Source organism: Elephantulus edwardii, unplaced genomic scaffold (genome assembly GCF_000299155.1).
Source record: "Elephantulus edwardii isolate Elephantulus edwardi_28Jun2011 unplaced genomic scaffold, EleEdw1.0 scaffold00014, whole genome shotgun sequence".
Lineage (NCBI taxonomy): Eukaryota > Metazoa > Chordata > Mammalia > Macroscelidea > Macroscelididae > Elephantulus > Elephantulus edwardii.
In genome coordinates this window covers 30961296-31032565 of record NW_006399764.1, presented here as the reverse complement: position 1 = coordinate 31032565, position 71270 = coordinate 30961296, and the positions used below count along the sequence as shown (strand labels likewise).

General features: G+C 47.6%; 3 protein-coding genes across 3 annotated transcripts in view; all 3 read right to left on the bottom strand.

Moving 5' to 3' along the window:
* Positions 1-7439: 7439 nt before the first annotated feature.
* LOC102861800 (forkhead box protein D4-like 1-like) lies at positions 7440-8471 on the bottom strand. Its single transcript, XM_006881371.1, has one exon. It carries the CDS (start codon positions 8469-8471, stop codon positions 7440-7442), a length of 1032 nt encoding a protein of 343 aa, XP_006881433.1.
* A 4445-nt stretch (positions 8472-12916) lies between these two features.
* CBWD1 (COBW domain containing 1) lies at positions 12917-43281 on the bottom strand. The gene is made up of 15 exons (XM_006881370.1): positions 43128-43281; positions 40286-40372; positions 38910-39006; positions 36441-36532; positions 30196-30255; positions 28856-28893; positions 23986-24032; positions 21700-21786; positions 20439-20483; positions 19864-19920; positions 17600-17651; positions 16147-16215; positions 15750-15815; positions 13572-13701; positions 12917-13020 (listed from the first exon to the last, which is right to left on the bottom strand). The coding sequence occupies exons 1-15, from the start codon at positions 43279-43281 to the stop codon at positions 12917-12919; spliced, it is 1185 nt and encodes a 394-aa protein (XP_006881432.1).
* A 26389-nt stretch (positions 43282-69670) lies between these two features.
* Positions 69671-71270, bottom strand: part of LOC102860966 — a 7090-nt gene continuing 5490 nt past the window's right edge. Inside the window, exon 3 of the mRNA XM_006881369.1 lies at positions 69671-70383. Coding sequence (XP_006881431.1) covers positions 69671-70383 — 713 coding nt within the window. The remainder of the gene's footprint in view (positions 70384-71270) is intronic.

Genomic DNA, 71270 nt, shown 5'->3' with positions numbered 1-71270 from the left:
GACGGGTAATCTCCCCTCAGGCAACTTACAGCCCCTGAAAACCTACCTGCAGAAGGTTCAGTGATGACTTGGTTCTGACTTCAACATTGGGAGAGAAAGAGAGAAACAATACCCTGGAACCTGTCCTACTTGGAACCATCCTTACAATTTCCACGTGCTCATGGCCGTTGTGGTCACTGCCACCTCATCTCGTTCAGGGTCTTCGTCACTTTCATTGACCTTTTCAAGCATGACGTCCTTCTCCGGGGAGTGATGTCTCCTGATACCATGCCCAAAATACGTGACAAGGTTTTGCTCTCCTTTCCTCCAAGGAGAACCCTGTTCACGCCAGCATAGATTTGTTTGTTCTTTTGGAAGTCTAAGGATGACAGAAGAAGAATTAAGGACTTTGAGTTGTGTTGGAGAAGAGTCCTGACTATCACATGGACCGTCAGAAGGACAGACAGCATGTCCTGGAGAACGTGCAGCCTGAGTGCTCCTGGGCGGCGAGGATGGTGAAGCTGTCCCACACACTTTGGGCATGTGCTAGGAGAGGCTAGTCCACGGAAAGGGACATCGGACTAGGAAAAGTCGCCAAAGGAAAGGAAGACTCTCAAGGAGAAAAATGGACATGGTGACTGCAGGAATGGGCTCTGGTCTGTCGGAGGTGATGAAGACTGCGCAGGACAGGACAGAGTTCAAGCCCTATTGTTCATAAGGTCTCTACGGGCTGTAGTCAACCCAGTGGCATCTGACAACAATGCGGTCTATTCTGCCGGATAGGGATCCCTTACAGAGTAGAACTGGAACTCCCGTGGAGCTTCCCGAGCTGTGAATGTTATGGAAGCAGCACTTTCTCCCAAAGATTCACGAGGTGGATTCGAGCACCTGATCTTTTGGTTCAAATCTAGTAATTTCATTGTTATATTACTAGAGCTCCTAAAGGGAGGGGAAAGTCCTAATTACAAACTCTTTAAGGTCTTTCACGCGTGCTCTGTGAACGCCTAGTCCTCTCAGGATAAAACGCCAGGAGGTGGTCTCCCCGGCTTGCTCGGTTTTCTCCTTGGAGAGTAATCTTCCCACCACATCAAGGTCTAAACGTAAGTTGTAAAGCAGCCTTGGGTTCCAGGTCACACAGGGCGAGCAAGTGGCAGCAGCCAGCGCTGTCTGTGTGGACAGCCCCCCTGGTGTTCATCTATAGACAGTGTTGCATGTGACATTTGCTGGAACTCTCCAGAAACGCCCCAAACCGCTCTGAGGAGTCCTTGAACCTCGTGTCACCACTACCACAGCAGTGTTTCCTGAAAGTTCCATCTCTGCATTGGGTTCATTGCATGTAATTAAAGAAAAAGTTTGCTCTCTCTTTTGAAACCAGGCTCTTCACTTGGTAACTCCCCAGCACAAGCAGTTGGACAGAGCATTCCCTTTGCATTTTAGGGTCTCACCTGCAATCCCAACACCCACCTCCTCTCCCCCACAAACAGCATCTCCAGAAGCTTCCACATATGTTCTTGAATGAGCACTGCCTCTGTGAGGCAGGGAAGGCGGGTTGTGCTCCTCTGAGCTTTTACATTACGTGTTGTCTGAGTCCCCACTCACAGTGACCTGTGCTGTGGGGTAGAGGTCCCACGAGGTTTTCTGTGAACTTGACGGGACCAGATCTCCAGGCCTCTTTTGTGAGGCACCACTATGGGGGATCCGAACTGCCAACCTTCAGGTGGATAGTCAACCACAAACCATTCAAGCCACCCAGGAACACACATTTAGACCAAACCAGAGCCGCTACCACCACTGAGTCAATTCAGGCTCTTGGCACCCCCCCACCCCCAAAATCTGGCTTCTAAGGCTGTAAATCTTTATCAAAGGAAACACTCCGCTTTCATCCGGAGCGCCTGTTAGAGCAGAGCCATTGGCCTTTCGGCTGCAGCTGCACACACTATCCACACACCTCCAGCGGCCCTGCGTCCAGTCAGCAGGTGTCCAATTTACCTGTTGAAGCTTTCATCCAATCACTTCTTGCAACAAGAATTTGTTCTATTTAGGGCTTTCTCCAGGCCCTGGACTGTGTGCCCTTGAGTCAGTTCTGTGTGTCAGAGAAGGGCTGCTCCCTAGGATTTTAAAGGCCTGAATCCCCAGGTCTTCCTTGTAAGACACCGAGGGGCAGATTGGAAACGCAACCTTGGACTAGTTATGTGTTGTCATATGTGCCACATTGAGACCTACCTGTAAGTTACATTTTTGTTGATTGTCTGTTCCAACTTATCATACTGTCATTCTCTCTCTCTTCCACTGAGCCACACTCGGGAGACCAGCCTGTGTTGCTTTATGTCCGCGACACTGACCTTCTACAGAGGCCATCCCTGTGCATCTGGTTCTCATGCTGACACCAGCCTGCACTGGACGCTGGGGGTCTGAGGTGAAACAAGGATGTTCTAGGATACCAGGCACGTGTCTCCCTCCGTAGGCTTATCACTAATTCCTTTCTGGTTCTTTGCTGCACTCGCTGGCTGACGTCAAACATATCTACCCGCTGGCTGACCTCAAACATATCTACTTCTCTTCAATTTTTTAAAAGAAAGTTTGTGTTTAAAGTGTATGTTTACACAGAAACTAGGTTCCTATCTAGCAGCTTCTGAAAAAATCACTCATTGAGAGTGGTCTTGTTTTCCACCTAGGCATTTATTCTCATTTCTTCCATTCTAGTTGTTCTGTTTCCAGTTTTCTAGTTTCCCTGACCCCCTCACCTTTCTGTCTTTGCCTTAAAGCATGTGGTGGCCATTTGCTCTCATATAGATGATTTCTTTAAAGGAGAAAATCGCTCACACAGGGTATTCCTTCTCAGCCCATTTAGGGTTTAAAGAGTATCACAAGGCAGTAATCTCAAGGAATTCTCTAGTCTCAACTGGTTCAGTAAATCTGAGCTTTCTAAGAATGTAAGTTCTGTTCCACATTCCTCCTCCCGCAATTCTATCAGGGTCCATCTCTTATGGGCTGAGCAGGAGCTGGGCACCATCTCATTCTTCCGGCCTCAGAGTCGTGGCCATGGTTTGATTAGACTGTAAATCCTACCAGCTTTTTCTTCCATAAATCTTTGGTTTCCTTCTTTCCCTTTGTTCCAGATAGAGGCCAATACATTTACCTTCAATTATCTGCTCACATCTTTTAACCCCAGACACTAGTCATCACGTTGAGATGTAGACTATACACTTGGTTAATGCTGTTACTGCCAGTTAACCAAATTGTATCACAAGACTGAAGGTGAAGCCAGAGTGCTCTTCGGAGGCAAGGACGGCGAAGCTTTGTCCCACACACGTGGGGCGTGTTGCCAGGAGAGCTGTTCCTTGGAGAAGGACAGCATGCCTGGAAAGGGGGAGGGTCAGCAAAAGAGAGGAAGATTCTGTTCCAGATGGACTGACACAGTGACAGCTGCAATGGACTCAAGTGTGTCAGAGATGGTGAAGACGACACAGGTTAGGACAGGGTCTGGATCTGTTGTTCAGAGGGTCGCTATGAGTCGTACTTGACTCCACAGCACCTAACAATGACCACAAGAGGATAGCCAAACGCCTTCAAGTCAAGAAAACCAACTCATAGGATGTCCACCCGTAACATAAGCCACACAGGGGATGCAGAAAAGATATCAAACATAAGACGGTGGCTTGATGACCTTGGGCATGTTATGGCCAGCCAGGGCACGCCAGTCCCTGAGAACGACACCAGTCTTGATCAAATGCAGGGTCAGTGAGAGAGAAACATCTTCAGCGTGACTGTGAGCTTGGCGTGGGGCTCAACAGTTTGTTTGGCTCTGTTGTGCGTGGAGTCGCCATGAGTTGGGACCAGATTTACAGCACCAGACAACCAGGGGGAATATCTGTTCCTTCCCGGCCCATGTCATGTCCCTAGTGATCACACTCCAAGTTTCCGGGAGGGACCCTCGCCAGCCCTTCAGTGTTGGACACCCTCCCCTGTGTCACTACATTCCCGTCTTCCTCCTACACAGGCACACGGCCCGAATGTGATGGCCCCTCCCTGGTCTCTTCACCAGCTCCCGCAGGGCAGGACCTTGCATAATTGGATTCAGCAAGCCTGGCATTTACTGCACTGTCCACAGAGAACTCAGGTTCAGAGGAGGCCGCGGGCCCACCAGGTCTGTTGACCGACTGCATGAGCAAATAAGCACGTGGAGGCTGTTTTGGGGAAAAAGATGAGGGCAGCAAAGAGCAAGCAGACCAGAACGTAACATGAAATAGGCTTCATACTTTTAGGAATCCTGATAATACACGGGTCAAGCACTCAGCTGCTGAGGGCAAGATTAGCCCTATCGATTGGCAACATCACGAGAGATGGTGAAGAGATTGCGATATCATTAGCAGCTTCATTTGCTCAGCTCCATAATCAATCCACTAATTGGACTGAGAAAGTCTGCTGTCAGGGGCCTCTCCAGCATACTGAAGAGCAATGATGTCAGTCTGGAGACTAAGGTGCGCCTGATCCAGGCCATGGTCTTCAAAATTACTTGTTATGCATCAGAAAGCTAGACAACGACTAAGGATGATAGGAGAATCGAAGCCTTTGAGTTGGGGTGTTGGAGAAGAGTAGTCAGTATAATACAGACTGGTAGGAGAAGAAAGAGATTTGTCCTGGACAGGGTGAAGCCAGGCTGCTCCTTGGAGGCAAGGATTCTGAAGCTTGGAGCAAGGAGAAAACAATCCTTGGAGAGGGACGTCATGCTTGGAAGGGTGGAGAGACAGTGAAGGAGAGGATGAGATGGATTGACTCGGTGACTGGAGTAACAGGGGTTGGGGTGTCAGAGACGACAAGCCTCGCTCAGGAGAGCAGGGTTCAGAGCTGTTGAACACAGGGTCGCTGTGAGTCTTGACGGCACTTATCAACAGCAGTGGCTCCATGTGAACTCTGGTGGCTCAGTGGTTAGGAACTGAGAAGCCAACCCAAAACCACACTAGAATCCACCAGTTGCTGCACAGGAGAAAGATGGGCAATGCTGTTGTGTGATTTACAGCCCCTGCAAACCTGCTGGAGAGTCAGCTGTGGGTCGGTTCTGACTCAAAGATACTCAACAAGTGGTTCCAAGGGAGAAAGACCTGGCAAGCTGCTCCCATAAAGATCACAGGCTAGAAAATCCTGGGTCGTCCTGTCCTGTCACCTGGGGTCAGCTACAAGGCTACCCAAACCAAACCTTGTGGTTGAGTCCATGTCACTGTGGGGGCCTGTGTGTGATGGTGCCGTGTCACCGTGGTGGCCCTGCAGTGGCCCGTGTGTGACAGAGAATGGCTCCATAGGGTCTTGGTGCTGGGATCATTCGGGAAGCAGACCACAGGCCTTTCTTCCGCAGCACTGCAGCTTGTGTTCTAACTGCAGCCTTTTGGTTCATACTTGTGGCAAATCAGTTGTGCCTCTCACACACCCAAGGCTGCCATGGAGCTGCAGGATTTGCTGAGATTTTCTCCAATCTGGGGTGTGTATATGTGTGTGATCTTCCAGCTGGGTGATGAGGGCGAGACAGCTGGGAAGATTCAAGAGTAGACCAAGGTGGGAAGGAGTCAGGCTGAAGGGAGAGAGGAAGGACAGAGGGGAGAGGGGGTCATTGGTGCCCTGTGGTCCCAGGATAGGGGTCTCTGTGGGGCTGCAGGTCCTACAGGGCAAAGACTGCAAGTGGGGGGTGCGGAGAGTGGAAATAGAGTCATAAACCCCATCATTCCTGGAGGCTGCCAAGAGTTGTCATGGGAACTTCTCAGAGCATCCCTGGAATAGACGATGGGCAGCCTGGGGCGTGAAGCCTGGTGTCCCCAAGACGTGAAGAGTGAAGGAACGAATTACCTCTCTGAGATGGAGACAGACTGGAGCCAAACACGGGCAGATTCAACAGGCGCCGAATGCAGGATGGTGAGTCTGCAGTTTTCTCTCCGTCCAGTGAAGGGGCAGGAGCTAATGGGGGCGGGAGTGGGGAGAGGCTTTCTCCTGCACAGAGAGGGGGGCCCCACGCTCCCAGAGCGGCATTCACTGCTGGGTCTGAACTGTGAGCCTCACTCAGCAGAGCGAGGGGTGAGCACTCCAGAAAGCCGCTGCCTCTGCTGCGAGCACTTGGTGACCAGCGCAGCTGTATCCTGTTTGCCTCCCACCAGTACCCGGAGCCTCCAGCTGCCGAGAAACCAGTCAGCTGCAAAGTCATTTGGGAAAATGGCTCTTTTAAGGAGAAAAAAAACCGCCAAATGCCACCACATTTCTGTCCTACAGAGATCTCTGGTGGCATTCACTGAGCTGTGCTGTTAGCCCAAGGGCTGCCTCTGCAGGGGTTCGAATCCTCTCCTTGGGGAAAACCTGAGCCATCTCTTCCCTTTGCACTGCTAACCAGAAAGTCAGTGGTTCAAAGCTGCCAGCAGCTTCTCTGCAGATGGATTGCTGCTTCCCTGGAGGGGAAGTCTGAGGTGTCCAAAACCTGGTACACGGTCGCTTGGCATTTGATCAACTCAACCGCTGGAAGGTTTTTTGTGGGTCCCTAATGGAGAAGTCTGGAAATCTCCAGACAGGAACGCTGCCTTTGATATTATTTCCTTTTGCTTCTATTTTCTCTGTCTGGTTTCAAAAAGTCACATTTTTAAACAAAATAATACTTTTCATTTCCCTCAAATAAATATTGCCTAAACTGGTGAAAATCTGTCTTCTGGCTTAAGTCAGTGCCCTTACAACGACAAAAGAGCAACCAGACCTATTTTATGAAATCGTCTTCTTTCCGAGGATTCACAAGTACTAACCCTTATGTTCTGAAAGGACTGGATCAATTCAAGATATTCAGAATTTTGTTAGTCATACCTGATTTCCCCCCCCCCTGATTTCCACAAAATCTGAACTATAAAAATAATCACTTAATTTGCAGAAAAGGCATAAATGTCAGCTTCATTTAGAAAGTGAATAGTGAGAATAATAGAAAATAAACGATGAGGTGCCATCTACAACATTTATTTCTATTCTATTGCTAATTTAATTTTATTTGAAAACATCATATCGAATACAGCGATAAGCAATGAAGACTGAAATCAACATTCTGCTCAAATCACAAATCCAGGCAGGCGGAGGGGATGGTCATTTCACACTAGACTTGGGAATCGTATTTGCGATTCCAAGGGTTCGAAGAAGGAAAATGTGTCACCCACAGAATCTTGCATTTTCGTCTTCATTGTTTTAAAATACCCCAACAAAGCGCCCCACTCAGGCCCACACTTGGGAAATGTATGAGCCGGGAAAGCCGAGGAATTCACACCAGGAGGCGAAAAGAGAGTCGGCGACGGCCCCGGGCGCCCGCCGCGCGGCTTCAAGGCCACAGACTCCAGCCTCGGTTTGGAAACAGTTTACCGCAAACTCAACCCTGTGGGGCACGCGGAGCGCGGGCTGCCGGCTCGGGCGGACGGGAGCGAAGTCGCCAGGCCAGGGGCGCGCTGCAGTCAGAAGGCCGGCGAGGTCCCCTCTCTGTGGCCAGGGCCCCCCGCGGCCATCAACCCCGCGCCATGGGCCTTGGCCGGAGCGCAGACCCCGGCGCCGTCCGGCTGCAGGGCCGTCCGGGCGGCGGCGGCCACCTGCAGCCAGGGCGCGTTCTGGGGGTGCAGCAGGCACGACGCGCGAGGCAGCAGGTGGCAGTAGCCCCAGGAGGCGGGGGGCAGCCGCTGCGCGGCGCTCGGGGGCCCTGCCCGCACCCCGTGCATGATGCTCTCGATGCTGAAGGACTTGCACGCGCCCCCCGGTCGCTGCGCGGGCACCGTCCCTCCGGCCCAGGCCCGGGAGCTGAGCGAGGACGGCGCGGGCGGGAGGCCGCCAGGGGTCCCCAGGTCCGCGCAGGCGGGCGCGGGGAGCAGCAGGTAGCGCAGAGGGTGCGGGTGCAGCAGCGCGCACGAGCTGGGGCCCGGGAAGGGCGAGGGGCCAGGCTGGGCGGGGGGCGCCAGCAGGAGCGCGGGGGGAGCGCAGGCCGGGGGCTCCCCGGGGGCGGACTGCGCGCGCTTGAAGCGCTTCCTGCGCCGGAGGAAGCTGCCGTTGTCGAACATGTGCTGGGACGCGGGGTCCAGGCCCCAGTAGCTGCCCTTGCCCGGGTGGCCCGGCTCGCGCGGGATCTTGACGAAGCAGTCGTTGAGCGACAGGTTGTGGCGGATGCTGTTCTGCCAGGCGGGGAGCCGGCGGCGGTAGTAGGGGAAGCGGCCGCGGATGAAGGCGCAGATGCCGCGGAGCGTGAGTCGCTGGCGCGGGCTCTGCAGGATGGCCATGGTGATGAGCGCGATGTACGAGTAGGGCGGCTTGGCCGCAGGGGCTCCCGAGCCCCCCGACTTGCCGCCCGGGCCGCGTGCGCCCTCGGTGCGCTCCCGGGGACGTGCGCCCGGCCGCCCGCACGGGGCCCCCGCGTCCTCTGCTTCCTCGTCCCCCACCACGCCCCCGTCTCCGCGCTCTGTGTCTGAGCCCCGCGGGCGCTCGGCTCCCGGAGAGTCCATGGACGAAGCTGGCGGTTCGCTCCCCCGGCTCAGCTCGGCACGCGCGCCACTGCCTGTCCTTCTGTCTGAGCTTTCCTGCTTCCAACGCCGTCCGGACAGGCGCGCTTGGCCAGTTAGTAAAGCCTCTCGAGTCTCTCTCCGCTCCTTCTCTCTGCACCTCCCCTGTCGTTGTCCCTGTCCGGCTCCACGGGTCCGCTGTGCAAACACCCCTCCAAGGCACAACCCTCAGTCACCCGGTACGAGGCACCAGCCGCGGCGTGGTCAGCCAATCGGGACTCAGCCTGCCACCGGCTCTCCTAAGGCTTCTGAAGAAGTGAAAATACCTATGAGAACGTGATGTCCAACAAAGTAAGGCCGCCTCCGGGGCCGGCCTGGGCGGGGCGCCCTGAAGCCCGTGGTGACGGCAGTCAAGTTTCCTTGGTGGACTCTGCAGAGGAGTTTGTGGCCCATCACCTGCTGCCCTACGCCTGGCTCCCTGAAGCTCTCCCGCCAAATTCTCCCAGACTCGTTTGCAGGAAAGGCTGAGTGACCACGGCATTAATTAAGTGGTGGAGATTCAGAGTGAAAGGGCAACAGGAGGGCGATTTCGAGCTTTTGGAAACATTTAACCACCTTCGAAAATGCGTGTTAGGCGTGATCTTGCGCACAAAGACGCGTGTGTAGTACAGTCGATTTCACAAAACAACACGCTTGCACTAGCGCGGCCTCACATGTCAGCGACCCTAGTTTGAAAAATCCCACTTTTACACAATGGTCCCAAAACTGGAAGAGAACGGAACAGTTTTCTCATAAGTTTGTTTTCGTCTTTTCTCCTCCACTCCTGGGCTCCCCCAGTTTTAGAGGCCTGAAGGCAGGCCTGTGGAGGAGGCCCTGAGACCAGACTGAGGTCCCCAAGTGCTTGTATAAGAGCTCCTCTGTGGGGGTCTCACTTGCAGAAGTGGGGGCGGAGGTGACTTTGCCGCTGCTGGCCCTCCACCCCCAGTGTGGGCACAGTGCTCCCATCGCCTTGGGAATCCCACTACCTGGGAAAGGCAGGATGATTCATTTTCTGAAAGACATCTTTTCTGAGGATTCAGGATATTTAAAAATGAAAAGACAGAATTTAAGAAAGTGCTGGGGGCAGGGGGACCCACCAACCAACAAACCACACAGAAGTACTAAATATCCCATGGATGTCCTGTCTGGGACAAGTGCAGCTTCTTACCCCATAGGCATGTTAGAAGGGGCACGTGCTTAGAAAGGACACGTTTGGAAGAACAGGGGATCAGTGCCGGAGAGGAGGACTCTCAACGTGGTGACCTTTCACGTCCAGGATCCCAGGAATCACGAAAATGCAGAGCTGTCCAGCCGTAATAAGCACGCTCAGGGACCCCTGCACACTCATTTCTGAACATGGGTCACAAGAGGCAGGAGGAGTGGGACCACTCCCTAGTTCAGACAGCCTGCTGCTGGCGGGCCATCTCACGGATGGAGCCGGCAGTATTCCCAGATGCAGAGCACGCGTCTTCCAGAGAGGCAGGGGTTCTGTGGCCTCGCCCAGGGAGCTGTGCTGCTAACCCAACATGCTGCCTCTCCAGCAGTTCAAATCCCCAGGCTGCTCCGTGGGAGAAAGATGGACAGTCTCCTCCCATGGGATATAATGCCTCTGAAAACCTGCAGCTAAGATCCACCTCCTACTCGACGACAATGAGTAAGCTTTTCAAATCCGAATAGATCCATCCAAATGCTGGGGATCCATCCAGGTCAGTCTTGGGGATAAGCAGTGACAGCTACTCATTGTTGACAGACCATGGAGTGTCACCAGCACCTGCAGGCCAAGTTATTGCCAAGAATTTAGGTTTGGGCAGGGCCCTAGATTTATGCTGCATTTACTACTCAGCGTCTGTTGGTCATGCGAGCATAGGTCTACATAGGTAGACTAGGCCTGGTTTTAATTGTTTCTGTTGACCATTTTTCTAAGCGGTATAGCACTGGTCGTCTATTTGCTGTACAGAGGTAACTCGTGGTTGCTGTGTTGCTGAACACCGTGATAGTGATGTCTCAAATGCGATAATGGTCACCCATGGTGGACAGTGTTTGGTGGAGCTCCCTGATTAAAACAAGCTTGGAAGCAAGAGTGACATCCACTTCCAAAACAGCTTGCTTCTGGAAACTCTAAGAACTTCGAGAAATTATACAACACAGTTCAGGTCTTTTGTTCACAGGGTTGCTATGAGTTGTCTACAACTAGACTACACTTAACAACATATATAAATCAGCACCAATCTGTGCTTTGGTGTCATACTGTCAAAAACATACTGTCAGTGTATCACACAAGATACCGATAGGAAATCCAAGGCTCTCCCAACTATGACATCAGGCTCGTGAATTGCAGAGGTGCCGTGCATTACACGGTGTGCTAACAGATGGTGGTCCACTGCCCTGGTGCCCCACCCCAGGAAGATGGGCAGTCTCCCCTGCAAACAGTCACAGCCTGCGAAACCCAAAGGAGGTCCACATGCATCAGAGCCGAGTCATCAGCAGTGGGGTACGTGGCAGCACAGTGCCAGTGAGCTGGGGTCTTTCCCACTGGAAAGTAAACCGTGGCTGGCTCTCTCCAGGCACTGGGGCTGAGAAAAAAGATTTGCAGGGAAAATCACTGAGCCCCCGTCTCCTTCAGGCGGCTGTATTCATTGCCACACCGCTGTATCCGGCCCTCCGCAGTTTGGTGGCCAAATGGGTAGGGTTTACACTGCGATTCCAAAGGCAGGTGACTTGGATCCACCAGCTGCTGCTTGGAGAAAGATGGGCACTCTCCTCCTGTGGGGTTTACGGCCTCTGGAAACCTTCTGGAAGTTTCAGCTGAGTCACTTCTCACTCAAAGGCTATGAATTTCTTTTAATTTACTGCCCATCTCCACCAGCCACCTGACTTTCTCATGGGCCACACAGGACTGTCACACAGAGAGCATGGGGACAACACTCCAGCTTTCCAACTCCAGGCCCACAGCTGCTGAGTGGGTTCTGACTCACAGCGCCCTGTTGGGGTTTTCAAGGCTGACAACTGGTGTGAGATTGTCCAGCTTTCTCCTGTCCAGCGACTGGTGCATTAAACGGTAATCCTTTGTGCTAACGGTCCTGTACAGACTCCAGTGTACACATTATGGCCTGTGTACTAGCCCTCTGGGCCTCTAGTCCTCACGTATTTAATCGTATTTAATCAAAGCCATGTGCTGTAGCTGGAACCGACTCATAGCTGACCGTCTAGCGGGTTCTCAGAGGCTGGAAACTGCATCTAATCAGAGCGGCAGTCTCTTACGGTCCATCGTGAGTCCTGAATTGCCCTAAATTCACACCCTGTGTAAGTTCAGGCAGCTCTGACCGCTGGCATTGAGCATGCTCACAGCACCGGCCTCAGACGGACTCACAAGCCTTCAGTGACCGCAGCAGGGAGAGGGAGTGGCCCTGCTTAGAAACATCATCCACAACACAGCAATAAACACGCAGGAAGAGGAACTAACTCAAATGAAAAACCCTAAAACAGACAGAGAGCCATGGGGAGAATGCAGCAGGAGTGGGGTATGTGCTCCTCAGGACAGTCAAGCCATCAGCAGTGCAGAGGCCACAGGTGCCCAAGAAGGCGGTTCAGAAGGCAGACGGGAGAGGGGCAGGGAAGGAAGCTGGGGACGCGAGGGGAAGTGGGACGAGGGCTGCTGTGTGTGTGGTCATAATCAGGACCCGACACAGGCTGTGTGTGAACTGCTGAGTGGGAAGGGGTTTCTACTTAACACTCATCAAGTTCATGAATGGAATACAGAAACAAGCCCTAACCGGCTTCGGCCAAGTGGATGCAAAATGCAGGCTGGTCTCCTCACACTGGAGCATCTTACACTGATGCAAAGAGCACTTAATGTCTTCGCCCCCCTTCTTCTGTTCACCGCGCTTCTAGCCGTAGCAAGCTTCATCTCACATAGTAAGAATGATGCTGTTTAGTAATTTAAAATGTTTTTATTAATACATTATCCACTTAGTGAGCTTGAGCCCTTCCAAAAGGGGACGGAGCAGAGGCCCTCTCATCATTATCAGAAACAGCTTCCACTGCAGAGGCCAGGAGTACGTCACGTGTGAACCCCAAAGCCAGCTCTGCAAGATGATTTTTGCGACATGCCTGTCTTAAAGACAGACAGACAAAAAGAAAAAGACCTTCGAAAGATGTTCCATTCCTACACAAATGTGCAGGGTTTACAGTTTTGTGTGATTTGATCTGAGGTGGTCTCTGAGACACTGGAGTTCTCAACAGAAGTAATGCAAAGAAATGGGGTTCTTGTAGCCCCAAATGAGGTGCGAGCCTGCTATCTACCCTCCTGTCGAGGGTTCCCAGGGCGGGCGGAGGGGTCCCGGGGTGTGAGGAGGGTCCCCAGGGCAGGAAGAGGGGCCCTGGGACAGGAGGAGCTGCTGAGACTATTGTCAAACCAGGCCTCCCCTGCCTGGTGCTGGAGTCTGCGGCTTCTCCGTGTCCATCACCGTGGCTGTGAACAGCTGTTTAAGGATATCCTTGTCCAAGTTCTTGCCTGAAAAAAGAACGAAATATGGTTACTTTATGCTTACGAATACATAGTTTACCTGCCCAATCTAGAGGAATTCTAGATTAAAAGCTTATTTAGCCTTCACAATGCAATTTGACTTCGGGTCACTCGAGTTTCTAAAACCACTGGAAACAAAGTGAACAGTCTGACAGCTCTGCACACGAGACAGCACGTAGCAAAGGACAGGTCACCCTCTCACCCCCCTCCACGTGGTAAAGAAAGGTCCCCCCTCAGCCCCTCCACGTGACAAAGGAACAGTTCCCCTCACCCGCTCCACATGGTAAAGGAAAGGTCCCCCCTCGCCACCTCCACCTGACAAAGGAACAGTTCCCCTCACCGCCTCCACGTAGTAAAGGAAAAGTCCCCCCTCACCTGCTCCACATGGTAAAGGAAAGGTCCCCCCTCGCCACCTCCACCTGACAAAGGAACAGTTCCCCTCACCGCCTCCACGTGGTAAAGGAAAGGTCCCCCCCAGCACGAGGAGGGACTCCAGCAGCTCACCCCACCCCCACTGGAGCATCAGCCCGAGGACTGACCGATGAGCACCAGCCTGTTGGTCCTCTCGGGGCCGTCCGCCCAGAGCACTGGCGTCTCCTCCAGTTCGTAGAGCTCGTGCACGCCCTGGACAATCACCTGCTGTGCTTTGCCCTTGATGGACACCAGCCCCTGTTCCAAGGACAGGGCCAGTCAGCCTCAGTGTGTCTGAAAGCACCACTGTCAACAGATTACTTATCCCTAACACTTTTTCCTCTTCAAATTGTAGACACATCAGAATGAACCCAACACCATTTGGTATGGATTTTTCATTAACAGGACAAAGAAAGCCCCAGAGGACCAGCACCCAAAAGCTGTCCCAAGCCTCAGGACACTGCCCACCCTGGGGCAGTCGGGAGGAGCCAGGGAGCTGGACAGGGTCTCGGTGCACATGTCCACAGGTGCACTTGAGGATGTCTGCCCACCTCAGCACTACACTGCCAGCAGCCACAGACCAGGATTCCGGGCAGATCAGAGAAGGGAAATGGTGCCCAGGAGCTGCTGAGCCCGCTGGTGGCTGTGACCTGGGAGGGACCAGACTCCTCAGGGTGGCCCTGCAGAGGTGCTGGTGCACAGGTGAAGAAAAGGCCTAGTCCCCAAAACCTTCCCAATCTCAGCCTGTCATTCTAGGGGCCTCAGGAGGTCAGGCACTGACAGGAGGGTCCAGTGGCCACCACGAACACAGGGATGGCAAGCACTTCACGGATCCACCTTCTGGACACACAGGTGTGGGCGCGCCAACAACAGCAGGCTGTGAAACACACAACCTAGAGGCCCGGCCCTGGGACAAGCCTCTCATGAACAATCCCCGCCCCCCCAAAGCCAACGTGAAGGGCTTCCTCACATGGGGCTGACACCGCCCTCTTCATAACTCTGCTCTGAACACGACCTGTGTCTGGTGTTTACTACGTGCATCAAAACCAGAGGGAAAGCTCAGGGAGCCAACCTGGGCCTTGACGTCCCCATGAGGAACAATGTCCTGGAAAGTCAACTCAGGGGGGCTTGGTCTACTCTGACTGACCACGTGCCACGGGCACAGGTGTAAGTGCGCACACACCGGGGGTGGAGAAGACGGGCAACACGTGGAAGCCCCCTGCTTCCACAACAACAAGGGAGCAACGAGGGAAGCTGTGGCTCAACTATGACGTACACAGCAACCACCAGAGCCCCCCTCTGTCAGAGCCCCCCTCAGCCATGAAGTGAAGACAGATCAGGGGCAATTGTTTTGAAACCCACGTAAACAATGCCTGTGCCTAAAGCACGTGTGGTGGGGGAGGAGGCATCCTTCTCAAGTGTATTGGGAAATCCAGGTAGTAATGAACACAATTCACGATGAATAAAGATGACAGAAGAAATGATGCGTGTGGGCCGTGCTGGAGCAGAGCACCGCGCATGCACGCCATGGACGGCCAAGAACACACATGGATGTCTCGGAGAGGGTGCAGCCCGAGTGTCCTCTGGAGACAAGGAGGAGGCTTGTCTCACACACTTCAGGCGTGTTGCCAGCAGGGGCTGTTCCTTGGAGAGGAACGTGATGCTCAGAAAGGCAGGGGGTCGGCAAAGGAGAGGAGCCTGAACCGGTGGACTGACGTGGTGACTACAGCAACGGGCTCTTGTGTGTCAAAGTGTGAGGACGGCACAGAACTGGACGGGTTCAGATCTGCTCTCCCCAGGGTCACTAGTGGCTGTCCCCAACTGAATGGCACCTGTCCATCAACTGATGACAACCAGCCCAGCAGTTTCTGCAGGGACAATTTAGCAACAGCCCTGCTGTCACCTGTGCTCTGAGCTGTTCCTAACACACCTTGCCCGAGGTGCCAGGCCTTCAAGCCGCTCTAGTCAAGCTGGCCCCACAGGGAGCGCTCAGAGAGCCTGGTGCTCAGGACAGACATTTCTTACCTGTTAAATGATCGCCTGGCTTGACACCAACCCCCTCGGCCAAGCCCACTGCCACGGAGTCGATCCTGACTCACTTCCCATGCACTTCCAAGGCTGTAAGTCCTAACGGGAAGACAGGGCCCTGCTTTCTCCCTGGGAGCAGCTGGACTCAAACAGCTGACCTTTCAGTTATTCGTCGACGTGGAAGCCCACCAAAGAAGATTACAGAGGAGAGAAAACCAAACACGGCTTCAGGGCCCCACGCAGGGGCTCCGAGTGCAGCGTGTGAGATGCGGACCCACCTTCATTCGGATGACCTCCATGCAGTGGCCGTCCGGGCTCCTCACAGACTTCTCCCACAGCAGATTCTGTGATGGGGCATCAGGGAATGAGACGACTGCAGGGACGACACGGTCAGGGACGCCACTGCACGTCAACGGGCAATCACAGTGACAACACGCTTAGGGATGTCACTGCATCGCCAAGGGGTAACCGTGTGACAACACGGCCAGGCAGTGACAACAGGGTCAGGGACGTCACTGCATCCCCGAGGGGTGACCGCAGTGACAACACCTCAGGGATATCACTGCATCTCCTGACAACACGCTCAGGGACGTCACTGCATCCCTGAGGGGTGACCGCAGTGACAACACGCTCAAGGACATCACTGCATCTCCGAGGGGTGAAAAGCGCACTCACCTGAATGAAGACGTTCAGACTCTCCTCCTTCGCATCTCCCGGCACCTCGAATGTGACTGTAGCGATAGTCTGTCGGTCAAGAGACACGGTGATTTGTTTACAACGCCTGCACGTTGCTGTTGTGAGGTGTCGTCGAGCGTGACTCGTGGCGTCCTGATGACAACAGATCTGAACCCTGACCTGTGCTATACCTTCCTCATCATCTCTGACAGCCGAGCCCACTGCTGGGGTCACTGTGTCAGTCCACTCACGGAGGGTCTTCCCTCCTTCACTCCGTATTTAATTAGCTTTCCAAGGACAGGCAGGAATGATTCTCGCGACCGTCCGAGTCCCCTGACAATGTGGACCCGGGCCATCTTTCTGCGCCAGGTGGGTGACCACCAGCACCACCCACAGGACGGCTCTTCTGCAGAAATGACCTGGGGGGCAGCGTCACACAGACAACCCTCATGGGATGTGTCCACGGCAACTCAGCTGACATACTCTGCCCACAACCTTCAGTGGTAGAAGTCCAAAAACACACGAGCCACGTCCAGGGTCAGGTGTACAGATGGACTGTGGAGCTCGGACGAGCTGGAGGGTCTGGGCACAGACTGAGTGGGGAGGCAGGCCTACTGACAGCGTGCTCATTACTTCTCACAATGACATCTTTAACACTGTTATGGGGTTCTTTGTGGATTTTCTCCCCTAAAAGATTGGAGCTGATTTTTAGCAAATGTCCTCGGAGAATAACAAAAAGCTGGGCAAGGCCGGCACAAAATGTGCTGACCTGGAAAAGAACCAAATGTGTTCTTGCTCAGCTATCAGGAATGTCCAGCAGCCGACTGAAGAGAATTCCGAACTAGGCTCTAACACGCCAGACAGCTACCAATACTTACTTTTAAAAATCTTAATAAACACACTCTGCTTTTAGACAACTTGCTTTTGTAAACTGAAGGTCAGAGCGCACAGCCTAAGGTCAAGTCGAGTCCCACTCCTGGAGAACCTCCAGCAGGCTTCCAGGTCGCGGACGGCTTCATCTCTGCAGCACAGCGGGTGCTGGGTTCAAACTGCCCACCTCTCACTCAGCAGCCCAACACAGAGCCCACTGCGCTAGCAGGGCTCCTAAGTGTTTAGAGAAGTGGGCCGCCTCGTCTCCCACCCGAGGAGCAGCTCGTGGGCGTGCAGAGGGAATCTTTCCACCGGCAGCTGACGTCTCCACCCACCAGGACACAGCGGCGTTCCTTCCTTCCTTCGCTGAGCCAGTCACTGCCAACACCACCAAACCCTCCTCTACATCCCTTCGCCGTGATGGGTTCCTATCACAGGGCGAGAGGCAGGCCTGGAGGATCTCAAGTGCACTCAGCCTTCTGAACACTGCCACAAACTTCAAACACAACTTCCACAGAGACGGTAATAAAAGACAAGCACAGTCAAATTAATCAAGGAGAGACAGTTTCCAAACACACTGTACCTGATCCAGGTGAGGCTGCGTTGGTGACACATGCTGAAGTTTTTTCTGCAAACTGAGAAAAGCAGATCAGAAATCTATCCAGCAAACCACCGACGTGAGCAGACTCCGGACCCCGAAGGCAGAAACGGAGTCGCTGACTCCACTCAGTGGTTCCATTCTCACACACGGTTTACAGACTAGTGGACAAAAGCTGACGGCTAAGTGTTTTAAACCTTTTCTTTCAAAACTGCACAGACACATACATGTATAAACTGGCCACACGACCACGAGGAAAGAAAACTAGTTTTCTGGCATTAGCATTTGTGCTTAAATATGCTAGTATATTCTTTTAAAACCAGCTTAGGAAAATATCTGTAAACATTTTAGCATTAACTCTCCCCATGGTGCCTGTAATGAAAACAACGCTGGTATCCTGAGACAGTAGCCACTGGAAGGATGGGCTTTCTGAACTTAACTACTTATTAGAAAACCGTATCCCCTGTCAGAAGCCCTCCCCAGCGCTGACTACGGCTGAGAGAGAAGAGCCGGAATCGGGGGCTCAACACGGTGGACGAGCCGTAGCCGTGACAAAGTGCCTGTGTGTTCAGACACTGGTGGGGACAGGGAGGAGACAGAGCTTCAAACCCCGCAGAAGTTGGCCTTGGAGAGCAGGGAGGGACGACTTGGCAGCCCCATCAAATCTAGGAAGGACCCTGAGCCTGTAGAAACTGCAGGAAAGTGGGCTCAATGGGATTTTTAGTGGGGAGAACGCCAAATCGAATCACACCCAGCTGGAGACCAGGAAGGCTGTCCCCGACAAAGCTCGGTATTTCCAAGGCGTGTGCGTTCCCTGCCTCCACGTGCCCTCTAAGAGGCAAATCCAGAGCCTTGCTGGTGTGGTGAGGACTGTGTCAGGCTGCTGTGAGGCTGGTGGTTCAAAGCCTCCAGGCACTCCCAGGGAGAAAGACAGGCTGTCGCCATGGGAATGCGATGGTGCGTCACCAGGACTTGGGATCGGCTTGATGACAGCAAGCTTGAAGGACTTTTTTTTAATATATATTTTTTTTTTATCTTTTGTGTGTGTACTGTCAAGTATGGTCTGACTGGTACAGGAGGAGATTGTCCCTCCTTCTCCAGTAGAGCATCTGGTGGATTCGAACAGCTCACCTCTGGGATTGCAGTGCAGCTTCTTGCCACTAGGCCACAGAGCTCGCCTTGAGAGACATTTTGAAGGTCCAATAAAGAGAGAGCAGTGTGAGCTCGTATGAGGACAGATGTGCACTACCAGGTCCTGAACCCATGTACCCAAACCCCTGCCGTGCCCACTCCATCACCGTGTCCACCCTGACAGCAAGCCATCCCAGCAGGGTGAAGTGTTCAGGTCACACGTGATCAAAAATGACAACCGAACTTTCCTCACGGGGGTGGGACCGTCATCTTGTCCCAAGGAAAAAAAATACGGAATAAAGTAAGAACTGGGTGCTCTGAACAGTAAAAGGTGACAGAAGAGAAGGAAGACAGCCCACCACCCCAGGGGAGGGTGGGGCGTCTGGGACGCCTCGAGTTACAGCATCCATGCTTTCTCTCCACAGAAAGAGGACAGCACACATTAACTGTTCATCTAAATCAACCACGACTCACGCTGTAATTTCAAGAAATCCCACAAAGCTGCTGCCAGCAGGTCAAATCCAACTCACCGGGGCCCTGCAGGACAGAGTAGAGCCAGCTGCCCTAGGGGTGCCCAGGGTGTCACCTCTACAGAAGTGGGCTGCCCTTCTCTCTCCCACAGAGCGGCAGGTGGGCCGAATGGATAACCTTCTGGTTAAAAGCTAAGTGCTTTGACCACTCTGCCACCAGGGCTCTTAGGCAAGTAACTTTTGTTTTTGAAATAACCAAACCCCAGTGCTTTTCAAGGTGGCTGCCAGAGAACAGCAGGGAGTCTGAGCCCCAAAGCAGCCCTACCATGGAGTCTGAGCCCCGTGGAGTCCGAGCCCCGGAGCAGCCCTGCCGTGGACGCACGCGACCTCACAGTGGCCTCAGGACAGAGCGGGAGGCCCTGCACTGCTTCCAAGTCTGGAATCCTTCCTGGAGGAGACGACTTCATCTTCCTCCCACAAAGGAAGCACTTGGAGAGCTGGAACTGCCAATCTTACAGACAGCAGCCAGAACTAAACCCACTGCTCCACCAGGGCTCGGAAATCAGGTGAAGAACTGTGTAAATCAGCCCTCCAGCCCTGGAACGAAAGCACGCTACAACCACAGTGACTCAAATGCTGAACGCATACCTGATTCCCGAGAGACTGTCAAAGGCATGGAGGTCTAACACATCAGAGAGATCGACCCTGGAGGGCGAAATAACGGTGAAATCCTGGAAATGTAAACAACTCAACAACAACAAAACCCTCCAAGGATCTGTGGCCAAAAATGTAGACATGAAGATTAATCTGCATTTAATACTATTTTTTTAAAACACAGAAATACTATAGACAAGGAAAAAAATTTAATATATAGAAATCTTCATACTTAATAAAAACATCTGTATAAGTCAGTGTATAAATCAACGCTGGTTTTACTAGGGGTATTACAGTATCATAGTATCATGTTGATTTTTAGCTACAATACTAACAGGATATGTTGCGACACCATTGATAATGACAGAAAAGGTAGTCCCGTTTTTTTTGATGTATAAACTAATTTATAAAAAAATATTAGAGAGAGTGGTTTGGGGTCTCACTGAAAAAAACACGCACCTGCGTCTTTCTTATATCCAGAATTAGGCCTGTTATCAATTACTTAATACTTATTATTAACCAACAATACTAATTGCTATTAATATCAGTTAAGAGCTGGTAAAAAGTACCTTGATCTTTGTGTTTCTAAGATTTTCCCTAGTCCATTTATTGACCTGAATAAATAAAAAGAGGAGGAAGAAAAGTATTACTAATACCGTATTAATCATTAATTCATAATTTTAAAATAACAGAAGGTACAGTCTTTCCAAAAGAGTAAAACAAGGATCTATAAGTATACTTTAAAGTAGAAAAAAGAGAAAATAATCAGTTTTGGACAGTTTAATTATTGTTTTCCTCAAATGCTAAGTCAGGCAGCCTCTATTTATAGGCACCAGGCACACCTCCTCACGGCCAGCGTGTGTGTGCGCGTGCATGTGCGTGCATGTGTGTGTGTCTCACACACACACACACACACACACACTCACTCTCACAGCCCCACCCACAGGACATGACAAGACACTTGTTAAATGAAAACCTGGTTTTGCCCTTAGCCTCCTCCACATTCAGGGACCCCTGGCTCTGCTGTAAAATGAAGTCCTCCAGTCACCAGCCCCACCCTTCACCATCCTGTCCTCCCTGTCCCATCACCGTTATGAGAGGGTTCACTGCGTGACACCAAATACAACTGGCAGAACTCCTCCCGGCAAACCTCCCCTCATCACCCTCCCACCATCTTCAGGGTTACCAGCCAGACCTTTGCTACTTGCTTGAGCTTATCCTCCGGGGTAGGGCTCCCACATACAACTATTCTGGGGCAACTCTCTCCACGATTTCCTCCCCCAGTCACTAAATAAGGGCACTCTAGTGACCTAGTGGGTAAGGAGTTGTACTGCCAACCCAAAGGCACACAGTTCAAATCCACTAGATGCTCAAGAGAAAGATGGGCAGTCTCATCTCTTGCAATGTCCAGTTTCTGAAAACCCACTAGCGGTCAGGTATGAGTAAGTTCCGCCTCCTGAGCCAGTAAAACAGTGACTCCCTGGGGCCAGAATGCTCCCGTGAAGACTTACAGCCTTGGTAACCCCAAGGGGCAGTTCTGCTCTATCCTACAGGGTTGCTAAGAGTCAGAATAGACTATGTCACCCAACAACAGAGAATTTTTTCACTAGAAAAGTGAATTTCAACAGTAGAGACAACACAATCCCATTTTCAATGACTAAACCTTGAATACAAGAATCTTAAAACAGGGGCTGTCTCTGAAGTGGAAGACTGCTTCTACGTTCGACTTATTTTGAGAAGCTCATCAACCTCACGTCTTCAGTCTCTCGGGCAGAGAGTCACGGTGTAGATTTACGACTGTGAGGGATGGACACACGCACAGGGCAGTACCTAACGGTCGTCCTTAGCTGCTTTAGACCGTCCTCAGGAACCAGATCCGTCTTATTGATGATGATGAGATCCGCCAGGGCCACCTGCCTAAGTCAGCGACAAAGAGCAAAAGTCAAAGGACTGAAAACCAGGGACACTTCACGCAGAACGACGTCATCAGAAAAGAGGTCTAACCGTTGGATATAATCCAGTAACACAGTGACTTCTTGTCAGGGGCTGTCAAGTCCGACTTATAGAGACCCTGTGAACAACAGAGTTGAACCAGCCCTGCCCTGTGCCGTCCTCACACGCTGGGGCCCACTGGTGAGCTATCTGCTTGAGGGTCTTCTTCTGTTTCACTGACCTTTCCACGTATAATGTCTTTTTCCAAGGAATACTCTTAACCAGCTTATCAGTCTTCAGATGGTAAGGATGAGTTACCTTCATTACTGTGTGAATCCGCAGTTCTCATTATTCACTCTGAGAACAGTTGCTGAGTCAACCCACAGGCTGCAAAGGTGGGCCTCCCAGTGCTGCCACCCAAAGGGCGGTCATTTCAGCGGGGACTTTTCTTTGTGAAGAAATGCACAGACTTCAGGCATTCAATCTGGTAGGAACCAGGACAGCCTAGTGATGCAACGCTCCACTTAACAATCACCCTCACCTTCCCAGGAACACACAGAACAAGGTCCCCTCGTACCAGCCAGACACGGGCTTCTAAGCGCGGACCCCACAAGTTACTTCAGGGTCTCACAATGCCCTCCTTGTCATGATGAATATATATTACATACTTAATAGAAACAGATTAATAAAAATCCTTTTAAGAATAAAGAAATGCAATTTAAAGAAAAAAGAAGTAACCTTTTTAAAGACTCCAGCTAACAGGATGCTGCTGGAAAACAAAATAACTGACTGTAACTAGAAGCTGTGAGTCACAACTGGCCCAGGGCGCCTCACAAAAACAGAAGCTGTATTTTCTATAAGAGATATCACCCTAGAGCTGAAAACAAAAAGATATCTCCCCCCCCCCGCCCCCAGTAGGCGTATAGCTGAGGATGTCTGACATTTTTCTCAGTTCTTCAGGAATTGTTCTCAAAAGACTACCAGTTCCCAACCCTTACGCCACCTGAAGGTACAGCATAAGGGCTGGGAACAAATCTCAAATACAATCTCAAAATGAAATTAACCGTACTACATTAAAAACAGAGTTTAAACAACATGAAAAACTCAACGCAAGTCAATTTGACACGAGCAAAGACTAAATGTATCCATCTCAAAGCAGTGGTCACTTCTCAACTGGGAAACTTGAAGGCCTACTTTTCTTTTTTTCCTTTTACATTCTGTTATTTTCCATTCGGCTTATTGACATTTTCTCTAATGCACAGGATTTAAAGTGAGTAGACAAGTTACAGAAGCACCATGGTTTGGGAGAACTTCCACCTCAGCTCCGCACCCAGTGCCGTGAGTTGAAAGCTCACCCCGACCCAGAGGACGGGGGATGAAATGCTGCCCCTCTCTATTCCCTCCATCTGCATCATCCGAGGCAGAACCCAGGTGGCTGGGAGCACATTTAGTGACTGCCAAGACCGCAGAACCTTCATCCCATTAGCACGAATACGCTTGGGGTATGCAGATGAATTATGTCTAGGTCTGAAGGTAAACTAATCAGGAACATACAGGTGTTCTGGTAACTCCTAATGCTCTACAGGCCACGTGCAAAACGACTTCACTACTGATTCCTCCCTGCTCTGCGCGTCAGCCCTGAGACCAGATGAATCACTGTCACGTCTTTGCTAGACTCATCTCCAAGGGCAAAGGAAACGTATGGGAACAGAGAGATCTTTTCAACCAGTACTTCACCACTGAGGAGCCCAGGGCACAGGGATCACTTTGTGCCTTCCTGTAAAAAGAGGTTAAATAAAGTCGTGGTTATCAGATCGTGACGAATCATTCAACTACACAGAAACGTGAACAGGCCTTTTCCTGGACCACAGCTCTTAGAACCAATGCCTTTAAGTTAGGGTGTTGGAGGGGTACTGAGTGTCCCGGGCACGGCCAAAAGAACAAACAGCTATGTCGTGGACAAGGTGCAGTCAGAGCCTCCACGGTGGCAAAGGTGTTAAAGCTGCACCTCACTTACTTCGGTCACGTTGCCAGGAAAGGCTATTCCTTGAAGAGGGAAGGTGGAGCTGGGTTGTACTAAGCTTGACAACACCTAACAACAACAACACTTTGCTGTTGGCTTTTAAATTACTATTTTTTTCTACAATTAGCCAATAATCAGAATATATGTCCGATAGGAAATACCTGGCAGCTTCATTGATGAGGCCGTCTGATTTTTCTTCTGTGAGATGCTAAACAAAAACAAAGTTTAGGAGTAGTTATTGGCAGGCCAACATGGAGAGCCGACTCTGAGCCACGCTGTCCTGTTTCTTGTAAACACTGCAGCCACTCCATGACCTTTACACATAGTCAGAATTGACATCTCTACCTGAGAACATTTTTAGTGCCCTTTCCAACCAATATGTGAGGTTTTGTTTTGGGTGAAGGTTTCTTGGGATTTTAACACCTTTGCCCTTACCTTTTCATAAAAACAGACACTCCCATAACTCCCCACTTATCCACTACCTCATTCGCAACATGCTGCATGTGAGACAATAGTTCAGTGGTGGGGAAGGTGATCCAGCAACTTGACTGAGCCATGTTTCTCAGTGGTTTGTCAAGATATAAAAAAGACCGAGGGGTTCCATCTCACTAGTAGCCTAGTGCTAAGAAGCTGTGCTGCCACCCCTAAGATACACAGTTTGAATCTATGAGAGGCTCGTTGGGAAAGGATGAGAAATCTCCTCTCATAATTTACTGCCTCTAAACACCTGCTGGAGGGTTTGCTATGGTTTGGTTCCAACTCAAGAGCACACAACAACCACTTCTGAATTTTGCCTATCATAAAAAAGAAAGGAACCCTTAAGAACAACACCAGTGAGGGGACAGACAGGCAGGAAGCACAGAGGGACAATGGGAAGAAAGACGACACAATGCTGGGATTGTCATCAATGCCATGAAACACTGTATGTGTGAGTAAACGTGGAAGCAAATAATAATGGAAAATAAGGCAGCATCAGTGGAGACACGGCACCAGTGAGGCCATGGGCGCCCGGCTCTGTAGAAACAGAGAGACGAGATGGACAAGGCCCTAAACGAAAATAAAACTATCTGGAAACTCACTGACTGAGAAGGGAACAGTGGTGTGGGCCAGAGGAGAAAGAAATCTCATGTCAAAGATGTCAGATGTCATTTTCAAAAGATGATTTTAGCTTAAGAAAATGATTGCATAACGTCAGTCTATTTATCTTTCCGACCCTTTCAAAGCCGAATGGCGTCTGACAGAATTATTTCAGCAGCTTGTGCAATCTAGCAGAGGACGCGGAGGGTCCTCTCGCTTGACCCTTCCTGTGTAACTTCATTCATTGATTCCCAGGCATTAAACGCTGTCACATTTGTAGACCTGGGGGAAACAGTGTCGGCAGCCAGGATGTCAGGTCCCAAGTCTCAAGAGCTGTCATTTTAAGGTGTCCAATTCTTTGTCCATGATTAAAAAATGAATATTTCAGATCAACGGGTGACAGTGTCGTTAGAGTGATAGCCCATGATATCAATTACCACTTCAGTTTCAATTTGCCTGGCTGGCCAGCGGGTGCCATGCCTCAGCCCTGCCTGTGATGTGCTGGTCTGTGGAGCATGACACCTCAAATTGCTGCCCATTATCCAAGTGTCACTACTTGTTCGGCCGCGGAATTCTCTGAATCACAAGCAGCTACTGAGGTCAAGCTCAGCAACCGAAACAATTGGACAAGTGGGCAAATTCTTTATATAAAGGAAAAGTTATTTATCTGGCATCCGACGTAGAAAATCTCAAGTTTCCCTTATCCTGACACGGTGTCAGCCTGGGGGAGGGATATTGATTTTATCATTTCAGAGGTCTGCTCAAGGTGGCAGGGGGTTAAAAGGTTCCTGTGTTTGCATTATTCAGAATGCAATTTTGCTTTTTGCCTCCTCTACTCTGATAATGGCTTCTATTTAACTCACAGTTATTCCTATTATCATAAGATAGATGGAGTAGCCAAGAGTTTGACTTTGAGTAGGGCCCTCAAAGCCTATCAAAAAACCAAACCAAAACAAAACAAAAAACATCTCATCCTCCATGTTGGTCACAAACAGATCCCAGCTGCAGTCTACCCCATAGATAAGCCACAGTGGTAATCAATCGACACAGAGATGCAGTCAAACACACTCTCATCAATATTCAGAATGAGGACAGGACTACATGGTCAGATATGCCCTCCCATCCCCCGCCATGCTCCTGCATCTATTTTTATCACTCATTGGGTCCAACGTTCATGGCAAGATTCAGAGACTTTACTCATAATTGTGGGGTTTACTAGCAAAATAGGTTGGAGGGTTGGAGAGGCAAAGAATATCTCACAATGCAAGTCCTGATTGAGTCCAGCAGTCCCAAAGCAGGTAAGCATGGCACAATACCTCAATCAGCGAGAGTTCAGGTTCAGTTCAAAAGCACAAATGCAAGATGCCTCTGGTTTCCTCACTCAGCAAACTTTATCTCAGAGAAGTTACAAGTCAGCTTTTTCTTTAATCATCCAGCAAGCAAAACTTTTAACTGCGGCTCCATCTCCTGGGCCCCTCTGGATACATCTTGCCAGTCTCTTCAGAGCTGTGAGACAGTCTCTCCACCACTGTCACTGCTTTTTACAGGGTGGAAAGCTCTCTCTTATGTTGGACCTACAGCTGTTGATGATTTGCAAGACCATATGTCCACAGTTAAAGTAGGTGGAGACTATGCCCCCTCAACGAGGGCGAAAAAGCCAAGCTTCAAGGGTTTTGACACCCCAAAATATAAAGCCAACATGAATTTTAAAAATATTAAAATTTAAGAAATCATTCCAGTGGTCTTGATCCACAGATCATAAGTGGAACTAGGGCCCAGGGGACTAAGACGAGGGTTCTCACACTTTTCTGCCCTCATGCTACTTAACTTGGAAAGCTGAGAGAAACACCATTGTCTTCTAAGCAACAGCATGCGTTTAAAATCCTCATTCAACGTTTTTAACAACTGAGTAATTTTTAAATACACAAGGACCCTGAGAGTTACGAAAACAGGGGAGCTCTGGTGGCCTAGTGGCAAGAAGCTGCACTGCAATCCCAGAGGAACACGGTTCGAATCCACCAGATGCTCTGCCGGAGAAGGAGGCGCAATATCCTCCTGTACCAGTCAGATCGATCTGATTTGACGGTACACGCACACAAAATAATAATAAAAAAAAAAAATTAAAAAAGAAAACATTCACAAAAAGATGCCTTTCAACGGAGAGTCCCTCCTTGTTAATCCTACACACAAGCCCTGGTTTCTTCAGAGATAAAGCTGTATTTTATTAAATGAGTAAAGTTTACAAATCAAATCTGTGTTCCATCCAACCATTCATACATGTGTTGCTTTATAATACTAACTGTTATGTACTGTGGAGGCACCTGCAATTCATAGTGACCCTGTGTACAATAGTTCTGAACCCTGTCTTATCCTGAGCCAATCTCACTGTCTCTGACACAACTGCCCCATTACCCTAGTCTCTCTGCCAATCCACCTCATCCAAGATCTATGTCTCCTGTGTTGTACCTCCACCCTAAGCAGGATGTCCTTCTCCAAGGATTGGTCTCTCTTGGCCAAGTGCCCAAAGTATGTGGGACAGAAACTCAAAATCCTAGCCTCTAAGAAGAAACTTGGTTTCACCCTCTCTAGGACAGACCTGTTTGTTCTCTTGGTGGTCTATGGTATGTTCAGCATTCTTCTCCAGCATCACAACTCAAAGGCATCATTCTTCTACTGTCATCTTTATTCACTGTCCAGCTCTGTGATGCATAGCAAGTAATTGCAAAGACTATGACCTGAATCAGGCTCATCTTAGTCTCTAGACTGACATCTTTGCACTTCAGCACTCTGGAGAGGTCCCTGACTGCAGATTTTACCAGTGCAATCTGTCTTCTGATTTCCCAACTGCTGGTGCCAAGAGTGTTGATTGTGGAGCCAAGCAAGCTGAAATTATAAACAACCTCAATCTCTTCTCCATCTATCATGGTGCTGCCAATTGGTCCAGTGGTGAGAATCTTTGGTTTCTTGATGTTGCACTTCAATCCATATTGAAGACTGCAGTCCTTGACTTTCTGCAGCAGACGTTTTAGGTCCTCCTCAGTTTCAGTGAGCAAGGTTGTGTCATCTGCATAATGTAAGTTGTTGGTAAGTCTTCCTCCAATTCTGATGCCAGATTCCTTCTCATAAAGCCCAGCTTCCCGAATGATCTGTTTCACATATAGACTGAAAAGGTATGCATCCCTGACTTGGAAACGTGCAGTATTCCAAATGTAAATGCACTCTCCCCACTCCTGAGACTCTGATCTCTACTAATCCACCCTGTCTATCCTTTCTTGCCTTCTGGGCTTTATCCTGGGCAAATGTTGCCCTTCTGATCTTAATTTTTCAAAGGAATGACCAACACCTGGTGGTACTGCTCCCATTACACCCCTGTCTAGTGTCTGGCTGAAAGGGGAGTCACAGGATGCCTTTGCAATTCTATTCCAGGTTTGAAGAGTGACTCAGGGCCATGGTCTCGGAGCTCCCACCAACCTCTGTGGTGAGCCAGCCATTCTTTCCTGACATGGGATTTGTCAACATCTCAATTCTCGTGACCTTGTGTGTGATGGCAGCTCAACATAAAAAGGTAAGACTTTGAGGTTTGTTCAAGGACAAGCTCCTGTGCCAGGCAGGGCACGTCCTGGGCCAATGACCATGAGGACTGGCACCCAGGCTGGGTCCCAACCCCAGTCCTGATGAGACACTGAAGTTTCAAACTGCGCCACCCACCCCCACCCCCACCCCGCAGGAGCCATCAAAAGAAAATATTTCATGCAAAATAAGCATTTCAAGACACCCACAAATCTCACTTGATCAGGCTTCTTACAGGAACAGAACCAAGTGGCTGTCTACACCCCAACAGGAGTGCCCCGCAGCCACCTTTCAACTTACTTTTTTTAAAATTGTGTTTTACTCATGTACATTTTTTTCTCCCTCCCTCCCCTCACCAAACTCTTAGACCCTGACACAACTTACTTTTAATCCGTATTTCGAATCCACAACAGTCACGATGCCTACAAAGGAGTAAACTATTTTAATCACTTTTTAAAAGGTGCTTATTCATATAACTGTGCAACTCTGCTTCAGAATGAAAACTAAAACTAGTGCTTAAGAAGTTGCCCTGAAATCTCAGAGGCGCACAGTTCAAATCAGCTGCTTCCATGGAAGAAGGATAAATAATCCCCTCCTGTCCAATTTCCTACCTCTGAAAACCCGCTGGAGGGTCAGCTATGGGTTGGTTCTGACTCGATGGCACACGACACTACTAGTCTACAGTGTGCAAATGTTATGCAGTAAGACAAAATATTGTTGTTCTTTCTCTTGTCAAGATACAGTTTAATTCAATTCCAATACGTGATACCTTTTAACTGTCCTGAGTACCTAGTGCCAGGCACAGTTTGCAGGTACCAGGGAGCATTTTAAATACGTAAATTGACAAACACAAAATATAGTAAAGTAAGCGATACATAAATAAATAAGAAAATAAGATTTCCTTGGCCATTGAGAAGTTTAGGATATAAAATAAGACACAAATGTGACAAGTAGCTCTAACCAGTATTTTTCAAATATTTTCACACAATCCAAAACAAACACTTTCCTTAGCTGTAAGTCATTGCTTACTAAGTCTGTGGTAACTGGGTACCTCACCCCTAAGATCTTTGACAAAGCTCACACATGAAACGCCTGTCAAACCGTCAACTGGCGCAGCATCATGTACCTATTATGTGCATACATGCCTTAACCCATTTCCACAAAGAGCAAGGGGAGTGGAAAGACGTCTAAGGAATCGCCTGTCATGTATACCAGGGTCAACTGAAGAAGCTGCTGCAATGGCCCCACAGCCAGCTTCCAGGAGTCTGGGGTGTCACCCTCTGGTCTGTGAAAGACCTGGGTCAAAGGAAGGTGAAGGAAGAAAGCAGGAGAGATGGAGAGAACATAGACGCTTAACTAAAAAAAAAATCTCTGAAACATCTTGAGTTCTGTCTACAAATGAAATGGCCCCAAAGTGTTAGGTAAAACAAGTGAAGGTGGAGAGAGGGGCTGCTTACTCCTGGTCTAAGGGAAATAGGAACAGGAATCTGGTCCTCATGTTGCCTGGTCTGTTGGAACAGCATTCCACGGAGTGAACAAATCACACAGCCGGGGACAGTCCCCGCAGAGAGCACAAAGACAATGACTGTCTGCACCAGCACACTTAACAAGTCTGCAAGGACCACAGTGCAGCAGTTCATGGGGGAGTGTGAGTGGACAGACGCGCTCTTGAACAGAAAGACAAAACTCTCCATGAACAAAAGAAAACTGGTGTTTGAACTTACCGTCAAGATAAATATCACTCCCTAACTCAGCATCCACCCAAAACATAGACGCCACAGCCCCTGAAAAGGTAAAAGAGCACGACTTCAGTGAAAACACTTCCTCAAACTGAAAAGACCACGCCCCTGAGAGCAAGTGAAACGTGCTCTCGGCCTCCTCCCGGGAGCCGTGACAGGATCGATCATCTTTTGCGTGCATTTCTTCGGTGTAGAAAACACCGTCTCTCACCACCTGCAAACAAAGCAGCAAGCTTCTCCTCCCAGCTTGTGCCTAGAAGCACCGCTGTGAGCACAGAGCCAAGGCCCCAGGGGCACAGCTGCCGAGGGAGCTGGGACAACCCACACGCGGTGCTACACCGGCGGTTCAGATGGCTGTAGAGCCTGGACAATGTCATCCGTCACTGAGACGGGAAGAAAATGCTGCCTCGGGTACGTTCTGTTGTGTATAAGGAGCCCTGGTGGTGCAGAGGATAAAGTGCACAGCTGTGAACGGAAAGGTCCATGACTGAACCCCCCTCCAGCTCCGAGGGAGAGAGCCTGGTGGTGCCGCGGTGACAGCCGTGTGAGCCCAGCCCGCCAGAGCCCTGCTCGGTAGCTCCACTCGGTCTCCGGGGCTGCAGGCTGGGGTTAACCGGGAGGCGATGGCTTTGGTTTTGTTTCAGTTTGCTGTCAATAATCTCAATGACAAAATAAAGGGAAATCTGAAAACATACAGATCCAAAGAAAAAAAATAACAGGCTGAAAAAAAATAAATACGATTGACTGTCCGCTAAGGTATTTCTGTAAGCACGTTGTGTCATCTCTATAACAAAGGGCGTTTATAAGGCTGCCTCCAATCCTGATGCCACATTCTTCTTCTTAGGGGCCAACTTCCCAAATAATGTGCTCAACACCTTTGGTGGCCTAGTGGTGAGAAACTGTGCTGCAATCCCAAAGGCACATGGTTTGAATCTACCAGCTGCTGCAGAAGGATGGGTAAGACCCTGTGGGATTTACTGCCCCTGAAAAACCACTGGAGGGTCAGATATGGGTCAATTCCAAATTGATGGCAAACAACAACATACGCTTTGATATTATTATGAACATCTTATGCTATTTAACTACTACTGGTAAAAAAAAATAAATTGCTGCTAGGCAAAACACATTTCTAGGTAATTAAAAACTCTTTCATCTGAAGCTGGGTCAGCACCAACCCACCAACCCTGATGACTGCAAAGAACCATCACAGGGAAAGGAGCTGGAGGGGAAGGCACCACAGGATGGTGACAGAGCTGTCGGACAGAACAAGGTCGGACAAGAGGCTGGTGAGCTCCTTCCAGGCTCTGCCACTGTCATGTCCCCCTCCTCCACACACACACACACACACACACACACACACCATCCCTGTGTCAACAAGGAGCCGTGTCAGCTGTTTACAGTGACCGCTCATGCACGACACAGCGAGGGCCACAGACCTAATGGCTTCCAGGTACCTATTGATTTTCCCCAAAACTTAACAGTTTTCCAATTTGACTGAAATAGGATTTGTGTGAAACAGGAGCTGAATCGATGTCTGTGCTCTTCAAGGAAATTACTTCACCACAAGTATTTAGCTCACAGGAGAGGGCAGGGCTCCTGGACAGGAAGCCGCGAGGCAGGAAGGCCTCTCACTCTCTTGGCCAAATTGTGATTTTAATGAGTGAAGAGTGGACGAAGTCAGTGTCCTCTGAGTGTCATTACTCTGAGCAATAAATCAGAACAAAGTTCCCAACTTCTTCACTCAGTACCTGACTCGACACCGTCCATAAACCACTGAATAACTTTTAAATTTCCCTGATTCTGATTCAGGTAACAACTTGCAGGATTCTCAGTGAGCAGACATGCGAGTAAACGCAGAGCCAGGAGTGGGCGCCACCTTGTAGTCACACACACACCCAGAGTCAGCCTTGTTGTTGTTGCTGTTACGTATTATCGATTCAGAATCAACCCACAGCTGACCCTCCAGGGAGTTTTCAGAGGCAGCAAATCACATGAGAAGGGACTGCCCATCTTTCTCCTGTGCAGCAGTTGCTAGACTTGAACCTTGTACTTTGGCATTTGCAGCTCAATTCCTTACCACTCAGCCAATCATCAAAGTCGGATGACAGTCCACAAAGCAATGGACTACATCCTAGCGACTGTGCTCCTAAAAGCTCACAAGCTGCCGTCAGTCTTCACACCTTGAACAAACTCGTCCTCATGGCTCAACATCCCAACAACAGACAGGCCCGTGAGGTGAACAGTACCTGCAGGTGGCACCTGGAAGAACCAGCCTTCTAGGGCAAAGGGCTCTCAGCCTCCAGGGGAGAGGACGACTGAAACCTGGACGCAGACCTTTGGCAGGAGGAATGAACAGGAGGGAGAAGTTGGTCAGTGTTCTCAGCAGGCGCCAGGGAACATCGGACCACGTCAGGTGTCCTGGGTTGCCTGAGCCATGGGAAATGGGTCCCCGTGCAACAGGGGATAAGGGCTCAGTCGCTAACCAAAAGGTTGGTGGTTCAAACCCACAGTCACTCCATGGAAGAGACAAGTGGCAGTCTGCTTCTGAAGATTCCAGCCTTGGGAACCCGGAAGGGCAGTTTCAGTCCACTGCTCGATGTCAGAAAGAACCCAACCGCAGCGGGCTAGGGTCTGCTTGGTCAGCTCTGGGAATGCTGCCACAGAGGGGGCCAGCACTCCAGCTCCAAGCACGCCACAGCCCTCACAACATGCAAGCAATCAACCCAAAGGTCACGTTGGAAAACTACCAATCTCACTTTTTTCCATTCATGTACAGTTTTTTATACAATCATTCATATACACTGAGTTTTATAGAAATAATTACTATTGAGCTATGCCTTTTAAATAAGTTAGAGACCTCTCCAAATCACTGAGGAGTAATATGTCAGTGTGAGGACTAAGGTGCATCTGATTCAAGCTGTGGTCTTTCCAGTCACTTGTTAGGGATCTGAATAAAGATGACAGATGAAGAAATGATGACTCTGAATGTGGTGTTGGAGAAGAGCACTGCACTCCCATGGAGGCCAAGAGAACAGACAGGTGTTGGCGAAATGCAGCCAGAGTGCTCTCTGGAGGCAAAGATGATCATGCTTTGCCTCTTATACTCCAGCATGTTGCTAGGAGGGACTATTCCTTGAAAAGGGACATGACACTTGGAAAGGCAGAGGGTCAGTGGAGCAGAGGAAGACTTCCAACCAGGCAGACTGACCCTGTAACTGCCGCAATGGGCTCCAGTGTGTCAGGAATTGTGAGGACTGTACAGCACAGAACAGGGTTCAGATCTGTTGTTCTATGGGTCATACTGGCCTTGACAGCACCTAAACACAACAATATGCCTTTTAAATGCAGACAATATGAGAGTGTATATGTTGTTGCTGTTTGTTGTTATGTGCGGTCAAGTTGCTTATGACTCACAATGATTCTATGTACGACATCTCTGAACCCTGGCTCTACGCTGAGCCAACCTTATTGTCTCTGACACGTCTACCCCCGTTACCCCAGTTAGTGAATCAACCCATTTCATCCAGGATCTTCCTCTCTTGCACTGTCTCTCCACCTCCTAAGCATGATGTCCCTCTCTAAGGACTGGTCACTCCTTGTAACATGTTCAAAGTATGTCAGACAAAGCTTCAGAATCCTTACCTCCAAGGAGCAGCCGGATCTCACCCTCCCTAAAGAAACAACCAAAAACCTAGTAGAGCACTTCAGCTGGATACAAAATCAACATACTAAAATCAGTTGGATTTCTCTATAGAAACAATTAAAAAGAAAAGGAAATCAACCAATAAAAAGCAACACCATTTACAATAGCCAATCACAAGATGAAACACCTAGAAATAAACCCGAATAGAAATAAAAAAGATCTAGTAAGGCAACTACAAAACACTACAACAAGAAACAATAGCAAACCAAATTAAATGTAAACACATTTCCTATTAAAGGATAGGTAGGTTCAACATAGTGAAAATGATAATCCTACCAAAAGCAAACTACAGCTTCAACACAATCCCCATACAGATAGCAAACTCATTCAGGGAAGAATCTCCAGTTTTATATAAAAAGGAAAGAGACTCAAATAAGCAAAGTTCTTCTGAAAAATAAAAATTAAGTGGGAGGCATCGCACTCCCGATCTTAAAATCTACATGGCCATAGAAATCAAAATAGCACATTATTAGTGCTATAACAAATAAATAGACCAATAGAAGAGAATCAAGAACTCAGATATCATCCGATCTATCTATGATCGATTGGTATCTGAAAAAAGAAATTAAAGGGAAATGACAGCCTCTTTAACAAATGGTGCTGGCAAAACTGGACACCCACCTGCAGAAAGCTGAAACAAGACCCAGATCTCACTCCATACACAAAATCCAATCCAAAGAGGATCAGAGATCTAGGAGTAAAACCAAAACTCATAAAAATAATCTGTGAAAAAGTAGGAACAAATTATGAAGCACTAGTATATGGCATGAATAGGCTTGCAAACATAGCAAAAAAAATGCACAACCAGGAAAGAATAAAATTGATTAATTGAGCCTTCTAAATATTGAATCCCTGTGTGCATCAAAACCATTTTCCAATAGTTTAAAAAGGAAGCCTACAGACAGAGAAGATATATTTGGAATTTCAGATAAGGGACTCATAATGAAAATTTATAGACTACTTATGACAAGGCCTCCACAAGAAAAGGACTGAAAAGCAATCGCAAAATGGGCAAAAGATGTGGAAAGACTCCTCACTAAGGAAGACATGGGGATGGCCAACAGAGGATGCAAATCAAAACAACAGTGAGATAGCTTCTCATCCCAGTAGCAATTGAAAGTTGAATAGAACAGTAAACAATCAATGTTGGCAAGGATGCAGAGAAACTAGAACTCTCACGCACTGCTGGTGGGACTGTGAAACGGTACAACCCCTAAGGAAGGCAGTCTGGCATTTCCTCAAAAAGGTTAAAAACCAAAACAAAGGGAAGAGATGCCAAAGTAAAAGAGATGAGTCCAAGATTTGTCAAAGGGCAGCTCAAGAAGACAAATTACACTCATGTCCCGTTACAATGGGATATGCAAAGAGCTAGAGCTGAAGAATAAAAAGGAAGCATTTACTCAGCATTTCTCAATCTGAAAGAACGGAAAAACAAATGCAAGCTCCAAGTTACAGCACTGAGAGATGCCTGTGGGAAAATCTTGACTGATCCAGGAAGAATCAGAAGATGATGGAAGGAATACACAGTCAACAAGAAAAGAACTAGTCAACATGGGAAATTTTCAGGAAGCAGATATGAAAAGGAGCCAATGGTGATGAGGGAAGTTGCAGCTGCACTGAAGGCACTGGCAAAAAACAAGGTCCTAGGAATCAGTGAGTTACCAAGTGACGTTTCAACTAACAGATGCAGGCCTGGGCAGGCTATCCAGGCTCTGATGTGCCTTCTGTGCTTGGAAACGTGGATGACAGCTACCTGGCCAATTTAGGGAAGAGATTCCTATTTGTTCAACTCCCAAGAAAGGTCATCCAAGAGAATGTGGAAATGATTGAACAGTATCTTTAATATCATCTGCAAGCAAAATATTGCCAAAGATCATCTAAGACCAGCTACAAGTAGACACTGACGGAGAGTTGCCAACAATTCAGGCTGGGTTTATGAGAGGCCACGCACCAGGGATATCACTGCTGAAGTCAGAGGGTTGTTGGCTGGAAGCAGAGAGTACCAGAAGAATATTTGTATTTTATTGATTATGCAAAGGCATTTGAGTATGTGGATCATAACAAATGATGGCTAACATTGAGAAGAATTGGAATTCCTGATTACTTAATTATGCTTATACAAAAATCTATACCTAGACCAAGCAGCTGTGATGTAAACAGAGCAAGAGAATATTGCATGGTTTAAAATCGGGAAAGGAATGCATCAGGGATGTATCCTTTCTCCATACCTATCCAACCAGGGGTCTCTTCGCAAGTAAGCACAGTGAAACTCCACCTCACACCCTTGGGGTATGCTATCGGGAGGGACCAGGCCTTAGAAAAAGATACCATGTTGGACAAGGCTGAGGGTCAGGGAAGGGAGGACAGTGACCCACAGTGGGCTCCGACCTGGCAGCGAGCTTGGGCACGGTGCAGAGCAGGCACGGATCTGTGGTCTGTGGGGTCGTTAGGGGTGCTAGTCAAGTCAGCAGCACTGAGCAACAACAACGAGATTTCTTTTCTGGTTACTGCTGACAGCATTTCTTACCTGGATCTGCTAATCCAGTGGTTTCGAGCAGTATGTAATCAAATTTCCCCTTCTTCTGCATCAAATTCTCAATAGCTCTAAGGCCATTATCCCTGGGAAACAGCAAAACATAACATACAGATCACCACTTGGATATTTTGAAACGTTCACTAAGAGCATATTCGAGTAACTCAAGATAAGAGTCTCTGGAGGTATGTGAAAGTTAACCTCCTAGAGCTTCTAATAAAAATGTCCGAATATTTAACAAAGGAGAGAAATAAAAACAGATGCAAATATACCTATTGGTAAAGTGAAATCACATACATTGAGTGGTTTTAATTTTACCAACACTAAAAGCAAAAGGCTTTCTTATTTTCCTGACTAAATACGTCACCCACTGCTGTCCGTCAACTCTGGCTCCTGGTAACCCTTCAATAGGCTCCCCAGGCTGTAAGTCCTAACGAGAGCAGGCTGCCTCATCTTCTTCCCAAGGAGTCGTTTCAGCTGCCGACCTTTTAGTTATCAGCCCAACATGTAATGCACTCTGCCACTAGAGTTCCTTAAAAGAAGTAAGCTCCTCTTACTGTAATAGTTTTAGAATTGTATCCCCACCTATAAAATGTGTAAATCAGAGTGGTTAGCCTAAGAGGATACTGCTACCGTAAATTAAGGAACCACAGCTTACTTTTCCTTTTGTTAGAAGTGTCAAAAGGAAAATAAAGTACTTACAGGACTTCATTCTAGTTGCTGCAGAAAGTCTGCGACTGGGGACCAGGACCACTCGGTGGGACAAAGGAGAGTTTTTAACAAATGCTGAGCCTCTAGACAGCTATATGCAGAATGCAGGGACTCTGAATGGATCTTGACTTTTGCTCACACTACACTTGCTATGTGTCAGAGACCAGGGATGAAAGAAAGAGAATGGATGCCTTTGAGTGATGGTACTGGGGAACAGTGTTGAATATACCACAGACTGCCAGGAGAACAAACAGGTCTGTCCTAGAGAGGGTGAAGCCAGGCTGCTCCTTGGAGTCATGGATTCTGAGGCTTCGTCTGACATACTTTGGACATGCTGCAAGGAAGGACCAGTCCATGGAGAGGGACGTCATGCTTGGAATGGTGGAGAGACAGCTCAGGAGAGGAAGACCCTCGATGAGATGGATTGATTCAGTGACTGGGGTAATGAGGGGTAGGTGTGTCAGAGACAGTAAGGTTGGCCCAAGACAGAGCAGGTTTCAGGGCTGTTGTACATAGGGTCACTATGAGTTACAAGTGACTCAATGGCACATAACAACAACAATACAATACACAAAAATGACTTCAAGCCTGATGAGCAGCTTGTGTAAAATACTACAGAATTCCAAATAGTATTATATAAATTAGGATAACTCTCGGTGATCCCTGGTCTAATGCAATAGTAAACTCTGACAAAGGAAAATGTCATAAACTGGACTTGATCAGAATGAAAATCTCTGCACATCAAAGGGCCAGAACCTGGTGGTGGCTGTCTTTAACTGCTGTCCAGTCAATTCAGACAGTCTACTATTCAGAAGGGAGCTGTGGTGACCTAGTGGTAATAAGCTGCACTGCAATCCCTAAGGCACGTGGTTCAAATCCACCAGCAGCTTGATTACACCGCCTCTGAAAACCTGCTGGAGGGTCAGCTACAGGTGGGTCCCCACTCGACAATAACAGTATTCAGAACTTATAATGAACCTAGTTAATTCAACAGACAATAAAAACCAGTTAAAAATGGGCAAAGGATTTGAAAATATGTTAATGAAAGACATAAAAGCCATGTATTAGTTTGTTTCCATTTACAGCCTTATCAAAATGTACAGAGTAACAGTATGGGCCCTTACTTTCTGAGCTCATTCCACAAACCTCTGAGTAACTACCACAGGCTCAAGCTGAGTAGACGTGGAGATGGCGAAGGACTGGGCAGCATTATACACTGACAAGCACCAGGTCTCTGTGCGTCAGAACAGATCCAATGGCATAGACACCACGGCTATGTGTCAGGCACGATTCCAGGCTCAGGGCGCAGCACATAAGGAAACAGAGACACTGCCCTTGGAAGCCTAACTGGTGGAACGTAACGCAAGGCTTTTCTCTCCTGAAGGCCTCTTTTCTTGTTCTTAGACAAGTTAAAAAAATTTTAAGTAAGTAAGACCAATGGCCTAATAAATGCAGAATAATGGCTTTTATGCACGAAATAAGACATTCATGCATGCACAGAACATAAACTTAATGAACCCTGATAGCAACAAAATAAAAAGGTCAGTAAAACCAAGAAAGCATTAGAGCAGGTAGAAAAGAATAAACAAAACAGGGAGACACACTTGAGGAAAACACAGCCTAGTAAGTCTAGTTTCGGTCTGCAGACAGCAAAGCTGACTTTGTCAACTCAGTGAAGTGACTGCCACAGCCTCTCGGAGCAGGAAGCACAATCGGAAAACATTCACAGCACGTCACTGGCACTCTCCTCACTTGACTGAGCAGCACAGGCAGCCGTTTCGAAGCTCCAGCCACTCTTCGTAGAGTTCTCCACCTTGGCTGACAGCTAAAGACTTCTCCACAGCACTGCCTGGAAGACACACAAACAGCCTTATTTACATTGTGCTTTAAGAGGATGGTCCTCGATCACACAGCAATTCAACCTTTCATAGCTGTTCTCCCGAGACCCGTGGCTTTGGGACAGGTTTGCCGCAATACCGTGGGTGCGCATCCAGACCACAACAAGGAACCAAAGGAGAGCGAAGTGGATCCAGCCCCAGCAACGCGGCGAGGGCTGTAAAGCAGGCGTGCACATGTCCTGGTCTCTCAGTGCGCATCAAAACCACGTTTCCTCTCCACAGGAGCCAGTCTTACTATTAAATGTGCAAGAGCAGTACGGAAAAGGCTTGAAATTCTAAGAGAAGGACCAAAATGGGACACAGAGACACACCTTCGCAATGTCAGCCATAATTTGTTATGCTGGGAGAGGCTATTCCTTAGAGAGAGACATCGGGCTTGCAAAGGAGATTTGCCAGGTGGATTGACCCAGTGACAGCAACAATGCACTGGAGTGTATCACAGCTTGTGAGGATGGCACAGGATAGAGCAGGGTTCACACTTGCTGTTCATAGGGTTGCTATGAGACATATTTGACTCAGCGACAACTAATAACAACATGAGGCATACTTAACTCAATGGCACCTAACAACAAAAAGTTTCATTTGACTCGTTCGTCAATGGAGCATATGAGAAACCAACGAGATCCTCATTAAGACAGCGCCTATATCAGTAAAAGGTGGAAGAAATATGAGACAGCCTGGTTCTGTGAAGATCGACCTGGGAAACCCGGGCGGCAGGTCTCCCTATTATGACTCAGAGTTCACTCCAAGCAAAAGGTTTGGACCAATTAAAAAGAAACAAATTCCCTTTAATGTGTTTAAGTGTTTCTATAATCTGTAGCAATATATTTCGCGTAAAAATGTAACTCTGTCGGTGTGCATTCTAAAATTCCAGATTCTAAAATTCAACTCGATAGAAATGATTTGATTTCAGGACCTCAAGGTTGAAGAAGAAAACGGTTTTGGAGACACTGATCCATTTCTGGAAAGCCAGTAGCACCCATGTCATAAAATCTACCTAAAAACCAGAGAGAACTCACTTCAGCTGCACATATACTAAAACAGGAACGATACAGAGATTAGCATGGCCCCTGCACAAGGATGACACGCAAGTTTGTGAAGCATTCTGTATTTTAAGACAATAACAACAATATAAAGAATTTTCCGTTTCCGACACCAAACATCAATTCATGAGTTGAATCAGCTGTTCTATACTCTAGGGTCAGGCAGCATTGCATGAGCTTTACTCACCTTCCCCAAATTCATTCAAAATAACAGCGACTCGTTTACTGTGCTGTTCCGTCAGAATGTAGTTAAGAAGGGTTGTCTTCCCAGCACCTGAAAAATATATTTGTTTTAAATAATAAAATCCAAAGGTTCATTTCAAAAGCACAGAAAATTATATAAGAAAATCTCAGTGTTCTTAAGAAGTTTCCTAATACTCTATAACCACAGGGAGCCCTGGTAGCTTAGTGGTAAGGAATTACACTGTCAATGTAAAGGTACACAGTTTGAATCCATCAGCTGCTCCACCAGGGAAATTCAGGCAATTTCCTCCTGTGTAATATACTGCTTCTGAAAACCCACTGGAGAATCAGTTATGTCGGTTCCAATTCGATGGTATAGAAGGTTCTAGAGGAAAGTATTAAAGCATTTCTTTGGAAAGTGTTACAAGATGTCCTTGTTGTTATTGTTGTAACATGCCATCCAGTTAACTATGACTCATAGTGACCTATGCACAACAGCTTAGAACTCTGCTCTAGCCTGAGGCATTCTGTCTCTGACCTACCCTCATACCTCAATTATTGTGTCAATCCATCAATCCTCCGGGGTCTTCCTCTCCTGGGCTGTCCCTTAACCCTTTAAGCATGATATCCTTCTCCAAAGACTGGTCCCTCCTGGCTACATGCCCAAACTATGTGAGACACAGTCTCAAAACCCTTGCCTCCAAGAAGCAGCTTGGTTTTATCCTCTCCAGGAGAGACGTATTACTTCTCTTGGCAGTCCATGGTATGTTCAGTACTCTTCCTCAGCACAACATAAAACGTCACAAATCTTCATAAATATTCACACAAGTTGCGATCCCAGTGGTTTTTTTGCAACTCGTGTAACAAAGTTAATACTTTGAAATATAAAACACACTAATAGGAGGGCATTTGAATTCCCTATTAAAATAAGGGACTCCTCAAGTGATTGAGTCCATGTAATAAAGGGCTCATCCTGTGACAGTGGGAAGTGACCAGAGATGCCAGTGGTTTGGGCTGGGAGTGAAGTTACTGGAAAAAATGTAGTTACACCAAGTGAGCCAGTAGGTGGCATGTTAAACCTACTGCTCGCAGTCAGTCTTTCCCAGGCCAGGAAGAGCAGCATAGACTGGAGAGTGCTGTGCTCCTTCCTGGCAGTTCAAATCCTCTGCTCTGCCGAAGATGGAGAAACCCAACGGAGGGTCACTATGAATAAGAATCCATTAGTTCCAACCACCTGCCTACCTCGCCACTGTACGAGGATAGTGTGTAGTCGTTCATTTGTTTCTATTGGTGAGCACAGGCACTGCTCCCAGTGCTTTCCTATTTCAAGCCGTGCTCCTAGGAACTTGCACAAATGAACCTGAATGTATCTCTAGGAGGCTCCTACGTTTCCTAGCCAGGAGCTAAGAGACCAGCTGAAACACTGTTTCTATCTCCAATCTAGGAATGCTGCACTCCCCTCAAACTTGTATCATTTTCTCTGTATTTTAAAAACTTTACCATCTTTTTCAATATAGTTCTGTTTTACTCTGGCCCTTCTATTTAGCTGTTAAGATTTTAAAGACCTACAGCTTTGGAAATACTATGGGACAGATTACATCTCAACACAACGAAAATAAAAATGCTCCCCGGTGGGTCAACAGGCAACATCAAGATAGATGGGGAAAAGACAGAAATTGTCAACATTTTCATCTTACTTGGGTCCACAATGAACAACCTAGGTACCAGCAGTACCAAGCAGCGGTCAAAAGACCTGTTGGGGGGCATGACAACACAGATGATAACCAGAGGGTCACACAATTGGATGGGTGGAGGGAGGCAGAAAGTTGTGGTGTGAAAAAGCTGTGTATATAAACTTTGCAAATAAACCAATATAAATTTTAAAAATAAGTGTGGGGGGACTTTTTGCATTGGAAAAATCTTGCCATCAAAGTCCAGAATGATGTCAGTTAAAGACTCAGATGCACCCGATTTAGGCCATGGTCTTTTCAATCGCTTGCTATGAACCTGAGAGCTGGGAAATGAATAAGGATGACAGAAGATGAATCTGTGCCTTTGAGCCGCAGTGTTGGAGAGGAGTAATGGCTATCCCGGACACCATCAAAACAACAAACAAGTCTGTCTTGGGAAAAGTGTAACCAGCCTGTCCCTCAGAGGCAAGGATGATGCCACTTCTCATACACTTTGGGCATGTGGCTAGGAAGGGCCAGTTCTTGTTCGAAGGCATTATGCTTGGAACGGCGGAGGATCAGTCAAAGAGAGGTAGAACTTCAAGGAGACAGACTGGCTGACACAGTGACTGCAGCAATGGGCTCAGGTATAGGAGGGTTGATGGTGAGGGACAGGCAGGGTTCAGATCTGATGTCCATAAGGTCGCACCTAACAACAGCAATATGCCATCGACTCGGAATCCACCCACAGGTGACCTGCGAGCAGGTTTTCAGAAGCTGTCATTAACACGGAAGGAAACTGCTCATCCTCTCTTGCAGAGCGGCTGGTGGACTCGAACCGCCTACTTTGGGGACTGCAGCGCACTAGGCCACCGGAGCTCCTACTGTGCACGTTTCAGGGCCGGAAAGGCAGAGCGTGGCTCGCAGGCGGGGCTCTGCTGGGCGCTCCCTCCCCATCAGGTATTTATGCAGGTAGATCACCTTTTAATGCAAATGATCAAAAGCGAGGTGTTTTCTGCCTCGTTTTGCCCGCGCAAGCTCACACGGGAGGTCCGCGAAGAGGCTGACACTGGTGGTCAGCGCCGCGGGGGAGGCGGCCCAGGCCCCGTCCGCCTCCAGGGACACGTGTTCGCGCCCCGGGCGCCCAGGTCCCCGCTCGCCCTCCGACCTGGTTACCTAAGTAGCCGGTGATAATTGTGACTGGGATCTTGGCGCCGGGGACGGGGTTTTCCTCCTCGTCTCTGCGCTTCGTCTCAATGGGAACCAATTCAGGACAGTCCTCTTCCGCCTGCTCCTCTTCCTCACCCTCTACGCTGTCAGACTGTGACATCGCGGCCCAACGCGCACCCCTCATTCAGCTCAGCAGCCGGAAAAGGGCCGGAACCAAAACACCCAACCCACGCCGGCGCCGGAGGGGCACGCCGCGCCGGTCCGCGATGTCATCACGACGCGACACGAGGCCCCGCCCCGCCCCGCCCACGAGACCTGCTCGCAGGCGGGGATACGCCCCCGATAGGCCACGCCCTCCTCCGGTCACGCCCCCGGTCCGCCACGCCCCCGTCGTGCGTAGGCGTGGCGGGGCGTGGCCTCCGGGCTGGTGGGGCGGAGTCTCTGGGGCCCCAGGAGGAGCCTGGCTTGAAGCTGTCCTTGTTGGCTCAGAGCCTATGTAAACTATTGGTTGTTGGCAGAGCTGAGGCTAAGATGACAGGTACCCCAGAAGTGCATGCCCTGATCTAAGAAGTAACCTGAAAAGCGCAGACTGTTGCACCTTAATATTTTTTAGTCTGCTTAGAAATAGTTTGAATTCTCCAAATACGAGTCACAATGGTTAAAATGCTCTATGTTGGAATCCTTGGAGGCAAATTACCTGAAAGTGTAACATAGGAGCACAGTCGTTTAACCTCACAAATCACTGGGAGTGCTCAGCTGTTTCCCTCTGTAAATATGAATTTCCTATCAATGTGGTTCTATTGGGAACATGGTCATTGCAATTGTAATCAAGTTAAAATGCAAGTCATGCAAATCAGAATGAGCCCTAAATCCTAGTGTCCTAAAAAGGAGAGTGATTTTTTTTGTTTTGTTTGCTTTTGCTTTGTTCTTCTTGTTAGATCAGAGACACAGAAGAGGCATACAGTGAAGAAAGGCGGGTGAAGAAGAAGGCAGATTTGAGGGATGCCGTCATAACACAAGGAATACCAAGGACTGACAGCTGTCCACAAAGCTAGTAGAGTGCAGTGGGCAGATTTTCCCCCAGAGCCTTCAGAAGAGACTACATTGCTGGCATCTTGATTTCAGTCTGGTCTCCGGAACTGTGAGAGAATAAATGTGTATTATTTGAAGCTGCTGTTCTGCAATTATTTTTTTATAGCAGTCCCAGGATGCCACTACAGCCACCACCTTCCTATATGTAAAGTGAAATAAATATTATTGCTACGTAGCTCTATTGTTGTTAGATGCCATGGCGTGAGCCACAACTCACAGCGCCCCTAGGAACAACAGATTTGAACTTTGCCCAATCTGGCCCCATTGTTGCAGTCGTTGTGCCAATGAACTTTATGGAGGCTCTTCCTCTATTTCTCTCACCCTCCACCTTTACCACGTGATATCTTCTAGCAAGGCCTGACCCTTGCAAAAGTATGTGAGAAGTTTCACCATCCTTGCCTCTAAGGAACACCCTGGTTGCATTTTCTGCAAGACAGACTTGCTTTATTCTTTTGGCAGTCCACAACTTAAAGGCACTAGTTCTTCTCAACTCATCCTTATTCACTGTCCAACTTTCACGTGCATAGGAAGTAACTGAAAAAGACAATGTCTTGGATCTGGAACACCTTAGTCTTTAAACTGACATCGTTACTGTTTAGAACTTTGAAGAGGTTCTCTACAGTAGATTTTCTTCTCAAGGTTAGCTACAGTTTGTTGTGATCCACACCGTCGAATGCCTTTGAGTAGTCAATGAAACACAGATAAAACTACATCCCACGGGGCTTTCAATGGCTGACTTTTCAGAAGTAGATCACAGACCTTCCTTCTGAAGCAATTCTTGGTGGACTCAGAACTCCGATCTGTGAGTTATCCACGAAGTGCTTGATCCAGGGACTCGTTAAGAGAAAAATATCAGTTACAAAGGACCACACATTGTACAATTCTATTTACATGAAGTATCCAGAATCATGAACTCCATAGAAACAGAAAGTAGATTAGTGGTTACCAGGGCCTGGGGCCAGAGAAGGGTAGGGATTGTGCTGATGGGTAGGAGGTGACAAAAATGCTCTGGACGTGATTGCAATGATGGTAGTGACTGGATTAAAAATCCCTGAGCCAAACACTTTAAAATAAGTGGATTGTTTCTTAAGAAAATTCAAAGTCAAAGTCATTTCCATCAAGTCAGAACCAATTCAGCTGACCTTCATAGCAGGTCTAAGTGAGAATAGAAACCACACAGGAAGAGATTGCCCGTTTTTCTTCTGAGGAAGCTATTGATGGATTTAAATTTCCAAAGAGAAACTGCGTTTGGGTTGGCTGTGCAACTTCTCACAGGCTGGGCAATCCAAGTTGCAGTTTTTCTTAATAAAAGTTATTAGGAAACAGAAAAAGTCAATTGCATGACATTGTGGTTATTTCCTGTGGGCACGTGTAGAGAAACACTGCTTTTAGAGGCTGCGCTCAGCAGTTCTAAGTTCTGGCCTTCCAGGTAGAGTTAAATTGGAGCCTATCAGTGGTGATTCCATTTAGCCCTTCATTTTTCTGAAGGACAAATCGAAAGTATTTCCTTCTAAGTGGCTCCAAGTCGTGTTGATCCACATAAAGGGTAGACCCTGCTCCCCCAAGCTGCCTGGGCTGTCGTCCTTTCGGAAGCAGACTGCCAGGTTTTTATGCAGCAGGACTGCTGGGTGGCTTTGAACCGATAACCATCAGGTTAGTTATTGGGAGCGCACCTCTGTGCCACTGAGGGGCCCTGACCTGTTCCATTTGTTTCCACAGTCTCAGCATGCTATCGAGCCATGGATTCCGCGGAGTTCAGCCAATTTCTTTTTTTAACTCCTTCAACCGGACAAAATTTAGCACACATGTGACCAATATGTCAAGAGGTTTGGCTTATCCTGATATATGGCTTGCAATCTCCACTTGCTGGGTATTTCCTTTTTAAACTCCTGTTATAACATAGGAGTTTCAGTTTTATTCCTTCTCTTTTGAGTTGGCTTGTGGCAGGTGTTTTGATTCAAATCCAAATCTATACTCCCCACCATCTGATAACCCTTGTGCTAAACTCCTCGATGCAATGCTTAGGACCCTGTGAGTTGTTGGGCACCATCAGGTTGGAGCCGGTCCACAGGCAGTAAATCTCACAGGAGGAAGTCACCCATCTTCCTCTTGGGGAGCAGCTGATGGATTCAAACTGCATTCCTTTGAGTTGGCAGCACAATTCCTTACCCCTATGCCTCCAGGGCTCCCTATGAGGTAAGCACTGCACAGCCGAGGAAAGTGAGCCCAAGGCAGGTAAATTAACTTGCCAGGGTCATGGACTCAGTAAATGGCAGCCAGCGCTCAATCAAGACCCGCCTGGCTCAATCAGGACCTGACTGGCTCAATCAGGACCTGACTGGCTCAATCAGGACCCGCCTGGCTCAATCAGGACCTGACTGGCTCAGTCAGGACCTGCCTGGCACTGAATCTTGAGTTTTTCTAAACTGAACCCTCTCAGGAATGGGCCAGATAGTAGAAAATGGAGCTTTTACAAACAAGAGGTAAAGTTGGTAGTATTTTTGTTTTGTTTTATTTTTCCTTCTTTTTAAAAATTGGTTATATTTCTTAATTTTTTTTATTTTTGCTGAAAGTTTACAGAGGCTTTGGATTTCCACTCATTCATTATTGCACACTTTCCTCCTTGCCCATCCCCCCCCAAGTTGGTTGTATTGTGTACAAAGTTATGTTGTTGTTGTTGATTGCCTTTGAGTCGAGCACGACTCATAGTGACCCTATCTACAAAAGGCCTGAAGTGTCTCCACAACTATTGACATTTATCAAAGTTCATAGGGTTTCTGGAGAAATGTTATTTAAGAAGTGGATGCCACTCCTGCTTCCAAACACACTTATAAGAGAGAAAATAAATTCCCACAGAATTTGAAATTTTCATTTCATTTGTTTTTCCACTTATCATGAAATATCCTTTGTCTTAAAATGTTTTCCATTGGCTTAAAATGTAACCCCTGCCCCCCAGCCCCACCCCAGCTCATGGCCACACAAGTGAGGGGTGGGAGGCCCGCTTGCCAGTCCCGGCTATACACTGAAGATGGGCATGCACTTCTCCACAGACTGAAATGGTTTAAACTCAAGTTTGTCAATTATTCACCATTGCTGCTCATAAAGCAAGGGCTCGGTGGCACAGCTGTGGTTCAATACCATCAAGGCAAGGCTCACGTGCTGTTGTGGTGGTGTTAGGTCCTGTCCAGTCGACTGTGACCCACAGCAACCCTAGAACAACAGATCTGAACCATGTCTGCCCTGTGCGTCCTCATGTCCTCACCGTCGCTCATAGGCTGGGGCTCATTGTTACTGTAACAATCCTTCCAGTTGAAGGTCTTCCTCTCTGTCTCTGATCCATCACCTTTCCCAGCACAATGTCTTTTTCTGAAGGACACATCACAATCGTTTAACAATGAAACTCACCTGGATCTGCTTCTTAAACTCACTGTGGTAGCCACTTCGCCTAGTTACCACCTGTACTGATTTTTAGAGGAAGACCTGAAGCAATGAAGCCTAAACACTTCTCCCAGGCCCGGCCTTGGAGAAGCCCAGGTTAGAAAGGACTTGAGTCTTTGTAAGGCGATCTGGCAGTGTAGTGTAGCCCATCAGGTGGCCGACAGAAACACCAGCCGTTTAAAACCACCAGCTGCTGTGCCATGGGAGGAAGATGGACATTCTCGTCCCATAAAGAGTCCCCACCTCGGAACCCAATGCCGGTCACTATGAGGTGCAATGAGCTTGACAGCAGGGGTCTGGTTTGCATGGGTTTGATGTTTTGTGGCGACCCCATGTGTGTCAGAGAAGAACTAGGCTGTGTACGGTTTTCAGTGACTACTTGTTCAGCCGTAGCATGCCAGGCCTTTCCTCTGAGCCACACTCGTTAACCAGTTGCACCAGAAGGAAAATAGTGAGTCACAGCCAACTTGCTAGAGGCCAGTTGGGTTTTGCCGTGGAGGGAGCACCTTTCAGTAGGTGCAAGCAGATAAGCAGGTACTCTCAGCCTGGCCTGAACTCCCAAAGCCCCGCTTCCTGGCAGTAACCCTGCCTGGTGACCTTGTACGCAATTCCCTCCTGCTCCTCTTGGCCTCATTTCCCCCTTAGAATAGTTACAGCGGTCGCCCTGAAGGACAGCAAAGGCAGAAGCTGTGTTGTGGGGGAAAGAGTGGCAACTATTTTTGTTCGTTTCTCTCATTTGTGCAACTTTCTGCAGAGGGAAGAACAAGCCTGTGTATCCAGAGTTGCTGTCAGAGGAAAGGAAATAAAGGAAATGGAGGAGGGTTTCACAATTGACCCAGTTCCTCTCACAGAGCTGTGGCAAAAGGCAGACTAGTACATTTCAAGGCACTACATGTTTGTAGGTTTGTTTGAGCTTTTATTTTTTTAGGTGCCCATGAGCTTGTGTTTTGTTGTTGTTGTTGTTTTTTAATAAATGCTGTTTATGGCGTGTTTAAATTTACATAGTATTCCAATATATTAACATTCTTGAATTTCAAAAAGCATACATTTATAGTTAAGTAGTATCGGTCACTAGAATGGAGAGGAGAAACTTTATAATCATGAGAGTATGTAGAGGTTCTCAGTAAGGCATTATTCACCTGGCTCTCCATTTAGTGTCTCTCCCCTCAAATGCCTCTGGAGTCAGAAAGTGAAGAACATGGGAGAATTTAGGAAATACAGTGTGCTGAGAGGTGTTTCACGTGCGCATCCCATGAGCTTGTTTTAAAAGACAGAGACCTGGAGATTAGAAACCATGTGTATGACAATACCCTGGAGCAGAACAAGCATTAGAAAGGGAAGTGGGGAAGGGGAGACTGTGTGTGAGAATGAATGAATGAATGAATGAAACCAGTCTCTTTGTAAACCTTCACTCTAATAATTATTTTTTCAATAAGACAGTTTGTTTAATCACCATTGGACTATGCTTACCATCCCCCGTAGCATCCGGTTCCCACTGGATCCTTTTCATTTCCTTCACCTGCTCCTCCACCAACCAAATTGTGCAGCCCAGCAACTGCATCCCTGCAGTTTTCATCCCTGCCCATCCTCACCCTTCTGCTCCCAACGCTCACCTCCGTGTATCCCCAACATGTTTTCCCAATAAAATTTAAAAAAAGATCCCCCTTGCATAATCGATATTCATAGATAAGCGACTTTCTAGTAATCTTTTCCTTCAACCAAGATCTATCCAATGTCATTTATTCTACATCCCTTTCTGAAGTCAGTTTTAATTTTATGCAACTCTGTTTATGTACTGTTGCAACAATTTTTCATTTTTAGCAAATTTTTACTTACAAATAATATTCCTAATATTGTTCAATAATTTTTTTTCAAAAAATGTTCAAAATATTTTTTTTAAAAATCAAGAGCTTAAAAAGAAAAAAAAAGCCAGGTTTGGCTCGTGCGCTGGTTTTCAGCTTCATGTCACGGGCTGTGCTTCACCTGCGCCCCTCCTGTGCCTCTGATTCTCCTTTTTAGCTAACGGGAAAACAAAGCAAAAATAAACAATTGCTGCTTGACTCAAAAGCCCATGTGTGTCCAAGCAGAACTGTACTCCACAAAGTTGGGTTTTTAAAAAAAAACTTTGTATTTTAAAATAATGTCAAATTTACATAAAAGTTATAAGAACAGCAAAAAACCTTTTCCATAATTGTCTTTTTACAAAATTTGAATTGTGCTTTGGGAAAAAGTTGACAAAGCAAATTAATTTTGTGCTCCACAGTTCATACATCTGATGCTGCTTTATGACATCAACACAATGCTTGCGTGGCAACAGCTGATTGTTCAAAAGGAGATTGCCAGGCCTTTCCTCCATGGCACCTCTAGGTAAGCTTGAACCTCCAGCCTCCCAGTCAGCAGCCAAAAGCAGCAACCGTGTGCACCAGCAGGGGACTCTTGGCTCAGGAGACATTGTTGGGTGCCATTGAGTTGGTTCTGACTAATAGTTACCGTGCACATGGCCAACTGTCAATAGTCAAGCACCAGAGAGTCTTCTTTGAAGTCATACAACCACATAAGGAAATGATACAGGATTTTCTTCCCAGAAAATGAAAGGTGGAAGCAGGAGTGACATCCACTTCCTAAATAACATGCCTCCAGAAACTCTATGAACTTGAATAAATGTCAATGGTTGTAGAGATGCTTCAAGCCTTTTGCTCATAGGGTCATTATTAGTCATGCTCAAATCGAAGGCAATCAACAATAGCAGGTAAAATACATACATTTCAATGTTTGGGGGCTTTACTTTCATTTACAAAACTGTCAATAGCATTGTTTGATCTATTTTCTGTGGTTAAAGCACGCTGTCAGTAAGACTTGTCGTTGTGTGTTGCTTTGGTGATGACTCACAGCAACCCTGTAAACAATGGCTCTGAACCTTCCCCATCCTGAGCCCGCTTCTCCATCTCCAACAGACCTGACCCCTTGCCCCAGTCACTTTGTCAATCCATCTTCTCAAGGGTCTTCCTCTCTTGTACTGTCTTTCTACCCTTCCAAGCATGATGTGTTCCAAGAACTGACTCCTGACAACATGCACACAGTATGTGAGATGGATTTTTACCATCCTTACATCCAAGGAGCACCCTGGTCTCACTTTCTCCAGGACAGACCTGTTTATGCTCTTGGCAGTTCATGGTATGTTGAATACTCTTCTCCAATACCACAACTCAAAGGTATATGGAGTCTTCTTCTGTCATCCTCCGTCTTTGTCCAGCTTTCAGATGCTTAGCAAGCAATTGAGAAAGCCATGGCTTGGAGCAGGTGCACCTTAGTCTTTAGATTGACATCCTTGCTCTTTAGCACTCCGGAGAAGTCAAGCCCTTAACAGTAGATTCTCTCAGTGCAGCTCGTCTTTTGATTTCCTGACCAGGGGTGCCAAGGGTATTGATTGTGGATCTGAGGAAAATGAAATCACTATCACCTTCAATCCCTTCTTCTATCATGATGCTGTCTATTGGCCTGGTGGTGAGGATTTTTGTTTTCTTGGAGAGATAAAATCCATATTGGAACTGCACTGAAGCAGAGGAGGGAGAGAACCGTCTAAAAGAGAGATGTAACTGGGTATTTCTGTCATCACAGGAGACTAGAGCGAGGGCTGCATGGTGGAGGGGACCTGGGGGAGGGTTTGTAAAACAATGAAAGAATCTTTTCTTTTACTTTTCCATAATTTTTGGACTCATGTACTTATAACTTGTTAGTCAAATTTGTGTCTTCTAGGTTGCAACACCCCCATGATACATCTTGAAGGATATGTACATGTACAGCCAAGCACAATCAATAAGAGTGCATCTGAATTCCAAAATCAATCTCCATAATAGTCTATGTGTTTCCTACTACCAAAGGGGCCCTTTAGAGTAGTGAGAGAAGATCTTCACCCTGAAACCCACAGCGTCCCTTTTCAGCAGGAAGTAGCTAAGAGAATACGCCGTCCCCTTTTCCTTATGACTCAGGGTGAAGTCTCTCTCAGGGAGGAGTGATAGGGAATGGCAAAGGATACACTGACAAAGAAGATTAATCAGAACTGGCTTTGACAAGCACTGTGGCATTTGGACAAGAACAAACTGGGAGGAGGGTAGAGAGAATAGTGCAACAATGAATGAGTGGAAGCCCAAAATCTCTGTAAATGTTTATGAAAATTAATAAAATATAATTATAGAAAAAAAAAGAAAAAAAATCCATATTGAAGGCTGTGGTCTTTGACCTTTTGCATCAACATTTCAGGTCTTGCTCAGTTTTGGCAGCAAGGTTGTATCATCTGCAAAATGCAGATTATTGATGAATCTTCTTCCATTCCTGATGCCACAGTCTTCTTCATAAAGTCCAGCTTCTTGAATGATCTGTTCAGCATATAGATTGAATAGGTATAAACTCTTAGTCCATAAGTCAGTGAGATTTAGTCACTTGTAACCAGCTTCCCTCAAAATAAAATCAAGAAAGCAATATTCTAAGCCAGGAAGGTGGTCAGTGTGAACGGTGCATTATTATATATGAAGTTTGAAGAGAAGTGTCGTGCAGTGGTTTACATTGTACTAGTTCAGGAGTCGTCTGAGGGTCTTTTCTCTCCATGGGAATTTGAAACTGGCAGTTGTGACTTTCTTAAGGTTTCGCTTTTCTAAAGTTCTTGGTTTTAGAGACGTGAGTTCTAAAACACGCAGGCACCTGCCGTGGGTCCTTAAGTGCAGTAGAAGACATGGAGACACCTCTATTCTCCCATCCTCTCACCCCGCCCCCAGCCCCATCAACGGTGCTATCCTGCTCCATCCTCACAACCACTGTTGAGCCCGAGGCCTCTGCTGCAGCCACTACGCCCATTGATCTCATCAAGGGTCTTCTCTTTTTTCGTTGACCCTCTGACAAACCTGGTGTCCTTCTCCAGGGACTGGTCCCTCCTGGTAACGGGGCCCATTCTGCCTGTGTTTCTTTCAAAACAGATCCGTTCTCTTCTTTGGTCCTGCTTTTGCGTGTATGTGAGGGATTGAAAATACCGTGGTTTGAGCTGAAATTTGCTGCAGTGTGTCGGTTTAACCCACCCCAACCACTTCCCTTTCTCTAACTCTATCACCTCATCTTTCTTTGGGGAACAACTTTTAAATCAGCACCGTTCAGTGTGCTTTTACACCATTTTAGCACTCCTCCCAGATGTGAAAAAACAGACAAATGGAAGAAATTACAAAGTGAAAGGCCTGAACAGAGAGAATATTTTAAAGGGCAGCTCAAGAAGACAAAGTAAAGTGTTACAAGGAAATGTGCAAAGTCCTGGAGTTAGAACGTCTAAAGGGGGAAATGTGCTCAGCATTTCTCAAACGGAAAGAATGAACAGGGGGAATATTTCCACTTCAAATTGCAAAGGAATCTTCTACGGACACCTTGAAAGATGCAGGAATCATCCAAAGAAGGTTTAAGGAAGGCACACAGCCATGCTACCAGTAAGATGGCCATGACTCATCCACGTCGGGAACTAGCACATGATCGGGGCCTGAATGAGAAGTCCGCACTGCACTGAGGCATCGGCAAAACCAAGTGTCCAGGAACTGATGGAATAGCAAGTGAGATATTTCCACAAATAGATGCAGTCCTGGATGTGCTCTCTTGAATATGGCAAGAAATTTGGAAGACAGCAGCCTGGTCAACTAACTGGGAGAAATGTATGTTTGAGACCATTCCAAAGAAAGATATAAACTATTTAATGGCATTATTAATAGCACTCATAAGTAAAATCTTACTGAAGAAAATTGTAAAATGTTTCCACAAAACATCATCCAGGAACTGCCAGAAATTCAAGCCAGAATCAGAAGAGAACGTGCAATAAACCCTGTTATTGCTGATAGCAGATGGCTGCTACTCAAAATAGAAAATACTAGAATGGCTACCTGTGTTGCATTGACTACGCAAAGTCATTGGACAGTGTGGATTTTAAGACGTTAAGGAGAATGAATATTTCAGAGCACATGATTGTACTCTTGTTGAATTCATATAGATGAAGCTTCAGTCATTTGAACAGTGCAAGCGCGCACTGAGTGGTTAAAAATCCATAAAGGTGTGTATTGGTGTTGTATCTTTACACCTACACACTCAATCTGCACGCAGAGCAAATAATCCCAGAAGCTGAGTACAAGAAGGAGAATCTGGGATTAGGTGTGGAGGAGGCTCAAAGAACCTACCCATGATCCTTATTCCAACTCTGCCTATGGTTCCACTAAAGTCTCTTTTTTTTCCTGGATCCAGAGCTGGATAATGCATTTAACTGTCACAATTCTGCAGTCAACTTCTTTTAATCTCCATTCATTCATTGTGGTACTTTTCTCCCTGCCCCCCCCCACTCTTCTCTTTGAAATGTAAAATAAAAATTCTTTCATTGTTTTACATTCCCTCCCCCCAGGTTCACTCCATTATGCAGCTTTCATTCTGGACTCCTGTTATGACAATAATACCTAATCATATCTCTCTTTTAAACAGTTCTCTCCCTCATCTGTTTCAATGCAGTATACATTATTTATCCCATCTTTTTCAGTCTCCCCACAACCCCGATGTCAGTCCTGTTTTACAACAGTGGCACTATGCAGTATTTGTCCTTTTGTGACTGAGATATTTCACTCAGCGTAATGTCCTCCAGGGTCACCCATTTTGAATAATATTGCATGAGTTCCTTGTTTTTCAATGCAGCATAGTATTCCATTGTGTGACTATACCACAGCTTCTCTATCCATTCGTTTGTTGATGGGCACTTAGGTTGTTTCCAACTCCTTGCTATTGTGAACAAAGCTGCGATAAACATGGGTGTGCATATACCTGCTTGGGTGGCAGTTATGGTCTCTTTGGGGTATATTCCCAGTAGTGGAATTGCTGGGTCAAATGGTATCTCTATTTGCAACTTTTTGAGAAAGCGCCATGCAGCCTTCCACAGTGGTTGTACCATTTTACATTTCCACCAACAGTGAATAAGGGATGCAGTTTCTCCACGACCTTGCCAGCGTTTGATATTTGCTTTTCTGCTAAATTTTGCTATTCTGACTGGGGTGAGATGATATCTCATAGTTGTTTTGATTTGCATCTCTCTTAGAGCTAGGGATTTTGAACATTTCTTCATGTGTTTGTTTGCCATCTGAATGTCTTCTTTGGTGAAGTGTCTGTTCATATCCTGTGCCCATTTTTTCAACTGGATTGTTTATCTTTATCTTGTTCTAGTGTCTGCAGTCAACTTGAACTGGGGACATTTTTTAGTCTTTGTGTTTCATACTCTTGGACACTTTTTTGTGTAGTGTCAATCAGTTATATTGTGGAACATCTCTCCTTCTGGGCTCACGCAGGTGGTGTGTTTTGGGAGGAGGACCGCACAGGAGATGATGTGCTCCTCTGAGCATCACTCGGGGAAGCATGCCATGTCCATGTGCACCTTTGCTGGGACACTGCTCTGATCACTTGGTTGGATGGTGTCCCGCTGGTTTCCACACTGTTAAATTTACTGCTTTCCCTCTGTAGTTATAAGGAACTTGTGTTAAGATACTCTGAGTCATTGATAAGATCTTGTTTTTCATCATACTGATGTTTAAAAAAGAGAATATTCTTTCTGTCACATTGTTAGGTATTTAAATGGGACACTGATCCTGACTGGGACTCAAGAGAAATTAGTTGCTTATGGTCCTTGTTAAGTTGACTTGACTTCAGAGTGACCTCGTTTGTAAGAGAAGGAACGGTCATCCAGTCCTGCCCTTCTTTATGGTCATCCATATGGTGGAGTTCACGAAGGTCATTGTGCTGACCAGTCTCATGCAGGGTCGCCTGGCTTCCATGGACGCTGTACTCTACCAAGAGGCCAGACGAAGTGAGCCGACGTCTCATCATGCTGGCTTTTAAGGAACATCCTGCCTGCCCTTCTTTGGAAATGGATTTGTTTGTTCTTTTGGCAGTTCATAGTCTGTTCGATACTCTGCCAACCATACAATTCTGATGCATCAGTTCTTCTGTCTTCTTGATAGTAGATTCAGAGATGCTTTGGATATTCTCGGTATGCAGGGCCTGAATTACCCCGTAGCTTTAGATCTCCCACTAATTTGCAAATGAAACTTTAATTCAATTCTCTTTTTTGACTGTGTACCATGAAAGGCACAGGGCTTGATCTTTCACAAACACTAAGTAAGTCATTTTTCTTTTAACAAGCCAGTGCGTCATGGGAAAGCATTGGGCCTGGAGGTTTTGTTTTGCTTTGTTAGTTTTGTGAAACTTTACCCTCTGATTTGTGGCTTCACATCTTTTTCATCCAGAGCCAATTTTATTAACTCTATTTCAGGGGCAATTTCCCACACCCTTCAAGCTTCTTCATTTTAAACATGCCAGCTAGCGTCACAGAGGTCAAATGTAGCCTTCTAGATTGTGTGGTGTGTTTTTGTTTTTTTTTTAAGAATGCAATATTTTAAAAATTAGAATATTTTCATTAAAAATATTTTTATCTGGCTTCCTTGGATCTAAAAAAGAAGCCTTATGAAAACTTATGACCATTGTGTGAGAGCCAACTCACGGTCGACCTACCAGGGGGTTTCCAGGAAGATGAGTCGGGGGGAGATTTGCTCACCTTTTTCCGAGGAGTCACAGGAGGATTCAAACCACCAGAGAGACCTTTGGGTTAGCACCGACTCTCTCCAGTCGAGGCGAGCAGAGTGACATTCTTTGGCCTGTTGATGCCCCAACCCCGCTGCAGTCCAGCCCAGGACGGTTCTCCACCAGGTCCGGAAGCAGTGAAGCTTTATGGGAGGAGACCGCTCACCTTTCTTGCAAGGACCTTCAGGAACTGCCAGCCTTTCAGTTAGCAGCCAGAGCACTGCCAATGACGCTAACAGGGCTCCTTAAAATTGGAATGTTTTCATTAACAATGTGTTTGCCTAGCTTGTCTGGTAAAGTCCTTAAATCTAGAGACACAGGGCAGCTGAATCCAGCTCTGGAGAGAAGTGGTAGTTGGTCCACTTTAAGCAGCATGTGTCCTCCAGGTACAAGGTCCCCACCATTCCCCTGCTCAGGGCACCCAGATGGCTTCAGCCGTCAAGCCTCCTGGCCTGGGCCCACTGGGTGGTTCCACTTTCTGTCTTAGGTTGAATGAGTCCTGATACCACAATGATTAAAGAGCTTGACTCAGTTCCTGCCCACCACCTCCTCTGCAGGAGAATGGCTAAGTAGTCCGCTTCCAGGAAGAGTCACGGCCCTGGAAGCCTTCTAAGGCACTTCTCCTCTGCCCTATGGGGTCCTAGGAGTCAAAATTGACTGAAAAACAGTACAGTTTGGTGTCATGGGTTGAAACCTGGACAACAGGTTGGTTTGGTATGTTTCTAATTAAGGCATAACAGAGAAAAACTCAAGACACTTAGAGAAGATTTTTTTGTTTTTTAATGTTCGCAAATGTGGTGACACCAATGTAGACAAAACAATACTAGTGGCGCAGAGGACCAAGTGTTGGGCTGCTAACCTTAAAGTCAGGTTACAAATATGCTATTAAATCAGAGGCAACATGACAATCACTCCCCCAATACAACAGGCAAACAACGTTGCATTCCCTCAACTCCATATATATATTTTAGTAATCTTTTGGGATTTTTAGGGGTGGTGGGGCACTCAAAGCAGGCTTGGGTCCTCTAAAGACCACCAGGCCTGCACTCCTGACGGTCTGTACGCTCAGGGCATCTGGTCATCAGTCGTGTGCATGGAGCAGAATTACAAGCTGGACGCCTGACGTGGAGTGACCGTCCCTTCTCTCACCCTCTGGTTCACGTGTCAGCTGAGCAGGGGACTCTCAGGGCTCACAGCTCTAACTGCAGCCTCAGGGTTTCTGGTCAGCTCTCCCGGTCGTCCTGGCTGTAGTCTTTGCGGTGTTTGTTCACTGCAGAACCACAGATTCTCCCCACCCCAGCCCTTTGGATTTTCTTCTGTAATAATAATACCTCCAATTTGGGAGTGCTCAGTATGTTCTCGGCACTTTTATTTATGTATATTTCTATTTCTATTTCTAGTTACAGTTAAGTTATGGTTATGGTTAGAGTTAGAGTTAGAGTCATATTTATATTATTTATATTATTTGTATTTATATTATTTATAATCTTTATATTTATATATTTATATTTATAATCTTTATGTTTATATTCGTTATAACCTTTATATTTATATTCGTTATAACCTTTGTATTTATAATCTTTATATTTATATTATTTATATGTCTCTTTATATTTCTTATTGAAGCCTCTGTATTATAGTGTTGCTGAAGACTGTTAAAAGAACCATAGATGACTAAAAGGACCATCTGTTTTCTAAGAAGTGCAGTCAGGTGCTCCTTAGGCCTGAGGATGATGCGACTTCAGCTCTCATATCTTTGACACATTATCAGGAGGGCTAGACCCTGGGTCAGTAGGCTCAAAGACTCACTGCAGTCAGGTCAGGAGGGACACTCCAGTATTTTTGGGTTTCCAAGGCTGTAAATCACAAGGGAGGAGATTGTCCACTTTTCTTCTGATGATTTTGAACTGCTGATGGATTTGAACTGCCAGAGACTTGCAGACTTTGGTGAGCAGGACAGTTCCCTGTGAGCTCTGACCAGGCCACCAGAACACCCTTGTAAAGTGGAGGGTTAAGAAATAAGAGGAAGACCTTTGGGAGGCTCACTCACACAGTGGCTGTAACTGTGAGTCCCAGGAGTGGTTATGAGGATGGCAGGCAGTTAAAACAGGTTCACCGTGAGGCAGAAGTGACTTGATGGCACCCAACAACAACAACTTGGGCTTAGAGCAAACACTGTTGTTGTCATGCTTTGAAATCTCTCACTTTAATGCAATAAATTACCTTTTTTTATTAGAAAGTGCAATTCTATAAAGGCCCAGAAAGTCCTTTTCATCTATTGTTACTGTGAATGGATTTGTGGCAATTTCTCTTGGAGCCTCAGTCATAAAATGTCTTAATTCGTGAGAAAGTAGCATGCCACACAGTCATTCTTGTCAGAACTTATGCAAAGTGTTTCTCCGGGGATTTGGTGTTGTCCTATTCAAACATTCTGTGTTTCTAATTGCACCAGGTTAAAAAGGCAGATTGATGGGATAAAGGAAAAAGAATCAGAGATGCTTCTTTCTCTGATACAGCCTCATCTTAAATACATTGTTGTCATTGTGTGAATTTGAACACATGCAGCACAGCAGGACTGTGGAGTAGGATTCAGCTACAAGTGCACCTCGGGTCTCCTGGCTTCGTTTTAACAAATTGCCAGGTCTTTCTTTGTTGAGTTGGTTCTGCTCACAATGACCCTCCACTGGGTTTCACAGCTGAAAGAGACCAGCCATCCTTCAACAGATCCTCTAGTGTGGATTCAAACCTGCCATTTCTGTAAGCACACCAGACATTACACCACAGCCCCAGTAAGGGCATTTAAACTGTATCCACTCGCTTTGTCCTGCGGTCCAGTGCAAATGGTCAGAGTCACCTGTATGTGCTTGTGGGGATTCCCGTTTGAAGTCTGGAGGCCACACTCACCTTTGAGCTGCCCTAGATGGAAGAGACCCAACCACCCAACACTGACCATTCAGCTCATTCACACAGTGGCTCCACAGTAAAGACAGTCAATGATGTCTTCCTTACCTCAAGCTGCTATGAGAAAATACTGCAAGTGAGCAGCTTAAGAAAGCAGAAGCTATTTTCTCATAGTCCTATGTGAAAGTTTCTGAAACCCACCGTGCCTTGGTTAACTGTCTGTGTGTGAGTTTAGAGTACTGCTTTGAGAACACTCAGCAGGAAGCTTGCTGAAAACAGCTTACAAGGCAAGCATGCAGATATGTCCCCAAGAAAAACAGCATGCTTCCCTGAGACCTCATAAGACCCAGAAGAACAGCTGTGAAGGCTTTATTAATGAGAAACTAAAGTCCTTGAAAGCTTGTAGAAAATATAGAATAAGGAGAAGCTGTGTCCTTGAGAATTTGTAGAAGATAGAGACAAACTTTCTGTGTCTTTGTTAGAACTGAGTAAGTCACTAAAAGCCCTGGTTCCTGGATGCCCAAAGACGCATTCCTTTCTAGCTTCAGAGATAATTGTTAGATATTTTAGGGTCTTTGAAATAATTGTTTGCTGTGTAGCAAGAAATCTGCTTATTTTAATAGTAATGGAATGCTTTTATTTTCTATATATGCTGATGAAAAAATAAAGCTTGGCGATTTTTGGCTCCCCCTATGCCATACTTTCTCTGTCTCTCTGCATGTTTTTTCCTCAGCTGTGCCATGTCCTCAGGTCCTGCCAGTAAATGCCAATAATCCTGGGGTTCAAAGTCCAAGCCAGGGAGGGCCTCAGCGTGTTCATTCCTCTTGTAGGTTTCTTCTGTGGGTCTCTCACAGTGCCTGGTTAAAGATGGTGGCCAGGTGGTATCTGTTTTTCCCTGTGTGTGTGTGTGTGCACGCACACACTCATGTGAATGCTCAAAAGTGTTTAAACTTGTTATGTGCCATTGGCTTGACTACAGTTCATATCAACCCTATGAACAATGGATAAGAACCTATCCTTATCCTGTGACATCCTCATCATGTCTCATCTACCTGAGTCCCTGTTATACTCACTGTGTCACTCCATCTCATTGAAGGGCTTCCTCTCTTACTGACCTTCCACCTTTCCAAGTATGCTGTCCCTTTCCCAGATCTGATCCCTCCTAATGATACACCTGAAGCATGTTAGATGAAGCCTCCCCATCCTTGACTCCAAGGAGCACCTGGTTGTACTTTACCCAAGACATATTTATTTGTTCTTTTGGAAGTTCATAGGTTATTTAGCATTCTTCTCCACCACAACTCACATGCATCATTTTTAAAAAAAATTTTCCTTAGTGATTGTCCAGCTTTCAGATGCATTGCAAGTGAATGAACATGCCATGGCTTGGATCAGGTACACCGTAGTCTTTATATTGACAGACATCATTGATTATATTTAGGACTATCCTATTATTCCAGCATCAATCTCATGATTCCATAAACATGACAGAAACTTCTATTTCCCATTGAGGGGCTTTGGTGGTGCTGTGGCTAAGGAATTCATTGCTAACCCAAAGGTCAGTAGTTTAAATACACCAGTTGCTACAAGAGAGAAAGATGAACTAGTCATCTCACAAAGACGTGCAGCCTTGGGATGTCTGTGGGGCAGTTCCACAGTGTCTAACAAAGTCACAATGAGTCAGAATTGACTCAACAGCGGTGGGCAGATGGCAGATTTCCAGATAGGGTCATATTCACAGGTACAGAAGTTAAAACTTCCACATTTCTTTTTGAGAGGGCACAATTTTGTCCAGAGGGAATCAGTACAATTAGAAACAATGGTATGGATGAATCTAACAAAGAAAATGTTGGGTACAAGCACAATGGTGGACCAGACAAAATTATTTCCTTTCTAAACAGTTGAGAAATGAATAAAAGCTACCTATAGTGTGGATAACATATTAGTCAGACTTTGGGGAACTCCGCATAATTACCTCATATGCGTGTAAGAGACAGACGATGAATAAGGAAGATCAGAAAAGAACCAAAGCCTTGCAATTGTGATGCTGAGGAAGAACATTGACTGCACCGCGGACTCCTAGAAAAGCAGCTGATCTTGGGAGGAATTCAGTCAGAATAATCCTTGAAAGTAAGGATGGTAATAGGATAATACTTCATTTCACATAGTTTGAGCATTTTTGTCAGGAAGGACCAGCTCCTGGAGAAGGATAGCAAGCTTGGAAAAGTACAGGAAGAGAGCAAGACCCTCAAAAAGATGGAGGTCACAGCGGCTGCAACTATAGCAGGGCAGAGATGGGAAGGAGGGTGCAGGGTCTGACAGAGCTTCATTCTGTTGTCAGTGGATCCGTTATGGCTTGAAACTGTCTCCATATGGGGAGCTCTGGTGGCCTAGTGGCAAGAAGCTGCACTGCAATCCCAGAGGAACACGGTTCGAATCCACCAGACGCTCTGCCGGAGAAGGAGGCGCAATATCCTCCTGTACCAGTCAGATCTGATTTGACGGTACACGCACACAAAATTTAAAAAAAAAAAAGAAAGAAACTGTCTCCAAAGCACTTAACAGCAATTATGACTACCTGGGAAGGTTCTAAGAAAGGCCACATTCTTTGTCTTGAGCTTGATGGGTTTGTGTGAGGGTACTTACTTTATTCTATGCATCAAGCTAGACATTTGTCCTTTGTGTCTTTATCTCTATGTGATTATACACTGGGGAAAAGCAATAATAAAAATAAAGAAAATACATTATGAACTGTCTTCAGTAATCTCTGTCTTCTAAGAAGCTCTCAGTCTGTGAGACAGAATTCCTTCAACGAAGGCTCCTTAACAGCTATGAGTCAGTTCTGATTCAACAGCATTCAACAACAACAACAACAAACATAACAGCTCCTTAAAAGTGACTTCATGGTAACACATCTACGGAGACGGAATGTCCAAATGTATCAGGCCCACCTGACTAGACAAGCCCAACAAAGACAACACTTGAACATCACATGAAGAAATTACCCGGGGAATCATGAAAACAGTATCTATGACTCTCAGGCCCAGACCACTGACGTAGAGTTGGTTCTGAATCACAATGACCCTGGAGGCCAGAGCAGATCTGCCCCGTGGCATTTCCAAGGCAGTGAGTCTTCCCCCCCACCCCAGGTGCCTGTCGGGGCCTGGGTTTCAGCAGCCCCTGATGGCTCTGGGCGCTGACTCTCACCAGTGGCTATGGATGAAGTCACAGGCGATTTTCAACCAGCGCCGTGGGCAGTGAGTCTTTACAAAGCACTTTGTCTTGTTTTATTCCTGTGAAGCGACTGGTGGTTTCAAACCACCCACCCTTTGATTAGCAAACCAACACTTAACCTGCTGTGCAGCCAACCAGAGGATGTAAAAAGACACTAGACTAGGTGATTTCTGTACTTCTGAGGGTTGAAACCATTGCCGTAAAAGCAATAATCACCAGGAACAAAACATAAGTTTGGGACAGTTATCTATCTTTCCCTTTGTTGTCAAATATCTTTTAGTCTCTTTTACAAAAATCTTAACCAATCCTGCAGGCTTTCTCTACCCTTCATAGTAAGACAGACTGTAAAATATACAGGCAGCTGTCTAGTAGAAGGTCTCTCAACTTGGACTTGACGACCATCACCTTTGAGCACATCCAGGCATTCACGGCAAGCGGCTAGAACTTTTGACCCAGCAAATTCCACTTCTGGGAATCTGGTACGAGGAAATAATTATAACATGCAAAAAAATATGCTTTTAAAGCAGTACAAGTGTTAAATAAAAATGATATTCATAGCCAGCATCTCTGAGGGCATATCCGATGTCATGTACAAGGTGTGCTTTATAAGCATTTTCATATTTAACTTTCTCAGCAAAACAAACATGGCAGCCTCTGCTCTGCACCCCAGTCACCCTTCTCCATCCCTGCACCCCAATCACCTTTCTCCATCCCTGCACCCCAGTCACCCTACTCCATCCCTGCACCCCAGTCACCCTACTCCATCCCTGCCTTGTTTAGGCAGCTCATGAGACTCCAGGGTGGTTGGAAGCTAACGAGTGCTGTGCAGTCTTCTCTCCTAGGTACCCTTTCCCAGCCTCACTTGAAGCTGAGGATAGCCCTTGACACATTTCTCTCCCCAGAGCCGGTTGTTCCCGGGTCCTCTCCATCTCATGATGACCACGTGTGTGTCATCATAGAGCTTTACCCCTTAAAGTTGTCAGTGGCTGTGACCTTTTGGAGACAGACCACAAAGCTTTTCTTCTGAGGTGCTCCTGGCAGAGGGTGTGAGCCGCTATTTTGGTTAGAAGTCAAGCTCTTAACGGACTGTTCTACCAGGGACTCCCTTTCGCGTAGTAGATGCTCTGCCAGTCTTTGCTGAAGAAATGAATGAATGGATGGAGGACTTGGTTGCGTTCCAACTTGCATCATCTCCTCAAATGACTCCAGAGCCTGGACTAGAACTATGCACATTCAGCTTTCCACTGTTTGCATTTCTTGGTCATAGACCGCCAGGCCCTTCTTCTGAGGTCCCTCTGAATTCCAACCCTGACAATTTGGCTAACAGTTGGGCATGTTAACCATTTGCACCCCAAGGGCTCTACTTCTGGCTTGTGAGTGCTGAAGGCTAGTTTCCTGGGGGAATCAAGGAAGGGGTGGTGGTGTGTGTAGTGCAAGCTTGGTGTCTTCCTTTCTTCTTTCCTGAGAGGATGGTGTGTACACAGCTGCTAGGAATCATGGGAGTCACCTTGCAGCCGTGACGTGGCAAGAATGGCAACCCAGGACCAGAGGGCTGAAGATGGCGGTGGGGGGACAGAAAGGACCTGGGTTCTTAATGACACTTGAAGCTGCTGGTCACATCCTGGACTGTCTTCCTCTGGTTTTCTTGGGTAACAGTGACTGTAGATAGTTAAGCCACTTCTATTTGGCATTTTAGTAACTTGTTGCTTTATTGTTGTTATTAGGTGCCATCGTTGGGGGTGGTGGCGTTGTGTGCTGTAGAGTCAGAACCTACCCATAGCTGACCCTCCAGCGGGTTTTCAGAGGCGGTGAGGAGATGGCCTGCCAGCAAGCTGACTCTTACTCATAAAGGCAGGACCCACCCTCCGGCCCTGCACCCTCCTCACAGGCCCATTGTTGTAGTCCTGGAGTTAGTCCTGGTGTTATCTGCCTCATTAAGGATCTTCCTCTTTTTTGTTCTCTCTTTTTTGACTCTCTGCTTTTCCAAGCTGGCCCCTCCTGCCTACTGCCCAGAATTAGGTGTTCTGGTGGCCTGAGGCTGTCATTGTTAGATAGAAAAAGGAGGAGCACTAGGACGCTAGGGTGCAAGGGAGAGGGAGAGGAAGGAAGGAAGGAAGGAGAAGAAAAAGAGAGAGAGAAAAAGAAAAGGAAGGAAGGAAGGAAGGAAGGAAGGAAGGAAGGAAGGAAGGAAGGAAGGAAGGGAGGAAAAGGAAAGGAAAGGAAGGAAGGAAGGAAGGAAGGAAGAAAGAAAAGAAACGAAACTAGTCCCAAGAAACAAACAGGCCTTTATTGCGCAGTCTGAGAGGGACCCCAAGTGACCCAGTCGCACAGCACGTGGACAGGATCAAAATGGCAGAGTCTGGGAGGGTTTCTTCTTTTAGGAGTCCTGGGGAGGACTAAGATGGTATTTCTTGGAATTTGTTAATTAAGTTAGGTTTTAGCTATTTTGATCAGGCTCAGAGACCCTTATCAGGTTCCATTGTCTGGTCTGGTCTTTGATATGACCAGCTTAGATGTTATCAGGTTTCTCAGGAGTGATGAAGCTTGGGGGTATGATGACTGGAGGAAGATTATAGCAGTTGCCCCACCACCATTTCTGCCCCCCGCCCCCCAGCTTCATCACTTCCTGAGAAAGCTTCATCTTTCTCCTAAGGAACAACAGGCAGGTAGAACTGCTGACTGCTGATGTTTTGGTCTTGAGCTGGGTTCTCCTTAAACTGAAAATATAAGATATAAAATATCAAACAGAAGTAAGACTACTGCAAATAAATGATCTCTAGTTAGATTTTTAATGCATCTATGTTCCTGTGATGCTACCAAGCCAAAGGCGGGTGGCTCTAATCCACGGCCCTCAGATCAGTTCTTAATTGTTTTTGTTCAAACATTCTTCTAGGTCGTATAGCACTGGTCTGTCCACTTGCTGTACAGAGGTAACTCATGGTTGCTGTGAAGCTGAACACTGTGACCCTGATGTGTCAAATGTGATCTGGCTTACCCATGGCAGACAGCGTTTGGTGGGGCTCCCTGATTAAAACAAGCTTGGAAGCAGGAGTGGCATCCACTTCCGTAAATAGCTTGCCTCCGGAAACCCTAAGAACCTGGAGAAAGGACGAAAGTTATGCAGGGGTCGAGAACTTTCGTTCATAGGGTCGCTATGAGTTGCCTACTACTGGACGGCACTTAACAACAACAACATGTGCTTGTTATTATTATTTTTGTTGTGTACCACAGAGTCGTAACTGGCCCATAACTGACCCTTCAACAGGTTTTCAAAGGCAGAAATCAAGAGGGAGGAGATAGCCTATCCTTCGCCAATGTAGCAGCTGGAGGATTCGAACCCTGTGCCTTCAGGATTACAGCACAGATTCTTACTAGTTGGCCACCAGAGCTTCCTATTTCTATTTTTAAAGCGCTCTGGTGGGAAGGTAGAGTTCAGCTGCTAACTCAGAGGCCAGAGGTTCCAGCTCACCAGCTGCTTGTTGGAAGAAAGATGAGTCTGGCTTCGTCCACAAGGGTTCACAGCCTGGGAACCTGGTGTGTGTGTGTGTGTGTGTGTGTGAGAGAGAGAGAGAGAGAAAGTTAGTTCAACTTTGTCCTGCAAGATCCTGGTGAGACAAGATGGACTCTGACAGTAGGTGTCCCATCTCTTTTCAGTAATTTCTCAGTAGCCTCTGATGTCACCACCCACGGTCCCTGCCTACCCTCAAGGCATCTCTCTTGTCACTTCACTCTGTGCCCCAGACAAACTCTGGGTTTCTGGGGTGGGAGTGGTGTCTTTCATGCCCTGCCTTTGGACAGGACCCTCCTTTTCCTGCACTGTCCCTGCCTGACCCGTGTCACTTGCCCTGTATGAAGTTCCAGTGCCCTCTCTGTCCAGTCATGCTTCCTCCACGACTATCTCTCCGTCACCAGCCCTCCCCGACTCAGAAGTCATTTCCTTACCACTTCCTCATTTGCGCTGAGGCCCAGGCAGTAGAAAGGTCCTGCTCAGTCACATGGAGCCCAGCCTCCTCGGTCCCCAGACCAGGAGCTTGTGGACATCAGGAAGCAAGTAATGCTGGTCATTCTGTCCCCATTGCCACCTGGTAGGGAGCCTGACATATATAAAGCGTGTGGCCGACTCTGGGGAATCAACTCATCAAAACCCCTAAGCCCATCGCCTTCAAGTTGTTCTTCCTCAGAGCGGCCCTGCAGAAGAGTGGAACCGGCCCGTGGGCCTGCTGGGCTGTGGTCAGCAGAAGCCGATGGCCTCATCCTTCTGCTGTAGGATGAAGAGAAAGGCGGCCATCTCCACCCGTGCAACTTACTGTCTCTCAAAACCTGCTGGAGGGCCAACGAGGGCCTGTTCTGACTTGACAGTGCACAGCAATGGCATGACCAGTGGCGTGTTGCACTGCCAACCACAGGCCACGTGTCTCCAGGCCTGGAAACCACCAGTGGCTCTGTGGGAGAGACACGCCACCTTGGAAACCTGATAGAGGATCCCAAAGAGTTGAGAGATACGCAGAGGCAGGAAACAGAGCAGAACTGAAGGTGTGTTGGCTCAGGCCAGGGAGTTGACAGTGGCTTCATACAGATGTGAAAACCAGACAATGACAAAGGAGGAAGAGGGATCGATGCCTTTGGGTTGTGGTGGTAAAGAACATTGACTACACCATGCTCTGGCCAAAGAACAAACGAACGGGTCTCAAAAGAACTGCAGCACTTTTCTTCCTGCCCAGTAAGTGCAACAATGAATGGATGGAAATCCAAAATCTCTGTAAATGTTCATTAAAATTAATAAAATAAAATAAAAAAAGAAGTGCAGCCAGAATGCCCTGTAGGGTCCCTAAAAATCAGGCTGACTCACCGTTGGTGACATGGTCTTCAAGTTTAAGAGGATGATGGGGGGAGACCAGAAGGAGAACTTGGGAGAGTTGATGTAATGTTCTAAGAAACTGAAAACCACAGGTGACAGTGGAATTGGCTTAGGATAGGACAGGATTCTGAGCTAGAATGCATAGGGTCACATAGGCGACTTGATGGCACATAATAACAACATTTAAAAAAATAATAATTAAAGGACATTTCACTTGTTTGCTTTTTTCTTTTTGGAAAATAGGACTCTCAGTGTCTCCCCTCTGAGTCTCCTCTTATCTTTAACTCCCTGCAATTGCGTGTCTCTCCTCCCCATCTCAATGTCTGAAGAACTCTCTGGAAGGCCTCCTCTTATCCACTTCTGGTAGCCTTTCCCAACCTTCCTGCCTCTCAACATTTCTGAGTCGTTGGCCTGTGGTTTCCACTTTCTTAGAACATTACATCAACTCTCCCAAGTTCTCCTTCTGGTCTCCCCCCATCATCTTCTTAAACCTGAAGACCATGCCTACTGCCGGTGAGTCAGCCTGATTCCTAGGGACCCTGAAGAGCATTCTGGCTGCAGTTCTTTCGAGACCCGTTCGTTTGTTCTTCAGGCAGCACATGGTGTAGTCAGTGTTCTTCATCAGCATAATCCATGAGCATCTCCTCCCTCCTTTGTCACTGTCTGGTTTTCACAGGCACATGAAGCCACTGGAAACTCCCTGCCCTGAGCCTGCACACCTTCAGTTCTGCTCTGCTCTGCTTCCTGCCTCTGAGGAGCTTCCATGACTCCAGTCACTGTGTCAATCAATCCATCTCAGCCAGGGTCTTCCTCTCTTGCGCTGTCCCTCCACCCTTAGAAGTATGATGTCCTTCCCTAAGGACTGTCCCCTCCTGGCAACATGCCCAAAGTATGTGAGATGGAGCTTCAAAATCCTCACCTGCAAGGAGCAGCTATGATTAAAATAGATGTCCATGACAGACTGGGGATACACTAAAACCACTAGCTGCAAGGCTGGCTGTTCAAACCCATTGTTGTTTGGTACTGTCTAGTTTGAACCTACTCATAGCTGACCCTCCAGCGGATTTTCAAAGGCCACTTAATCACAGGGAGATTACCTATCTTTCTCCCTCAGGGCAGCTGGTGGATTCAAGTCTCATGCCTTTGGGATGACAATGCACCCTCATTGCCATTAGTCTACCAGAGCTCTGCAGAAACTTTCCTGTGTTGTTAAATGCCTTGGTGTGGACTCTGCGTCACAGCTCGCTCCCTCCCTCCCTCGGAGCAGGCTGAGACACACTGCCAGCGGCGTGCCATCTTCACAGCGTCAGGGATAGATAGTTACATGGCCAGTCTTCACTTCTGGCAACATCACACTTTGGATTAACTTTGGTTCAAGGACAACAGTACCTACCACGGGTGGGGTGGGTGTGTGTGTGTGTTAGATGTCACTGAGCCCCTTAGGTCTCCCAGAGGCCCTGTGAACAGCATCAAGAAACCTTCTCTGTCCTGCATCTCCCTCCAGTCTCCCCTTGCTCAAGCCCTTTGTTCCGTTCCCTGGGTCAATCCATCGCAGGGTCTCCCTCTCTTTTGCTGACCCTCACTTTTCTCACCATGGTGTCTTTTTTATTGATCATTCTAATTTTTGAAATGTTTTCTTGGTTTGATGCAATCATTCATATACATTGTGTTTCATACATAGACATTGTATTTTATGCAATCCTTCATTTGCATTATATTTTACATCATGAATTATCACTGCCTTATGCCTATTATCACCTCATCTTTTCAAATCCCCATTGAATAGGTTCAGTGATGTCCTTTGTTTTAGGGACTGGTCCCTCCTGTTGACAAGCCCATAATCCAGGAGGCCAGGAGTTTAGTGACTATGTGGAATAATATAGTTTCAACCCTAAATAATTTGCTTTAATATTTGTATAGGAACAGACAGACACACGATATGGAGAGGGTTCCACTACAGCGCAGCTCTCTTGTAACAAACCAGCCACTCGAAAGAAACAGGGTTTTTCCAGCGGGTAATTCCCTGGAGTTTGAGCCCAGCACAGAGAATGTCCGGTGCAGCTGATTCTGGACCCGAGGCTCACTGCGGGGCAGTGTTTTCCCAGAAAAGCTTCTATTTCCAGGTTGGTAGAGTGTTTTGTTTTGTTCTTTCATTAAATCATAAACTAGACGGAGTCCTGCTATTTACCAAGTGCGCCCCCGGGCAAAACTCTTGCTAAAGCCCCAGGAGCCCAGCTTCCTCCAGGCCGGCCGGCCGAGTGGGCAGGTCGGAGGCGGTCACATTCCCTGGGGGATGGGGGTGTGTCCCTGCTCCCCTCGCTGCCCCGGTGCTGGCGGGAGAGCGGTGGGCTGTGCCCCGGAGGCGGAGCTCGCTCGCCGCGCCCTGCGCCCTTCACGCTGGAGGCTGGTGGCGGTGATGGGAGGCGGTGGCCAAAGGCGGCCCTTCTCGGCCTGCGGTGAGAAGGTGCAAAGGCGGAAGTCCTCGGCGCACGGGGACAGATGAGGCCATCGCCCGGCTCCGGCTCTGTGTTCGCCCCAGCGGCCCTGCGCCCCTGCCACGCGCCCCGCAGCCATGGCCACGCTGCCAAGCGCTGAGCGCAGGGCGTTCGCCCTCAAGATCAACAGGTAAGAACCCGGAGCTCAGCACCGAGACCCCCGCGACCCTTTGGCGCTCCGAGGCCCGCGCACCGTTCCAGGGCGCACAACCTCCCCGAGGCCAGCCCTTCCGCTGCACCCCTCCACCAGGGTCCCTGTCCCACACCTTCCCACGGCTACACTGCCAGGGGTCCCTGCCTGCACACTCTCTGGGTCTCCTCCCCAAGGCTGCACCAGGGTCCCTTCTCCAGCACCCACTGGAACATCCCCCCTCGCTGCCTGGCCCGGCCCGTGCGCCTGCGGGCTCTGACAGGTGGCCCTGCATGGAGCTTATGAACCGCATTTCCACTGAACCCTTCCGAGCTAGGAGCCCGAAGTAAACTGGGGGCCAGGGCGGCAAGCTGGGGGCGGATGGGCCGCAAGCCGGGAGCCAGAGCGGCGAGCTGGGGGCCGAGGGTGGGGGGGACGAGCCAGGAGCCAGGGCAGCAAGCCGGGGGCCGAGGGGGTGAGCTGGGGTCCGGACCAGGAGCTTAGGACAGTGTCGCGCTGCTGGGAGAAGTTGCTTGGAGTCAGCTGTCTGCCGTCGCTATTTTTATGCCTGGTCCTCAGGAGCTCCAAAGTGGAAAAAATGATTTTAAAAGTTCTCCACTTAAATAAACACCGGAGTGGCATTACTTCTACATTTATAGCTCCAGGCCGTTACCCTGCTTGCCTCCTCCCCACTGGTCTGGTCTCAGCTCAGCGTTCGTAATGGAAATTGGAGGGACTCAGTTGGAGCGCCTGGATGCCCCAAGTTCTCCAGGAGCAGTCTTGGTTTTCAGCTGCTGGAATTGAAAAAGGATTTGAGTTGTGCCTTGCCCTAGGGAGCTCTAGTAGCCTAGTGGGTAAGGAGGTGCACTGCCAACCCACAAGTAGATGGTTCAAATCTACCAACAGCTCTGCTGGCATAAAGATGGTCAGTCTCAGCCTTGGGAAATCCTCCGGAGGCTCAACTCTGAGTCAGTTCTGACTGGACAGCATGCAAGAACCACTGGTGGCCTAGTCTTAGGTGCTGGGCTGTAGCTGAAAGGTCAGTGATTTGAATCCACCCCTCAGGAGAAAGGCTGATTGAAAGGTAATATGATGCTGGTAAGGGAGGGACTGATCTGGTCTGTCCTGCACTGCCCCAGGACTTGCAGGTGAGGTGGGAAGGTTGTCCTCACTGCCTGTCCTCCTCCTGCTGCGTGAAGAGGTTTGAGTCAGGGAATTAGAATCCCAGGAAATAGGCGTTTGGTGCAGTTAACATGTTTGGCTGGGACTGCAACGTGGGAGGTTTGATTCCATCAGACGCAGGGGCTGAATGGCTGGGCGATCTGCTCTTGTCAAATCAGCCACTAAGGCCTCATGGAGCGCAGCTG

What these genes read in the sequence shown, in the direction of transcription:
- LOC102861800 (XM_006881371.1), bottom strand. Translation starts at nt 8,471, where the DNA reads ATGGACTCTCCGGGAGCCGAGCGCCCGCGGGGCTCAGACACAGAGCGC.
- CBWD1 (XM_006881370.1), bottom strand. Translation starts at nt 43,281, where the DNA reads ATGTCACAGTCTGACAGCGTAGAGGGTGAGGAAGAGGAGCAGGCGGAA. An exon ending in TGCCTGTGCTGCTCAGTCAA is followed by an intron (nt 36,533 to 38,909) that starts GTGAGGAGAGTG and finishes GCTGTTTCCCAG; the next exon opens with GGATAATGGCCTTAGAGCTA. An exon ending in CGCAGCCTCACCTGGATCAG is followed by an intron (nt 16,216 to 17,599) that starts GTACAGTGTGTT and finishes CTTGACCGACAG; the next exon opens with ACTATCGCTACAGTCACATT.